This window comes from Argentina anserina, chromosome 4 (assembly GCF_933775445.1).
Source record: "Argentina anserina chromosome 4, drPotAnse1.1, whole genome shotgun sequence".
Taxonomy (NCBI): Eukaryota; Viridiplantae; Streptophyta; class Magnoliopsida; order Rosales; family Rosaceae; genus Argentina; species Argentina anserina.
The window spans coordinates 1,078,202-1,146,105 of record NC_065875.1 but is presented as its reverse complement, the minus strand read 5'-3'; the positions used below and the strand labels follow the sequence as shown (position 1 = coordinate 1,146,105).

General features: G+C 38.8%; 5 protein-coding genes and 1 pseudogene across 6 annotated transcripts; 3 read left to right on the top strand and 3 right to left on the bottom strand.

Moving 5' to 3' along the window:
* The first annotated feature begins 11,559 nt into the window (after positions 1-11,559).
* Positions 11,560-14,639, top strand: LOC126789993 (putative calcium-transporting ATPase 13, plasma membrane-type). The gene has a single exon (XM_050516117.1). The coding sequence runs from the start codon at positions 11,703-11,705 to the stop codon at positions 14,607-14,609; it is 2,907 nt and encodes a 968-aa protein (XP_050372074.1). The 5' UTR covers positions 11,560-11,702; the 3' UTR covers positions 14,610-14,639.
* Positions 14,640-14,849: 210 nt separating this feature from the next.
* LOC126790849 (ATP sulfurylase 1, chloroplastic-like) lies at positions 14,850-16,583 on the bottom strand (annotated as a pseudogene).
* A 7,712-nt stretch (positions 16,584-24,295) lies between these two features.
* Positions 24,296-27,543, bottom strand: LOC126790007 (ATP sulfurylase 1, chloroplastic-like). Its single transcript, XM_050516129.1, has 5 exons — positions 26,877-27,543; positions 25,431-25,836; positions 25,035-25,295; positions 24,870-24,956; positions 24,296-24,737 (listed from the first exon to the last, which is right to left on the bottom strand). Exons 1-5 carry the CDS (start codon positions 27,380-27,382, stop codon positions 24,600-24,602), a joined length of 1,398 nt encoding a protein of 465 aa, XP_050372086.1. The 5' UTR covers positions 27,383-27,543; the 3' UTR covers positions 24,296-24,599.
* Positions 27,544-31,570: 4,027 nt separating this feature from the next.
* Positions 31,571-35,429, bottom strand: LOC126789991 (putative calcium-transporting ATPase 13, plasma membrane-type). Its single transcript, XM_050516114.1, has one exon. It carries the CDS (start codon positions 35,068-35,070, stop codon positions 32,065-32,067), a length of 3,006 nt encoding a protein of 1,001 aa, XP_050372071.1. The 5' UTR covers positions 35,071-35,429; the 3' UTR covers positions 31,571-32,064.
* An 11,141-nt stretch (positions 35,430-46,570) lies between these two features.
* Positions 46,571-49,667, top strand: LOC126790846 (uncharacterized). Its single transcript, XM_050517198.1, has 2 exons — positions 46,571-46,625; positions 47,266-49,667. The coding sequence occupies exons 1-2, from the start codon at positions 46,571-46,573 to the stop codon at positions 49,665-49,667; spliced, it is 2,457 nt and encodes an 818-aa protein (XP_050373155.1).
* Positions 49,668-56,653: 6,986 nt separating this feature from the next.
* On the top strand, positions 56,654-64,900 carry LOC126789992 (protein argonaute 10). 2 transcript variants are annotated; one of them, XM_050516115.1, is made up of 22 exons: positions 56,654-56,849; positions 57,758-58,398; positions 58,695-58,903; positions 59,141-59,290; positions 59,378-59,511; positions 59,610-59,719; positions 59,815-59,921; positions 60,073-60,214; positions 60,305-60,421; positions 60,782-60,889; positions 60,973-61,044; positions 61,397-61,519; positions 61,601-61,760; positions 61,876-61,997; positions 62,336-62,473; positions 62,569-62,711; positions 62,944-63,006; positions 63,546-63,609; positions 63,710-63,845; positions 63,964-64,037; positions 64,121-64,247; positions 64,368-64,900. In XM_050516115.1, exons 2-22 carry the CDS (start codon positions 57,901-57,903, stop codon positions 64,547-64,549), a joined length of 2,979 nt encoding a protein of 992 aa, XP_050372072.1. In that variant the 5' UTR covers positions 56,654-56,849; positions 57,758-57,900; the 3' UTR covers positions 64,550-64,900. The 2 variants fall into 2 exon arrangements, with proteins under 2 accessions (XP_050372072.1, XP_050372073.1); XM_050516116.1 differs by having other exon boundaries at positions 62,336-62,477; positions 62,573-62,711.
* Positions 64,901-67,904: the final 3,004 nt, after the last annotated feature.

Below are 67,904 nucleotides of genomic sequence, written 5' to 3'. Positions count from 1 at the left end.
ATTCAAAATTTCCATGTTTTCATTTAAATTTCCATCAATTTACTTAATTATTTTTTAAAATCGATATTTCCGTCAATATTTCCAATTTTTGGACCATCGATATGTTCGTTCTCGTCGATATTTTAGTCCTTAATCACAACCGTGTGTTGACTAAGGAAACAATCTCTAGAGATACTTGATTTGGGAAAAAAAAACCTCAAATTAGTATGATTTGGACATTTTTCCTTATAAAAACAAAACAAAAAAAGGCATTTTCCACAAAACACTTGCAAGTTAGAAATAGGGCCAAGCAAGCATTATTTCATCAATGAGCTAGTTCTTGTGCCATATATCTCCCTCATTTCCTCTGGAGATGGAGGCCTTGGGGCTTCTAATGGATATAACACTAAATCCACAATTTACTAATTAAATTTTTTGTGCACATGACTAAAACACAATCAATCTAATGTGATATCATGTCCATTGTGAGAGCTTCCACAATTTCATAACTTCTTGATTCGTCTATAAGATAGTGGTGGAAGAGTATATAATAGTTGCATCTGACTTTCATAGTGTACTTTCCCCCATTTATTTGAAAGTCGTAACGACATTTTTTTTAAGTGTTGTTAAATGTACCCAACAAACTTCATAGTACACCCAATAGACTTTGTACACTCGCATAATTACTCACTTCACCAGTCATTTTCAAATAATGCATTTTCTCTATTAAACCCAGCAAAATCACACCCTATTTTTGTGCAAAACCCAGCAAAATTCGATCACACCCGCCTCTTCTGGTGATGCATAACGAGCATATGGCAATCGAACCCACCGTAATTATTTTTAGATTATTTTTTTTATGTTTCTTCATATTAGTCATTGTCTTTCACTTATCATCGTAAGCAAAAGCACAAGATATGCTGAATTAATCCATTTATAGTGGAAGAGTGTGTGGTTGAGGAGTGAATCGAAGTTACTAGTTGATTGGTGCTTATACATTGTGCACCTGAAGCATGAATAATGAAACTTATTTGTTCCTTACCTTGTACATCCGATCCAGATTTAATCCACCATTTACAATGGAAGAGTGCATGATTGAGGAGGATTCCAAATCCGTAGTGAGACTTTGATTTCATATCAACTGCATCCCTTAATTCACTATTGTTGACATGCGCAATAAGCTCTAGTTCACAATCTAGTTGGGATTATGATATTGGGAAGAGAACAACAAATGATTCATTTAAGGGTGGAGAAACATCGACATTGCTTTGAGATGTGAGAATGGAGGGTAATGTTGGAGCTCAAGGGTATGCTACGTTTTAAATCAACAGGGAAACAAATATGCTATCCTTTCAACTTGCAAGTAGGATAATTGATGACTGAGGAAGAAGTGAGTGTGATTGATTTTTTTTTTGTTTAGGACAAGAACGGGTAGGGTGTGATTTCGTTGGGTTTGATAAAAGAAGGGTATTATTTTGGAAAATGTTAGATGTAGTAAGTAATTATGCAAATGTACAAAATATGCTAGGTATAATAAGAAGTTTGTTGGGTACATTTAGGAGCACAAAAAAAAAGCAAAACACAAACAGTTGAACAAAATATAGCTTTCACGGAACCGAATTACATTGCAAATGATGCCCTAAACATTTTTAACATAGAAATAATAAGAATTCCTAATTCTATAATCTATATAACCTCATTCCTAATTCATAACATCACAAAAAAAACATCATAGAGGAGTTAAATGCACCATAGCTGGATCAAAAGAAGAAGATATCAAATAAATAATGCAAGAATTTATCAGAAGCGTCGATGATTTCTTTGAGCCCGGCTCAATTAATTGACTAACACGAAGAATTCTAGAATGATTTGTCGAATAATTGATAGGATTCGGATGGAAATTTCAACAAAAATAAAGTATATTTAAAGTATTGTGCACAAATATACGTTATGCAAGGAATTACATATTCTTTTTAGAGTATAAATACCTTATTAGGAGCATAAAAGGACTCCCATAGGAGTATGGAAGGAATTTCAACATATAATTAATATATATTTTGCGTTACTCATCAACTCTATATCATTTTCCAATAATACATTGTAATCCAGTAAAACCCTAAATTGTGTCTTCCATTGTAGTAGAATGTGTCATATTACATAGTCATTATTATACCCAAGTTAAGTGGGAAATATGCTCACCAAATACCGGAACCATTTGCAGCGACGATGTGCTTCACATCCAGTTCAATCTCTGCATGCCACACTAAGATCTCAAACTCTTGAACACTAAAAAAGGTAGACGTGTTGGTGCAACTGGTTTAAAGGTAGATGATCTATCAAGTCTCACTTTCTCAAATAACTCGTTCATCATTGTTGACACGATTGCAAGCTTATGCTCTGTCATGACGAGTTACAATTATTGTCACGTAATTATGTTGGTACAACTGGTTTAAAGGAATACCCCATTAAACACTTGTTTAAAGCCCGTATCTCTTCTTAAGTCTATTCATAGATCAATAAGTACTTTTCAGGACATGAAAGACTAAATCTTACCAAGAACAATATTACAGAGGTTCTTGAAAGCCTTATGCCTCTTGCAAAAGAGAAGTATCGAAGTAAGGTTGCATAAATATTCATATTAAATATTGTAATGCCTAAAGACACAATTTTTTTTATTTGGACATATATGGTGTGGCTTATAATTCTAAGTCTAAGCCTACAACCGTGTCAGCACAGATGAACGAGTTATTTGAGAAAGTGAGACTTTATAGATTATACGGTATTTAGTTTTGCCAGGACTTGTAAGCTATTGAATGCTCTTTAACTTTGAATTGACCGATATTTTGCTAACAATGGGAGATATGGAAATTCAGCTATGTGGATCAATGGTGGATGACTTTGTGGTCAATGTTCGAAAAACATTTGTGAGTGCTCCTGATCCCAAAAGCTGGAGTACGCTTTAACATGAAACATTCAAATTGGAAGAATATTGAGGGCGTGATCATCCCAACCCTATAGTTGAAGTTGCCATAAAAAATGCTTTGTACTAATATAATATGGAGGTATAGATAAGTCAAATCTATTTTGTGTAACTATTATGTTTTATTTATATTATTCTTTTTCCTTCCGGATGAGTTCTTAATAACAATTATAACTCATCTTCTTCCAGGTTGATTTTTGGAATGAAGAGTGCTGGAGGAATAACTATTGTGTTATGAGAAATTTGTATCTTTGGTGCATTACTCTTAGCCAACAAAGGCAGTATAGCATCATCACCTTCCTCAAGTAAGTTAACCTGCTCACTTGCTATTTGTCCCATAATCTCTTGACATTTCTTAAACTGAACAGTTGGTACGTATTCCTTTCATTGTATTATAAACCCTCTTCAAAAGTATCTCTAGCTTTTGCCACATCACTGGACTTGAAATATTCCAAAACCTTCCGGAGATATCCATTTGGATACTTTTGATTAATGTGAATACACTTTTCAGCATCCTCCAATGCTTCAAAGTTCAAGCCTAGCTGCAAGTAAGCTAGTGACTGGTTGCTATAGGCATGTGTAAGAAGAAAATACAAAAGATGATAGTGATTAATACACCAAGGATCTGAGCAAGTATATAGCAAATGAAATTATAAAATTATAGACCTCTATGTCCCATGGATTCATTTACAACGCCTTATTGTATTGATTCAGGGCCTCCCTGAAGTTCTTGACCTTCATCAGCTCATCGTTTATCTAAAAAACACTCAAGTTGGTAAGAATTTAAATACACCAAAAAGGTTTTAGAACCGTTTTCGCTGTAACACTTGGATTTAATTGTGTAGATAACATATCATGTTACCAAAATGTGATTGTTTTTGTGAATATGTAATGAGTTTATGAGGCTCAAGGACTTCAAGGAAGTACTAGCAGTATAGCAAGGCACTTGACATCAACCCTTTTATAAATTCCTTTTCTAAGAACCTTACTGATTTTCGGTGTGTTATTGCCATTATTCATCTTTCATTCTCACAAATATGAGCATATATATAGCGAGCAGTCCTTTTAACTTACTTGCAATCAAGTTTCAACAGTGAGGCTTTGGAAAATGCTGAGGAATGCTTTGACATGAATCTAGAATATGTAAGAGGATATATGCGCAAGATTTCGGTGTAATTCAAATCAAACGAAGTTTCAAAAGTTGTAAACACATTCGAAGAGGGTCTTGAGCACGACCAGAGGGATAAAAACTTGCTGCTTGGTTTGAAAAAGTGTTAAACCCGGATGAGGCAAATGGCATGTGAGAAAAGAGGTAATTATTACTTTCATTCATTCTCTTATAAGATTGCATAAATTAACTTTCTTGTCTTTGTTGTTGAAGATTTATATCAATATCTACATAATATATATAGGCATATAGTCATAGTCGATTAGTCAATAATTGAATCGTGTATAATACACACCGTAATATTTGTTAAACGAACTAAACGATTGATGATTATGTGTTCATATATGCAAGATGTATTTGTAACCTCTTACCATTTGTCTTGATCATTGTTTTACTTGCTACTTCTACATATGGATAATAATTATTTCAATAGTTAATATATTGATGCTCATGGATGACTTTTTTATCCATGATACTGATAACACGAGGAGAAATTATAATTTGAAATAAAATATTTTGTTATTTGTTTTTGGGTAATGACATATTAATTTAAGTTGTTTTAGTGTTGTAAGATTTTTCTATTTATTCATTGATTGGAATTTTAATGACAAGAAAACATAAGCAATGTGTATTAAGAAATTAGAGGAGTGTGTATAAAATTTCTCTTCAAGTATTATTGAAAATATAATCATGTTCGTAATTTAGAAATTTCAAAGTTTTGTTGGAAGTTTTCAAGCTGAGAAATTTCAACTTAAATCAAGTGCTAAATCTTCGTAACACGCAAGGGGTTAACATGGTATGATAATAGAGGTGTATTCTCTTTGTCTAGTATTGGAATATCAGTGATCGTAGAAAATATTGACCTTCCATAAATTAAATATTTTGATGAAAGTATCTGGAAATATCTAGACATGTATTTATATAACTCTAAAATACCGATATATGTGAATAAATGTAATATAATATCATCAAACTAAAAACTGTGAATAGTTAAGGTGTGACAGGTTCCCTCCTAAGGGATCAAGGATTTAAATGGTGCTAGCTATCATTCCACTAATATTTTTTTGCAAATTTTTCTATTGTTAAATACAGGATTTTTGGTGGGTTTATATATTTTCGAAGTATTGGTATTTGCATTGTCGAATGCTTCTATTCAAATGGCTTGTTGGTGAATTCCATACAGGACTACTACATATACTGGAGATGATACTAAAGTGGAACTATATGGCGCTAAAGTGGATAGTTTCGTAGCCAATGTGCGTCATACTTATTTGAGAGCTCTAGACATGGTGAGTCTGGTTGAATGTGAGAAAGAAGCTTTAGAATTACAAGCTTATCTACGGGACAAGAACATTCACCCTATCACTGCTTAGATCACCCATAATTTATAGACTATAAGACGCTTAATCACCCATACTGGATTACTGGATCACATGAGGTCCAATATATGTGGAACTTTAGTCCTAGTGACACGAGCTAGTCTCAAAAATATTCCAACCCCTTGATATTTGTAAGGAATCATCACGATAAATTAATATCAATGATGGAACACTTATTTTTTGTGCATCAACATTTAAATATGCTAAGACCGAAAATTGTGATGAATATCATTGTTGTTCATCATGAATTCAAAGTTCAAATGACCAATGATCTGGAAAAAGAAAAGGATTTTTTGGTGCAAATATAGGAATGCACGGCTATGTTGATCTTAAAAAAATTCTTATTATCTTATAAAAAAAAGTGTTTTTTTTAGAATTAATTTCAGTTTATCCCCCTAAACTTTACACTCAAAATCAGTTCACCCCTTAAACTTTTATTTTAATCAGTTCACCCCCTATACTTTCAAATAACATCAAAGAATGACAAAATTCAGATTTTTATATTGATTATATCGATAATTATGCTACAAAACCTAATTTTAAAGCTTCAGTGTCGTTGTAGAATTATTGAAAATTTTATTTTGGTCTTGCATATATGATTTGAAGCCTACTTTTGATGATTTTTTTTATCGGATTTTAACTAAGAAAATCTGAATTTTGTCATTCTTTGATGTCATTTGAAAGTATAGGGGGTGAACTAATTAAAATAAAAATTTCAGGGATGAACTGATTTTGAGTGTAAAGTTTAGAGGGTAAACTGAAATTAATTCTTTTTTTATTGGAAGTTAAAAATGTTTTAGAAATAGTTTATGTTATTTATTTCTTGTGATTAACAAGACTTAGCCTTGTATCCATGTTATACATGTGTTTTCATCGCATGGGTTTGCGAAAAAAAAAATTCTAAAAATAAACGAACGAGTCGTCAATATATTAGGTAAAGTAGGATGTCAATATGAACATGGCACGCCCATTTGGTGAGCCCGAATATAACCATGCAAAACAAGAAAGCCTAGCAACTAATCTTAATTGTTTCTATGCCAACAACCATGAAAAGAAACACAGAAGTAACCAAGTAACTAAATGTCTGAATGCAAGACTATGCTCACTTATTTAAGAAAAAAAACCGGAACCACCCTACACATAGGGGGTCTCCCTGTGAGACACAGCCGCCATAGCTCCTGGTTCCACCGCCGCATCCTTCAGCTCCTTGGTGCTAGTACTACCATCAACAACCTTATCATAAAAAACTAAAGCTTTCTTACCCCTCGCAATTATAAACTTACGCTTCTTAGCTCCCTGGAAACCAGATTTCATTGGTTCACCTTCCTTCACCGCCTTAGGCTTGTTGGTAGAACCCTTAGGGCAACTTGCCTTCCTCTTCATCACCTCCTTCTTAACCGGGGAAAACTAAACTGTCATTTGCAACCGGCAGCGATAGATTAGCATTAAAAGAAACATCAAAAGGGACAAGCTCCATACCTTTCTAAGAATGTGAGACCATTTCTTAAAACCATCCACCTCCCCACAAGCACTCTGCTTCGATCCCAAAACTGCAAGAACAACGGCCTTCTCCATCGGATCTACAAGCTCTTTTCGGGATTGTCACCACCTCCGGGACCTGCACCGCCATTGGCTGAGGGAAGATGCGAGTTAATTGGGCAGCTAACTCCACCGTTGTCATCCCCGGCAGAGAGAAGGATAACTGAGGCCCCTTGGAAGATGATGTCGCCACAGCCCCGCCACTACTCCACATCAAACAAAGTCGTGCACCATCAAAAGGGTTGGCACTCCTCCCTGGACCCCTACTACCGCCAGCAAGCCAACTTGAAACCATGGAGGAATTACAGTTCGGGTTAGGGTTAGGGTTTACACCCTTTCCCTTATCCCCTTCAAGCCGGCACCTACCACTATGTTCCCCATCATTGGCACACCACCAAGCACTTGCGGCTCCAATAGATCTGGAGCACCACCACAGCCTATCTCTAAGTGTTCCAACAACCCACACACTCAACAAAACTCAGTAACACTCAGATATTTGAAAGATAGAGTTGCCGGAAATCCTGGAATCCAATCCGGACCAAACTCAAATACCATCGGCGGATACGCTTCCTTAACCGGATCAACAACACGATGTCGAATCCGAAGCTTAGCCCGAGAACCTCTCTTGTTGCCTGGCCGATCAATATCATTAATTACTCCCAACATCGAGCCAACTAACTCGCCTACACTATAAAAAGTTTTGGAGGGAGTCCTAGGATCTCCACCGAGACCATGAATGAATCGCAGGCCACCGAATGAACATCCTCTAACCCATCATACGGCGCCATGATGAACAATAACCTCCTGTAAAACCAAGGCTCGTCGGAGAGCAGTTGTTTCTGATCGGCCTCCCTGGTGAATCTCAAAACAAATATATCGACTATCGCCAACTGCCCTCATGTGTAGTCGATTCTTCAGGTTCCCAAAGGACAGAGATCGTCCGCATCACAACCTTTATCTCAAGCCTTCGTCGTTTGTTGGAGAGAATGCGCCCCACGAAAAAAATGCCAGGAGAGGTCGCCACGGCACCAGCGGCAGAGGTGAAGGAAATTCGACCTCCTTCACGAATAGCCAAGGCGGCAGCAAATCGAGCAACAACCTCATCAGACATGATGAGTGTGTGAGAAGGAAAGAGAAAGGTGCCAAGTCGCTTGAAGATGAAACCCTAGAGTAGGGTTTGCTAAACTTTGTTTTACATCTTTTCTTAAATGTAATCCTTTTATTTAATTTTGTTTACTACAAATGATAGTTTTGGCAAAATACATTAGTCACACATTTATGTTTTGCGTAATTATCACTGTCTATGTGTGAGAATAAGATTACAGAGGGGCAGATTCAAAAATTCACAATTTGGGGATTTTCTTGGGTGTTGGTTTTATAGTAGTGGAGATAATTTGTAATTTGCAACACAAGTCCAACAACTTTAAGACTGTGTTTGGATAAGGGATTTTGAGGTTCCAAGGAATATGAAAGTGAATGGATTTGAAAGTGAAGGAATTTGGAAGTGATGAGATTTGGAAGTGAAGGGACTTGGGTGATGAATTATTAAAATGACTTGTTTGGGTCATTTGTTTTTATGAAAGGGATTTAATCTTGGGATTTGGTGACATATTTTTACTTTTGATAATGTTAATCTTTTTTTTACTTTTACTTTTACTCTATTACTATTATAATAAATTAAATTATTTTTACTGAGTAGAAAAATACTATAAATTTGAAGAACTTAAGAATTGAATTCATGGTTAAATTTAACATTGATAGTACAACTATGACATATTTGCCACCTCTCTTTGTTCTTAATGCACTTGTTGAGCTCGATACGTTCGATAATCAGCAAACATATCTATCGCCAGTCGATCACGAAATGCAGACCACTCATTAGTAGCTTCAACAGTTCTGACTTCCTCTTCATTGATTTATATAGGCCTCATCGCCAACTCACGATCAACTAAATCTAATATGTGCAACTCTTCAGCTTCTAACAAAGGATCATTGTGCTTCTCAATCTGTATAAAGTTGTGTAAAACACAACAATCATTGATGATTCTTACTTGTGTTCTAATGTCAAAAAATGAAGCTGTTCTTAGAATGCTCCACCTTTTCTTTAGCACACCGAATGCACGTTCGATCACATTTCTAGCTTTTGAGTGTCAAAGATTGAATAGTTTATAATTTTGAGGACAGTTTCCAGACCACTCCTTGAGATGGTATCTGATTTCTCGATAAGGCGCTAAAAAGCCATGTCCATTAGTATATCCCGCATCAACAAGGTAATATTTATCTGTAAAGAATCGTCTATTAGTATAAATCCATATAGAGTTGTCTATGTACATCCCAGTCAGGCAATGGCTCTTTAGTGAGTGACCTACAACGATACCAACCTACTACTACTGTTATAAATCCAGCTACAACAACCAAAAATGCTTTCATATGCTCTAGACTATCCCCCTCCTCCTCCTCCTCCTTCTCATCCTCTCTCTCTTCCCCCTCCTAGTCATACTCTTCTCTAGCACGCTTACGACAAAGATCCATCCTAAATTTTCTAGGACTTGCACGACTACACCCACAAGAATAAAACTTCAATCAAATAAAGAATGATTGAAATGGTGAAGGAAGAAATCATATGCCAAACTATATATTCTACTCAATTCCGAAAATAATTGAATATTGTAGTTGATAATATTGTAACAACTCTTTAACTTTATACAAGAAGTTGCACCAAGCATGACTGACAGCAGCACAAGTAGAATTTCATTTGCACAAGCTACTTCACTATTTTCATCTGCACTACTTCACTAATCTTATTAGTTAGTATTGAATTATATCAAAATGTTTGTGTATGTTAAGTTCTGTTTTCTATTATACATTCATTACTTTTAAATTTTCAAACTCAAACCAGCATAAAGCTTTATATTTTAAGCCACCAACAACACAGCATCATAACACACCAAAAAACACAAAATTCAACAAAACCACACCACAATAACGATACCAATTCGAAAAAGAAAATCAGATTGTAGTCAATCCTGGACATTCTTTGTTGTATTTCATTAGTAATTGTTTAACCTGTGAATAACTCTAGATTATTAGAAGGAACAGTTGGTTTCTCTTGTAATCAATAGTTGTAATTTGTGAACGTGTTTCCCTTGGGATTATATATAGCCACATCCTTAAGCCCCCCACTACCCATTTCCATGATCCTCATTACCTTACCATTCTCCAAAACCCAGTGGGGCATAAAACCATTAAAACAAAGACACAACTGTTTTCAGATAACGATGTCCACATTAATCAAAGCAGAACAAAGCACAATCTCAGAGTCCGGGAATGATCTACATACCAGGACAACAAAAATTCAATCCCCCACATGCTCCTCCCTCGAAAACATGTACTTTTTTCCTAGTTTTATTATTGCTTGTGGTTTAGTTTAACCTTGAAGGCTATGGCTAAGAGGAGTATCAGAGGCAACCTTTCATAAAATTGTGACTGAGTTTTATAATATTGAAACTTACAACCCGGGCTTTAGAAGATTGAATCATGAATAATGAGCATATTGTTTACTCACATATTTGAAACCCAAAACTCAAAACACCATAAACAATCAACATCCATTGGATTGAATGAATGCAAGCCAGCAGTTGAAATCAAATTTGTTTGAGAAATCACATAAGAAAATGAACATAAGAAGTATAATTGAATCCCCAAATTGAAAGTCAGAAAACCCAAATTCAACCTTATAAATTCAATGAGAAACAAAATCCCATGGAGTAGAGGAAACCTGGAGATGAGCGATGGAGCCGGAAAAAATAGCGAGAAATCGACGCTTCTTTGGAATTTCAAGGTTCCGCCTGAAGAGGTGTAATTTGGAGGAGGTATTCGGCTTAATACAAATTTCTCCTAATATTCCCGTGTCAAAATCACGGTTTTTTTAAGTTTCATTGTATTTTTTAGCCAAACAAGGGATTTATCCCGAGAGATTTAAAAAACCCGTTTTTTTAGGATCAACTCCATTTATTTTTCCTTTTCTTTCATTTATTTATTATTTTTAGAGGAGATCAAATTCAGCTCAATCCACGTCCAAAACTCTTGCATTTCATATCAATGATCGAAATTTCGTGCATTTCATATATGTAGCATTGGTAGAACCCTTAGAAATTTCGTGAAGCTTCAATTCTTGATGTTAGTTAGGTACACACCAAATCCACAGACAACTAGACTGAGCCAGCGGCAAAACGTACAACAGGTACAAAATTATGCATAATAGAATGAAACAGCCCATTTGCTCAAAACCAAACCACATGTTGATCAAGCCAACATTTCGTACTCTGACTGGTCAGTATTACAATTAGGAAGCTTCCATAGTCCATATCATCTGGAATGGTGTATGACCCACTATATCATAATAATAATGCTTCTTTTGTGTTGTTTTCTTTTTTATGGAAGAACAAAGCTCGACCTCATCTCTTTATGGAAAGCAACTAGTTTTAAACTAAAGCTCCTCCGCAGCTTCCATTAGGCATTGGTTGTTATATCAGAATCCAATTAAGCAGGACTATATATGAGTGACCTCCAGCATACCACCTTATCTCAACGCTACCTTCCCCATTTCCTTTGTTTCTCCCACTACTTCCTTGTGTGCTTTTAGAGTTCACTAATCATGAGTAGCATCTCTGTAAGTGAAAATTTGAATCTCGATGAACTCAACGAGGGGTTCAAAATCGATAACAAAAGCCTCACTCAACTCATGAAGGAGAAGAATCTAAGTCTGCTTCAAGACCTCGGAGGCACTGATGGCATTTTATTAGCTCTTGAAGCTGACAATGAGCTTGGAATTCAGGATGAAAAGGACAACATTGCTCGCCGCCATGAAGCATTCGGCTCAAACACGTATAGCAAACCACCTTCGAAAAGCCTTTTTCATTTCATGTGGCAAGCCGCCAAGGACCTCACCATTGTCATCCTTCTGGCCTGCGCTGCTCTTTCGCTTGGCTTTGGCATCAAGCAAGATGGACTGAAAGAAGGGTGGTATGATGGCGGCAGCATCTTCATTGCTGTTGTTCTCATCGTTGCTATATCTGCCTTTAGTGATTACAGACAGAGCAAGCAGTTTCAAAAGCTGTCCAAAGCAAGTGATGATATTCCAATCGATGTTGTAAGAGGTGGAAGAAGACAGAAGGTTTCCATCTTTGAGGTTGTAGTAGGAGATGTTGTGTTTCTGAAGATTGGAGATCAAGTTCCTGCGGATGGACTGTTCTTATATGGACATTCATTACAAGTAGACGAATCAAGCATGACAGGAGAGAGTGACCATGTGGAGGTTGATAGCAGCAACAATCCGTTCTTGTATTCTGGAACAAAAGTGGCTGATGGATACGGCAGAATGCTGGTGACTTCAGTTGGGATGAACTCAAGTTGGGGCCAAATGATGAGATTCATCTGCCACGACAACGATGAGCAGACACCTTTACAAGAAAAGCTTAGTAAGTTCACTCCATTACTTGCTAAGATTGGCTTGGCAGTTGCGTTCATGGTCTTTGTCGTTCTGTTAGCACGCTACTTCACAGGAAACACAAAGAGTGAGAATGGGAGTTTAGGTAAGTTCAAGATTGGCAAGACGAGGATTGATGATGTGGTCAATGCCTTGTTGGATATGGTAGCAGTTGCTGTCATTATAGTTGTCATTGCAATTCCAGAAGGGTTTCCATTGGCTGTGACTCTAACTCTTGCTTACTCGATGAAGAAAATGATGGCGGATCATGCCTTAGTTCGCAGGCTCTCAGCTTGCGAGACTATGGGATGTGCCACCATAATTTGTACAGACAAAACAGGTACTCTCACACTCAACCAGATGAAGGTTGTGAAGTTTTGGATTGAAAAGGAAAGCGTGGGAGATGGTGCTACTTATTCATCAATTCCCCATAGTGTTCTTGATTTGATCCGAGAAGGGGTAGCATTCAACACAACAGGAAGTATTTGCAAACCTAAATCAGGATCAGGTCTTGAGTTTTCCGGCAGTCCTACTGAAAAAGCCATTCTTTCATGGGCTGCACTTGAGCTGAACATGGACATTGATGAGTTGAAGAAGATATGTGTCATTCAACATGTTGAGGCCTTCAATTCACAGAAGAAGCGGAGTGGGGTTTTGGTGAGAAGGAAAGCAGACAGTACATTCCATGTGCATTGGAAAGGGGCTGCAGAGATGATAGTAGAAATGTGCTCAAGTTACTATGATGCCTCTGGTGTTACTAATGATCTTGGTGATAATGAAAGGACGCAGTTGAAGGACATTGTTCAAGGTATGGCAGCAAGTAGTCTCCGATGCATTGCGTTTGCACACAAACAAGTTCAAGAAAGCAAGCACAATGATGGAAAAAATAGCAACATGCTAGAAGAGCACAACTTGATCCTATTAGGTCTGGTGGGTATAAAGGACCCATGTAGGCCAGGAGTGAGAGAGGCAGTAGAAACTTGCCAGTTCGCCGGGGTTCAAGTGAAACTGATCACTGGAGACAATGTGTTCACTGCTAAAGCCATAGCTACTGAGTGTGGGATACTGAGGCCGAATGACCAGGATGTAGTAAGGGAAGCAGTGGTAGAAGGTGAAGAATTTCGAAACTACACGCCGGAGCAGAGAATGCAGAGGGTTGATGGAATTCGTGTGATGGCAAGGTCTTCACCATTTGACAAGCTTCTGATGGTGCAGTGCTTAAAACAGAAAGGGCATGTGGTTGCTGTGACTGGTGATGGCACAAATGATGCACCAGCGTTGAAGGAAGCTGATATAGGACTCTCGATGGGGATTCAAGGCACCGAAGTGGCCAAAGAGAGTTCAGACATTGTGATTTTAGATGACAACTTTGCTACTGTAGTCACAGTATTAAGGTGGGGAAGAGGTGTCTATGCCAACATTCAGAAGTTTGTGCAATTCCAGCTCACAATAAATGTAGCCACTCTTGTAGTCAACTTTATTGCTGCAGCTTCAGCTGGTGAAGTGCCTCTAACAGCAGTCCAGTTGCTGTGGGTGAATCTGATCATGGACACAATGGCTGCTCTGGCTCTTGCCACTGATAAGCCAACCAAAGAGCTCATGGAAAGGCCACCAGTGCTTCGATCTGAGCCTGTGATCACATACGTCATGTGGAGGAACGTTTTTGCACAAGCTCTATTCCAAGTAGCTGTGCTCTTGATCTTGCAGTTCAAAGGCACATCGATCTTTGGTGTAAGTGACAAAGTAAACAACACTATGATCTTCAACGTCTTTGTCTTGTGCCAAGTGTTCAATGAATTCAATGCAAGGAGTGTTGAGAAGAAGAATGTCTTCAAAGGAATTCGAAAGAACAGGTTGTTCTGGGTGATCGTTGGTATAACCATTGCAGTTCAGGTGGTTATGGTGGAGTTTCTAACGAGGTTTGCAGATACAGAGAGGTTAAGTTGGAGTCAATGGGGTGCTTGCATTGGAATTTCAGCTATATCTTGCCCAATCAGCTGGGTTGTCAAGTGCATACCAGTTCCTGCAAAGCCAATATCCAGTTATCTGAAGAAGGGTAATACAATCACATCGTAGGTAGTGAACCAGTGATGTTTGTATTAACAGACAAAGTCGTTTTTGAATTTATGTCTATGGAGCTTTTGGGTTTTCGAAAATCACGTGAGCCTATCTAAACCAACATCTTCAAACATGAAACTTTCTAAACTAAACTAAAGGCAATGCGCAACTCACTTCTATTGAAGACAATCACACATGGTACAATGTGCCAATGCACAAATGCAGTGATGCGAGATGCTATTACGGGTGCTAATGCAATCACATAAATCCATCAGGAGGGCTATCTTTGTTCCTGGCTATTGTGCGCATCTGTAATTGTAGCTTCGTTTTTATAATGATCATGTATGAAGACAATCAACCTAGTGACTTAAAAAAATTTACACAGTTGATTACGAGAATCAACACTACAATAAAACAATGCGTACCTTGGCGCCTGATATGAAACTGAAGTCCTGAGCCTGATGGATCTAACCATGCCATCTTCCCCTGAGTTTATCACATGCAGGAACCTGCAAAGGAATGGTTAATACTTATGAGGGTAATATCAAGAATAAGGCACAAAAGGTAGCACAGGCAGGAAATGTACATACCTAGAAAGAAAGGATGTTGAGGCACTCTAGTCCAGGTGCCATGCTCAATACTTTCTTCCCATGGTCGGCATCATATAGATCCCTTTTCTCAATTGGATGGCCCATTCCAGCTGGGTCGCAACTGCACCTCAGTTGGACCAGCATAGTGCATTGGAGAGGGAAATATGGTAACCCCAGTCGTCTCAGGATCAAGAACACCATAAGAACCTGAGGAATCATTAGAAGACATCAAGCAAATTCAGTATTTAGATGAGGCCAAGCAGTTCTGTATTTAGATGATATAGCATTGAACAATTTATATATGTAAAACAGATTTAGGAGTCTGAAGTTATAGAAAATATATATCTAGCACAATGTGCATACCTTCTCCTGTTGCTTCATGCACCAAGTAAATGGAAAATTATCTGCCTTTGTATAGCCTCCTAGTGGATGAAGCAAGAGAATTGGGTTCCTGTAGCCCATCTCAAGAAGCCGGCGATGTGTGTCGGTCATAAGCAAAGCATGGCCATTGTGCACAAGGTTCCGCAGTTGGAATGCAAATACTGCATCAGCATTGCGCTTAGTGAATTCATTGTTGAGTTCTGCAGGAGATAGTCGGAAGCGATCAAGGCCATCATTGTACTTAATGGGTTCCATGACCTCTAGGTCACCTACAATCAGCCAGTTTCCAGCTTTGGTTATAGCTTATAGATCTCAATACTGACATAAACCAGAATTAAGATACAGTATTAGAAAACATGGCAACTCATAACACAAAAGAAGCAATGCATAAACCAGCACATATCCGTTGTAGACCAGAAAAAGTCATAGTCATGAGTTCAACTTCAGCTCCAACACAACCAATAGAACATGTTCTCATATTTTCTTGAAACAACTATACTACATTTTTACAACACAAGTAATTCCCAACACAGACAAACCAGCAAGTGATTTACATCAGTCTCACGAGGTTACAAGAAATTAGGCACATCAAAATTGAATACGAAGGAAAATGACCACACTTATCTTGAGGTCATTCATGTGTAATGAAACTATAATGTAGCATCAATATTGAAAGATAATGTGCAATGTTGACCAGAAAGGATCTAAGAAATTGAAAAATCGTTTCCATATAAGAAGAGTAAAAGACAGGAATTCCCATTGCGGTTCCAGGTATAACATCTGAGAAATATTTTTAAGGAAAAAGAAGTAACTCGGCACCCGCAGAGCAAGAAAGCAATGTCCAATCAAAAACATTTTCATAACACATCATGATCTTCACATTATACCGAAAAAGAATTGAAATGAAGAGTTTGGAGGAACTCGGATTCTCTCATGAACCTGGTAAAAGGACTCGACCAGCCTTGGCTGTCATCTCTAGGCCAATTGGTTGGCTAGTCAAGTATTTACCAGAGAACCCCATTTTTAGCTATCTGAAGATAAAGAAAAATAAGCACCCGATATGAACTTTAGCACGGGAAGAACATGCAGGGTTGGTTACTTATGTAGCTCAAAACCAGTACATATATTTCCTTCTTTTATTAAATAATTGGTACTTACTAGAGTTTTGTAAATATGTTATAAATATTCTAAACAAGTGTAATGTAGATTCATATCTTAGATTATTGTCACCATTATGTTTATTGGGCAACATACTGTATATCTTCACCAGAACTTACTGCAATGACTGGCTATAAGTATCTTTTATGTGCTGAACATTTGTCTAATTGATAGCTAAAAAGGATATGATTTTCAACTCAAATGCAACCGTGCAAACAGAAATATTAGGGGCACATAGGATTGTAAAAATGAAAACTTAAAAATTATATTAATACAGTTTCATGACTGTGACTGACTGACTGCTTTCATGTGCTGAACATTTTATCATCAGCTAAAGACGTTGTTCTCAGCTCATGGGCATATAGGGTTGTGAAGATAAAGACGAAAATGAAATTCAGAGCAGTATACCTGCTGATGGCTGCAACCAACTTGATTGGAATAGCAGCAACATACATTTTGCCGTTTCACAGCAACTTACATCCAGATTACATTTTGGATGAACTTCTGCATTCACAGCAACTTACATTTCGGCAGGACATACCCATTATGTGTTTTTCCAACAACGATCTCCACTGTGCCACTGTCCCTTATGGTGTTCTCAAAATTGCAGACCTTCTTTCACTCCTGCACCCTAGAACCTGACAGCTTGGAGTTACCCACATTCTGTACCCAATTGGATTTGAGTTTAAACACTGTTGCCTGAAAGAATGCAAATCACAATGTTCTTTCTGAGGCATTTCATCGAACACTTGGTGGGCATCATTCAAAAGTCTCAAATTAAGTCCGAATTAGTAAAGCTTTGATCTTTTTGTAGCAACATAATCTAAAACGTGGTTACTAAACGAGAAGCCGAGATGAGACAGACTCTAAAGCCAAAGAGCACAACCGACCTCTTGACAGTTATTATATGTGGCTAGATGTCGTAAATTCCTTTAAAAATAAAGGATATTTAAGGTATTTCGCACAACTGGCTATTCTTGTTGATACAACTTCCTACCCTATTAGGAGTATGAAAAGAAATCCATAGCCTATTAGGAGTATAAAAACATGGAATTCTCCACGATCGGAATAAGAGCTCTGTTTTTCTACTTGTTTAACGCATGTATGTCATGTCAAGCCTATTCACAGATGAAGAAGCTGGGTCATGGGAAGCTTGAGCCTACCAAGAACAAGATCATGGAGGTTGTTGAAAGCCTTATTGCCTCTTGCACAAGAGAAGCACCTAAACACTGTTGCCAAAATATTCAGTGTGCTTCGTCGAATGCCTCAGGACGCTAATCATATTCATGTGAACATATATGTCGTGACTTATAATCCAAAGCTTAAGCTTAAGCATGGAACCGCGTCAGCACACGTACAGGTGAATGAGTTATTGGAGAAAGTGAGACTTGAGAAAAGTGTTACAGCTATTCGCTTGCCGTCAATGCCGTGTAAACATTTTTCATGGAAATTGTATTTTCCGGTGGCTGGAGATGGATCACAAGTGTCCTTTGTGCCAGATTCCAATGCCTCACGATGATGCAGCCCAGTTCTCCTATGAATTCTTCGGTGACGGTATACCAGCATTCTTATTATTCTAAAATCACGTCGAAAACATCCATACGGATACCATCTTCTGCTCTTCGCATCGGGTTCAATCTCTACAAGTCAAACCAATGTGGTTCATTGCTGGAGGATGGTGAAGTTCTACGCGGTCGATCTGTGCTTGGTGCCGAACAGATCGGCTTTGAAAATGAGCCCCAGGTACTTACAATTTCTAGTCATTGCGAGCTGCAGCCACATATGATCACCCAAGTTCTTAGAAGCATGGGTGTTCCGCCACATGAGCAGCCACCCATTGTTGGCGTGAATCAAGGCCCGTGATTCACTCCGTAAATCACGGAGGAATTTAGGGGGGATAGTGGAGGAATTTAGTTGCTTTTTTGATTATATATAGGATATCATGTATAGATCGATGTATGTAGGAGTGTAATTCAAGTTGTGTAAAACACTTTTCCTCTTGGTATCAGAGCACTGCTCTGTTATTTCCTGGGTTCTTTTTTTGTTGTTGCAGTTTGTTTTCCGGTGGGTGAACTAGAGGAAACTAAGCTTGCAGTCACCCTCCTTGGAGCTCAGTTCTGCAACGTCAGCAAGTCGGTTTCTTTCCTTGGAACTAAAATCGAAGGTCGCGGTTTCTCCTCGCGGTTTTTCCTCTTCCCCGCCGTGCTCCTCCTCGCGGGTCTCATCCGCACCATCATCCGTAACAACACCCTCGGCGCCGACCACTTGTACCGGCGTAGGTGACAAGTCCGGCCGCAACCTTGTCGGGCTCAAGCAGAACTCGAGCCAGATCGACTGCTTCGATTATATCGCCGCCTCAAGCTCCTCGCACCGGTAACATTTCGCTCCACCCGAGCTCGCCTCTCGTTTCCGCCGCTGCCAACGTTCCACCGGCGCTATCTCCATCCTCCGCTGCCAACGTTCCACCGCCGCTTCTCCACCGAGCACCAGAGCCGCCGCGTCGAGCCCTACTCCTATCAGCGCCGCCGCATCAAGCCGCTAATCCGCACTGCCGTTTTTCCGGATTCAGATCCGACACGACCGATCCGGCCCAGAATCGACCCGCCTGACCCGGCTCACTATCTCTGCCCGGCCCATATCTGCCCGGCCCATATCTGCCCGACCCATACCTGCCCGGCCCGACCCGGACCCGACCCGGACCCGACCCGGATCCGACCAGGACCCGACCCGGACCCGACCCGGCCAGATTGGTATTCTTGATTGTCGGTGTACGTTCACCGACGGTGTCCATGCACCCAAGGCTGGTTTTTTATCAGTTTTTTGGTAATTCCGATGTCTAATTCCTGATCCTTTCAAATTCCTTTTCGATGGGTTCTGAAGACGCAACTACAGTTTCGAAATTGGAAGTATCTGTCAAAATTGGTATGGCTTTTAATATCTCTAACTTTGTTGGTTTTGATACATGGATTATTGATTCGAGTGCGTCTGATCATATGACTTACGACAAATCTTATTTTACCATATTGTCTCCTCCACCAGTATCTTAAGTTACTAATGCTAATAGTGAGGAATTCCCCGTATTAGGACAAGGGTCTGTTCGTATTACTCCCACAATAGAGCTTCACAATGTGCTCTATGTACCTGCTTTATCTCATCATTTGATATCTGTTCCCCAATTGAACGCTGGCGCTAAGTGTTCTGTGACATTTTTTCCTATGTATGTGATATTTCAGGGTCTTCTCACCGGAGAGTTAATTGGTCGGGGGAATATGAGGGGTCGGTTGTTTCATCTGGATCAGACATATGCGGGGGAGAAACCAGGAGCACAGTCTCAGACCGCTTTAGTCTCCACTTCTGACAAGTTAAGTGAAATTTGGTTATGGCATTGTCGCTTAGGGCATCCATCTTTTACTATTATGAAAAAATCTATGCCATCTTTATTCATTAGTGTGGATGAGTCACTTTTACATTGTGAAACATGTGTTTTGGGCAAGAGTCATCGATCTACTTATTCCCCAAGTACTTCTAATAAACATACTCTTCCTTTCGAATTAATTCATTCTGATGTTTGGGGACCTTCTAAAGAGGCTACTGTGTCAGGGATGCGGTATTATGTGTCATTTATTGATGATTGCACCCGTCTTTCATGGATTGTTCTCCTCAAAACTAAAGATGAGGTTTTTCCCGCTTTTCAAGCCTTCTATACCACTGTCCAAACCCAATATAATGTCACCATTAGAATTCTTCGTTCTGATAATGGGGGGGGGGAATATGTGAATCATGTCTTTCTGGAGTTTCTTAATAGGCACGGCATTGTTCATCAAACAACGTGTCCTTATACACCCGAGCAGAATGGCGAATCTGAAAGGAAAAATCGTCACTTACTTGAAATGGCTCGGTGTATTCTTTTTAGTGCCCATATGCCTAAATACCTTTGGGGTGATGCTGTCATCACTTCCGCCCACCTCATTAATCGTCTTCCCTCTCGTGTTCTTCAGGGAAAAGTTCCATATGAGGTGCTTGCTTCTCATGTCTCCTTACCCTCTTTTCATAATCTTCATGCCCGTGTTTTCAGTTGTGTTGCTTTTGTCCATCTTCCAAAACACCAGAGATCTAAGTTGGATGCCCGGGCCGTCAAATGTGTGTTTGTTGGGTATGGTGGACATCAGAAAGGATACCGGTGCTATCATCCGCCTACCGGAAAGTACTATGTCACTATGGATGTTACTTTCTTTGAAGACATGAGTTATTTTCCCTTTTCTGATACTACTCTTCAGGGGGAGAATTCATATTTTGAAGAGATGTATCTTGGAGAGGGGGAGACAAGAACGCCAGAAGATATGGTGACAGGATCAATTGAGATCACCAATGTGTCCACTATACAAGCACCACCGGGTGATTCCGGTATAGTCACTCCAGAGATTCAAGTGCCAGAAGATAACCACACAACTGCCCCTCATGTCTCTCGTACTACTGTTTCTACACCTGACCAATTAACTCCTGGTACGGAAGATCACTCCTCTGAGGTTAGTCATTCTATTGGGACTAATACTAGTGAGGCTAATATGAGACAATATGTCCTGCCAGATAGGTCTACTCGGGGTCAGCCAATAAAGAAATATGAACCTACCCTTCAGGCTAAAACTAAGTACCCTGTGGCAAATTTTATGTCTACCAAAATATTGTCTAAGTCATATGAATCATTTGTGAATCAAATATCTACTGTATCAGTACCTAACAAAGTGCAGGATGCATTGAGAGACCCAAAATGGATGAAAGCAATGGAAGAAGAGATGGAAGCATTACAGAAGAACAATACTTGGGAGCTTGTATCTCCACCACATGGCAAGAAGACTGTGGGATGTCGTTGGGTGTTCACAGTGAAGCATAATCCAGATGTGTCAGTGAGCCGGTATAAAGCACACCTAGTAGCAAAAGGGTTCACCCAGACATATGGCGTAGACTATGATGAGACATTTGCGCCTGTTGCAAAAATAAACACTATTCGGGTATTACTCTCTCTTGCTGCTAACTTAAACTGGCCACTTAGACAATTTGATGTTAAAAATGCATTCCTTCATGGAGATCTTGTAGAAGAAGTGTACATAGATCTTCCGCCGGGGTATGCGACCGCTTCTCCAAGTAACTTTGTGTGCAGATTGAGAAAATCTTTGTATGGTCTTAAACAGTCACCTCGTGCTTGGTTTGGAAGATTCTCACAATTCATGAGGAGAATTGGCTACAAACAGAGTAATTCAGATCACACATTATTTCTCAGACATCAACAAGGAAAACTAACAGCTTTAATTATATATGTTGATGATATGGTAGTTACTGGGAACGATACTGTTGAGGTGGATAGATTACAAAAACAGCTAGCCACAGAGTTTGAGATGAAAGACCTAGGTACACTCAAGTACTTCTTGGGTATTGAGGTAGCCCGGGGAAGTGATGGTATTTATCTGTGTCAGAGGAAGTACATCTTTGACCTACTAACAGAGACCGGTATGCTGGATTGCACTCCCATTGATACTCCTATCGAGCAGAACCATCGGTTAGCAGAGTACCCAGATCAAGTGCCCACCGACAAAACTCGTTATCAGAGACTAGTTGGACGCTTGATTTATTTGTCACATACCAGACCAGATGTTGCATATGCAGTAAGTGTAGTAAGTCAGTTCATGCATAATCCAAGTATGGATCACATGGATGCTGTTGTGAGGATTTTGAGATACTTGAAGTCAGCTCCAGAGAGAGGAGTAATGTTTTCAAATCACAACGATATTCTTGAGGTGTGTGGCTTTACAGATGCAGACTGGGCTGGAAATATTACAGATCGAAGGTCCACATCAGGATACTTTACATTTGTTGTGGGTAATCTTGTTACATGGAAGAGTAAGAAACAAAAAGTGGTAGCTCGATCTAGTGCTGAAGCAGAATACAGAGGTATGGCTCAGGGAGTGTGTGAATTATTATGGCTTAGAAATTTGCTACAAGATTTGGGTATTAAGCCTAAGAGTACTATGCAGCTGTACTGTGACAACAAAGCAGCTATTGATATTTCTCAGAATCCTGTGCAACATGATCGTACAAAACACGTGGAAGTTGATCGTCACTTTATAAAAGAGAAACTAGATGCAAAAATCATCAGTTTTCCTTTTGTTCCTACAGAAGAGCAACTTGCAGATATGCTCACAAAAGGAGTGTCTAAAAAGGCCTTTTATGATTCACTTAGCAAGTTGGGCATGGTTGATATGTATGCACCAACTTGAGGGAGAGTGTTGGCGTGAATCAATGCCCGTGATTCACGGAGTGAATCACGGAGGAATTTAGGGGGGATAGTGGAGGAATTTAGTTGCTTTTTTGATTATATATAGGATATCATGTATAGATCGATGTATGTAGGAGTGTAATTCAAGTTGTGTAAAACACTTTTCCTCTCCCATTGTTGCCAGAATATTTGAGACATTAATATTTGAGACGGTAGCTACTGAAAATGCTGATGGCGGGGGTGTTTATGTTGATGTCCGCATCTACCACGAGTCTTTAAAATTGTTCAATCGTAGGGCCGCTTCAAGATGGTCTTTCAGGATGAGAGGTATTGGAATTGATCATCCCAATACATGCAAACGAAGATGATGCTAGGATTGCAAGGGAATTAGCCGAGGAGTCCAAGTCGAGGCCTGAAACTAAATCAGCCATTGAGGGGTTAGAGAGAGTGAGAGTTGACAGGTCATGTGGTTTTTGTATGAAGGAATTTGAGGATGGTCTAGTAGTTACTCGCTTTCCATGCTTGCACCTCTTTCATGGCGATTGCATTCTCCGGTGGCTCGAGACCGATTACAAGTGTCCTTTGTGCCGATACGTGTTGGCCGTTGCTTTGTAATTGAAAGATATTTCAATGCGTGTGAGACCATGGGATCTGCAACAATAATTTGTTCCGACAAAACAGGCAGTCTGACCATGAACCAGATGAAGGTGACTAAGTTTTGGTTGGGGAAAGAATCTGTGGAAGAAGAAGCTCATTCATCCATCTCTCCTTATGTTGTCGGCTTGATCCAAGAAGCTTTAGCATGGTTGGATAGCTGTGTAGCTCAAAACCAGTATCTATTCATTTCCTTCTTTGAATAATTGGTTATTATTAATTTTTTATTGTAACTATCATATATTATGTTGTAATTTTTTCTTATACTACAATCACCATTTTGTTTAGAATGCAACGTACTGTATAGTCTATATGTTCAACAAAACCTACTGCATGTTTTTGACTTAATTTTAGAATAAGTCACAGACTACGTTCACAGATACAGAGGTTAAGTTGGAGTCAATGGGGTGATTGCATTGGAATTTCAGCTATATCTTGTCCTATCAGCAAGGTTGTCAAGTGGATACCAGTTCCTGCGAAGCCGGTATTCAGTTATCTGAAGAAAGGTAATACAATCACATCATAGGTAGTGATCTTTGAATTATCAAAGTAGTTTTGAATCCACTGACATGAAGCTTTTGGTTTTCCGAAATCAAGTTAGCTTATGAAACCAACAGATATAAGAAACTTTCTAAACTCAACTAAAGGCATTGCAGAATTCACTTCTATTGAAGGCAATCACACTATGGTACAATGCGCCAATGCACAAATGCAGTGATGCAAGATGCAATTAGGGGCGCTAATTACAGATTTTGAGGCAAGTGGCCAATGTTTCTCTGCGCCAATGCCTAACAGGGCTTTATTGGAAATCTGGGCAGAGGACCTTAAGAAAGCTTGATCACAAAGAGACTAATTAGCTATCAAGGTGAATCATCATATCACACAGTGGAGACTAATTAGCTATCAAGGTTTCTCCCACAAGGAAGCAGAGTACAGTATGTTACATCAGCTCATCTAAGCAGGAACTGGTTCTGGGACTTTCCCCTTGTCTGCAGGAACCAAACTGTCGTAGTAGTCCACCAGGACTTTCCAGCCACCAGGGCACATGAATCCATCAGGAGGGCTCTCTTTGTTCCTTGCAAGGGTGCGCATCTGTAAATGTAGCTTCTATTTAGTAATAATGATCATGTACATATATAATCAACTTATTGACTAGCACAAATTTACACTGCAGGTTATGAGAATCGAATGACAAGGTTGGCAACAACAATAAAGAATACGCACCTTGGTGCCTGATATGAAAATGAAGTCCTGAGCCCTAGAAGGATCAAAAAATGCCATTTTCCCCTGAGTTTTATCATATGCAGCGACCTGCAAAGGAAATAGTTGATTATAATGAAGGATATCAATAATAAAGGCATGAAAGATTTAAGCAAAACATGTACATACCTTGAAAGGAAGGATGTTGAGGCGCTCTAGGCCAGGTGCCATGCTCAATACTTTCTTCCCATGGTCAGCATCATATAGATCCCTTTTCTCAATTGGATGGCCCATTCCAGCTGGGTCGCGACCAACAATGTAAAAGTTAGCACCAGCATTGATCCTAGCCTTTGCGTGCCACTGCACCTCAGTCGGACCAGCATAGTGCATTGGAGAGGGAAATATGGAAACCACAGTTGTCTCAGGATCAAGAACACCATCCTCAAGAACCTGAGTAATCATTAGATAATCAAGCATACTCAGTATTTATATGAGGTCAACGAGTTCTATATAATTTTGTCGATGGTGAACAGCTTTACAAGCAAGACGTTGAGGAAAATAAAAATTCTTGAATAAAGTGTATACCTTCTCGTGTTGCTTCATGCGCCAAGTAAGAGGCACATCATCTGCCTTTGTATAGCCTCCTAGTGGATGAAGCAACAGAATAGGGTTCTTGTAGCCCATATCAAGAAGCCGGCGACGTGTGTCAGTCATTAACAAAGCATGGCCATTGTGGACAGGGTTCCGCAGTTGAAATGCAAATACTGCATCAGCATTACGCTTAGTGAATTCATCGCGGAGTTCTGCAGGAGATAGTCGGAAGCGATCAAGGCCATCATTGTACTTGATGGGTTCCATGACCTCTAGGTCACCTCCAATCAGCCAGTTTCCAGCTTCGGTTATTGCTTCATCAACATAAGGCAAACCAGCAGCAGTAGTACCCCAAGTCCTTGCAGTGCGTTCTTCTTTATGGTGCTTATAGATCTCAATACTGACATAAACCAAGTTTGACTTACAGTATTAGAAAACATGGCAACTCATGATACAAAAGAAGCAAGGCATAAACCAGTCACCAGTGTATTTTCTTTTGTGCAAGAAAAAATCATACTCGCCAGTTCAAGTTTAGCTCCAACACAACCAGTAGAACATGTTCTTATATCTTCTTGAAACAATTATACTACATTTTTACAATGCATGTAATTCCCAACACAGACAAACCACCAAATGCTTTACAGTTTAAACCAGTGTCATAAGGTTACAAGAAATCAGGCCCATCGAAATTGAATATGAAATATAACGACAACACTTATCTTGAGGTCATTCATGTGTAATCAAAACTATAATTTAGCATCAATATTTAAAGATAATGTGCAGTGTTGACCAGAAAGGATCTAAGAAATCTGTTCATAAAACCTTTGATAAATCATTTTCATATAAAAGGACACGAGAATATTCCCGATGCGGTTCCAGGTATAAGATCTCACAAATATTTTTTAATAAAAAGAAGCAAATCGACACTCGCAAAGCAGAAAAAACAAACAATATCAATCAAAACTATAGGCATAACATGTCCTGATCTTCACATTATACCAAAAAAGAAAATTGCAAACACAAATCTCTTACTACACTTTTACCTAGTAGTTCTTTTCCTAGCATATATTCCAACTAAACCAATAATGTGATCCACAGTTAATGACTATAGTAAGCTGAATATTTACCACTAGTTAAAATCAACTCGTTCATATTACTTCTATCATTCTTTTTTCTACTGTCCACGTAAATCCAAAGCTTCAATTTTTGGGTACAAAGAAACCAAACACAAGATTATACCATATCTGAGTGCAAGTCAAGCACATGCTCCATGTGTTTCTTTGAAACACAACACACATTATATGAACTGTGGGGCCCACGTGGACTTATAACTTGAATGGGGACTTAAGTTAAAATTAGAATTAATAAAATTTACCTTCCACAGTTAAAAAAGAACAAAATTTCGCCAGCGGTAAAAAAAAAGAAGAGAAAAAGGCTTACTCTTTGAGAACGGCGATCAATTTACCGTCAGAATCAACGAGCGCGACTCTGGACGACTCGCCGATCCGGCGCTTCTGAGCGTCGTCGATGGCCAGAACAATCGGCACCGACATATTCACAAACGACCCGTCGTCGAGTCGGAGCGAATTGAAATGAAGTGTTTGGAGGAACTCGGATTCTCTCATGAACCCGGTTAGAGGACTCGACCAGCCTTCGCTGATCACGTGGACCCATTCGAGATCGATTCTCGACAACTTGATCGTCGGGAGCGTCGCCGCCTCCCTTTTCTTCTCCGCCTTTTCCGGCTCCTTTACGAAAAGCTCCACGAGTTTCCCGCCGTCGGGTTCGATCAAACCGCTGGAAATCCGGAGCCTTTGGCGGGTTTTGGGGGCGGAAACGGGTCGGAGCGAGAGCTTGAGGGCCGGGGCGAAATGGGTAGTTGTCTTTTTGAGGAGAGAGTGATGTGGGTAGGGGGTTTGGGAGATGAAGGAAGCCATGGACGCCATTGAAGGCTTTGGTTTTTGAGGTTTTGAAATGTTGGGGAGGTTTTTTAAAGTTTTGGGTATTAAGGAGAATTGTGGGGGATTATTATTATTAATAATGGAGTGTGATTAGGGAGAAAGGGAAAGCTTATCAAATAGAAGAATGGTGGTGCATTTTGAGTTGGAGAGCATGAATGGTTTTCATGGGTGAGGTCTTAATATATAGGGGGGTTTTGAGGGATGAACCTGGACAGTTTTGGGTTTTGGGTTAAGTTTCTTGGAAGTAATGGTTTTCCCTCCTTTTTTTTTCCTTTGTTTGGGGTAACTTTCATGGTGTCTTGTTAGGCACCAAGTATGGAAGACTATAAATTATTGCGTGAAGAATGTAATTCATTACTAGAAAATGGGAAATCATTTCTTCTTCGTTGAGTTCATGACGTAGATGAACAATTGTGATACGAGACATTATCAAACATTACATTCAAAAAGAAAATCAGAGTTTGAGGTGTAATATGCCATAATTTATAAATGAGCCAAATTATACTATAAAACTTATCACCCGCCTAAAAACCACATAGCAAGTCCGGTTCAACCAAAATGAACCTCATTAGCCTAGTCCATCAGGAACAATATACCTCTCCCTTAAACCACTCGATCTTATTAGCAATAGGAGGAATCAATAAAGGCAGCAAGTAAGAAACCCCAAATGGTAGAAACCAAGACTCAAAATGCCTCACACTGCATCACCTAACCGGCCAGGGAGATCTCCATAATAAGGGGAGAGAAAGATTGACTTGATCCCAGAATACCAAGAATCCAAGAGATGAACCATAAAAGAGTCGTAGCTGAATCTTAAGCAACACCACCATTTGTATTTCCGATGTCAAACCCTTGTTACCAGAGCCGGACTGGTGAGTAAAATGTGCATTTTGAGTGTGATTAACGATTTCTCATCATCATCGTGGAAATTATTGTTGAAATCAAATGGTTTTTTTTTTGGTTCTTGATACGTGTTATTGAAGTCATGGCACATGTTTGATATGCAAATCGACAAAACCGATTGGCACTATCAATGCCTCCCTTTTTGTCACTTGTTTATATTTTGATCTGATTTGTCACTTGTTTTAGTTTGCAAGTGTCATCCCTGATGCTAGTTTCCATTTTGAATTCAACATACAAAACAATTTAGTAGAGCCGATTTGACCCCGACTTTTAGAGCATGTGTAGAGCCTCCACCAAATCTTGCACATCCCCCATCTGAAGGCTACATTCATTTTTAACGTTTATTGTTCAAGTGTTAAACACAGACTTCTCTTTCTCTTTTCTTCCCATTTATTTCTTAATAGAACCACATTATGAATTCTTCCATTAGTTTTCTACTTCCTAGGACTGATCAGCGTGCCTCATCCGTTAAGTAAGAAACTAATATACTTCAAAGAAATTTGCTGTAGTTTTTTCTTCAAAAATGCATGCATGCATGCTAGAATTGTCTCTTATTCTATTGAAGCCTAAATCATATAAGTGATATATCAGGCGGTGTGTAAAGCCTTAATTTCAAGATCAATTTAATTAACAACGTAATAGTAATGAATGTACGCACTTATTAGCACACCTAAATGGACCATATATAGATCATATTCCACCAATATTAATCTTATTACTGTTAACCACGGGGTGTGCTTTAGTGGTTTCTGACCGCGGCAACTCTTTAATCAGGGCTTAAACGTGACATTGGTCAGGAGTCGATCGTTGGTGGAGGCATTACACACCTTTTATTTCTAAATGGACCACAATATGGGCATGAGTTAGGGCATTTAGAACATTACTGTGGCCAAGGCACCCGGTGTCCTGTCAGGGATTAGTCTCATGCCGGATGTATTACTTTCGGCCGTGGAGATACCCTGATGCCCGGTTTCTAAATTGGCTCATCCGTTTCGGTATGCAACGGTGTACCATCGTAGAACAGTGAGGGATTGCCTTTGGACCGCACATAGAAAATGTCTTGGAACTGGAAATCAAAAAAAAAAATCTTATTAGTGTTTGTTAAGATAATGAGCGTCATGCCAATCATAAAGGAACAAGTTGTTATGGCATGGAGTCTTTGCTCGATCATTATCAGAGGATAGCCAGCCATCGGAGTCTGGATACTTGCCTGTAATAATGAACAACAGTTGATTCCTTTGATTATAGTATAGAGCCGCCCCTGGCTCATCTGACAGGTATAAATGGATCTGATATTTGTAATTGTTCACGGAATTTGTAGGTGTAATTGATAATGTGCTATATGCCAAGACTTGATTATATTCAAACGTACATGAGCACGTACATAACAAGATTTGAATAAATACCGAGTGATGTTTCAGAAATTTCTCAAGTGGCATGGAGCGTTGTAATCTGACAAATCCTTAGTTGGATTGAAACTAGTACAGATCGATGTTTCACCAAGAGAAATTTAATACAGATGGAGTTTGGAAGAGACACTCACCCCTTAGTATGTTTTTAGAGATTTGTTTTAGTACTCTTTCTTCCAAGTTCCAATTAACCACAAATGTTTCTCATTACGAACTCATCTTTCATGGCTCTCTTATAATTCATCTGATAACTATGACAAGTTTATTTATTTATTAAAATAGAAAAGTTATTAATCTGATATAAACTAATTGAAATAAATCATGAAAAACCGATTTCCCTCTGTTATTCTAGAATTGAAACCTCATAATGATGGCCGATTCAAACTCATTGCCCAATATTATCAAAATCGCCTAGGCGGGCTAGGCAGGTTAGACAGGCGGCTAGACAGCCTAGACGGTGTTAGGCGGGTTGTTCTTTTCGGAAAAAAAGAAAAGACAACAAAAAAAAGAGCGAGACTTTCTGTTACAGTAGTTGTAAATTGAAGCCGTCAGCGGCACTACCTGTGCAACTCCTTCGTCAATGGTCTTCTCTTTCTGACCAGCAACCTTCCTTCTTGTGTTTCCTATCACCCAAACAAACTAAAGTTCAAGACTTGACCATCTTCTCTATCCCAAACTTCAACTGGGCATCTCCACTCTGATCCTTATTGGAGACCAAGCATGAAGATCTCTGGTTTCTCTGTTCCAATTGATTGCCTAGACTCAGTTTCCAGTTTCTGCAGTCAGGTACTTTGCTTGAGATTTTCAGCATTTTCTTTTCCTTGTTTAGCCAAATATGTAACCTTTTTCTCTATATAACTGTTAGCTGGTGAGTTTATGATATCCAGTTTTGCATATATGTCTGTTTTGATTGCAATGTAGAAATAAAGTCGTGTCTTTTTTATACAGAGCTATGATAAACAATCAGCCAAGTGTTGTTGTAACTCTTTCTAGGGTGTTTTGAGGTGATTAGCTGCCATGGATTGACATGAACTATGGAGGATGGGCTTGATTATTTGATTCCTGGCCTTGTTTAAGCTTCGTACACATTCAGATGTTTAAGTTTGCATCTCAAATCTATACTTCTGTCTGTAAGTATTTCCAGTACTTGTGGATATTATTGCATGTACACCTCCACATTAGAACTGTGGCCATTGAAGAAAAATTGTTATGTATCATCATAAATTTGTAATATCTGAGCTCGCTTTAGCAACTCTAGTGCCCTTTATGTCCACAGAGAGATCTACAGTAGGCTTGTGCTTCGTGCATACCATCGCTAGTCATTGCAATTGCATGGCCTTTCTGCCTCAAGCATTACACTAAGGAAACTTAGCAAAACGGGATGATCTAAATTTTAAAACTCACATGATTCCTCCAGTAATTACCACTAAATTGAAGCATGAAATGTATTCAAGATAACACAGGAGGGATTCTATATACACTCTTAAATGCAAGGAAATTAAAAAAGCCTATTCTTTTTTTGGATGGTGATCAATTTTCTTCAAGTAAAAGGGGGCTGGTTAGCCCGTATTATTGCTGATTAATATGCTTACAATCATAGCTTAGAACATCTCCAAGCATAAAAGGAATAGAATCACAAGTTTGTCCTACAGAATCAAAGGCCTCACTAGCTAGTCTGCCCGACTGCCCCAAACTCGGGAAGCGCACTTCACACACTTCTTAGCTATAAAAATTTTTGTTGCTGGAGTGTTAGCAACTTAGCATCAAGGTACACATAGTACCATGCCATCAACTGCAGGTAATCTCTTGTGCAGTTTGAGACTTTTTTCCTACCATAAAGTAGCATTTTTGTTTCGCCATAAGCCCCAAATAACCATAACAAGCTAGGAAGTTGATCCATATTGAAGTGGTCAGCCAAATCTTGTTGTAATCTTGCTGGGAAGTTGATCTATGGATAGAGAAAGTGTTATCACGGTCTTGTCTAGGGTGTTTTTCAGAGTGATTAGCTGTTATGGAAGATGGACTTCAATGTTGACTTATTTCGTTTTATGGGGCCATGGAACTATGGAGGATGAGCTTCATTATTAATTCCCAGGAGTCTGGTACCTCTTAATGCATGTTCACTTATGATGTTATGTATTCACTTGATTAAGTTTGCAGTTTCAGCTATCAAAAAGAATATAGAGCTATGCATTCTCAAATCTGTACTCTATAATGAATCTGAATACTTGCACCACCAATATTTAATATAGCCAAATCAAATACTTTAATTCTGATACATACCACATATCTTATTTACATATCTAGTTATCCACAGCTTATCTTAAAAAATGCATGATGTTTTCTCGGCAAAGTTTAACTTGAGTTCTTATATTTCTTTACATCCAGATAGCTGACAATAGGTTTCTGTGGAACAGGCAGACACTTAACAACACAACCAAGTGGCCAAGAGATGGCCGCGATTCCAAGACATATGCCCCATTGCCCCCAGTTCAACCTCTCTGTACCTGCATATTTATTCAGAAGTTCCACCATTACCAGTTGCAGAACAATTATTAATGCAATGATCCCCAAAAAGATCTTATTGGTGAGCAGTCCCTTGAAAATGTTCTTCTTTTCAAGCTTCCTTGCATTGAATTCATTGAAGACCTGGCAGAGCACAAATGTGTTAAAGATCAAGGTATCTTGTACCTTATCATCTACACCAAAGATTGTGTTTCCCCTGAATCGTAAAGTCAGTACTACTGCTATCTGGTACAATGCTTGAGGTAAAAGGTTCCTCCACATGATGTTGGTGATGAGAGGCTCCGTTCTGCTCACCGGTGGATTCTCCATGAGTTCTTTTGTGGGTTTGTCTGTCGCAAGGGCAAGAGCGCCGAGTGTGTCCATAATCAAGTTCACCCACAATAATTGAACTGCTGTTAGGGGAACCTCACCTGCTGAAGCTGCTGCTACAAAGTTGATTACAAGAGCTGCAACATTAACGGTGAGTTGGAATTGGATGAACTTTTGGATGTTATTGTACACACATCTTCCCCACCTTAAAACTTTGGCCACTGAGTCGAAATTGTCATCCATGATAACAATATCTGAGCTCTCCTTTGCAACTTCAGTGCCTTGCATCCCCATAGAGAGACCTACATCAGCTTCTTTCAATGCAGGAGCATCGTTTGTGCCGTCACCAGTCACTGCAACCACATGACCTTTCTGCTTCAAACATTTTACCATAAGAAGCTTATCAGAAGGAGATGACCTTGCCATGACACGTATGTTGTCTACTTTCTGCATTCTCTCTTCTGGTGTGTAGTTTCGGAATTGCTCTCCTTCAATCACAGCTTCACTGATTGTGTCCTCCCCAAGCTTGAGTATTCCACATTCTGTGGCTATCGATTTTGCAGTAAAAATGTTGTCCCCAGTGATCATTTTGATGTTTACTCCTGCATTTTGGCACTCCTCAATAGCTTTCTTCACTCCTGGCCGACATGGATTTTTAAGACCCAGAAGTCCCAATAGGGTCAAGCCGTAGTCTTTAAGCAAAGTCTTGTTTTCTGGAACCACTTGCTCTGGCGATACTTCTCTGTGTGCAATTGCAATGCATCGCAGGCTACTAGCTGCCATGCCTTGAATAATACGCTCAAGTTCTTGCTTCGCACCATCATCCATATCACTTATATCTCCAGAGGCGTTGTGGTATCTTGTGCACATTGCTAGTATCACCTCTGCTGCTCCTTTCCAATGTACTCGCATTGTGTTGTCTACCTTCCTCTTGATAACAACCCCACTCCTTTTCTTCTGTGAAGTGAAGACTTCAACACCTTCAATGTCACAATTTGTTCTCAGTGTATCCATGTCCATATGCAGCTCCGTGGATGCCCAGGAAAGAATAGCTTTTTCAGTAGGACTGCCTGAAAGTTCCAATCCAGATCCTGACATGTGTCTGGAAGCAAAACCGGTTGTGTTCATAGCAACCCCTTCTTGTATCAAGCAAAGAAGACTTGATGAAATTGATGAGTAGGCTTCTTCCATGGGGTTTTCACCTATCCAGAACTTGGCCACCTTCATCTGGTTCAATGTGAGAGTTCCTGTCTTGTCTGTGCAAATGGTGGTAGAAGAGCCCATAATCTCACATGCTGAGAGTTTTCTAACCATTGCTTTATCAGCCATCATTCTCTTCATAGCATAACAAAAAGTAATCGTCATGGCAACTGGTAAACCTTCTGGAATTGCAGCCACGACAATTGTAACTGCAGTTCCTACCATCCCAACCATGGCCATTATTATGTGACGCACTTTGGTTCTGCTCCCATTGAACTCCTTCTTGCCATGAATGTCCTTGGTTTTTCCAATGAAGTAGTATATCTTTGAGAGTACGAGATTTGACAAAGCTACAAGCAGACCAACTCTACCTATTGAGGAGGCAAGCCCATGGATGCGAGCTTGTAGAGGTGTTGGTTCACTTGTATCACTACTGATTTGGCTCATCATTTCGCCCCAAGCTGTGTTCATGCCGACTGAAGTGACAAGCATCTGACCACAGCCATCAACCACTTTGGTGCCAGAAAACAAGAAGGGGTTCTGGCGTTGGTTGATTTCGACATGATCACTCTCACCTGTCATGCTCGCCTCGTCTACTTCCAATGAATTTCCATCCAAGAGCAACCCATCAGCTGGAACTTGATCTCCAATCTTTAAGCAAATGACATCTCCAACCACAATTTCAAATACTGAAATCTGTTGTCTCATGCCATTTCTCACAGCTTCAGTTTGGAGATTGCTACCGACTTTTGACAGCTTGTCAAACTCGATGTGCTGCCTGTAATTGCTTATGGCAGACACTGAAATCACCAGAATGACTGCGAGAAATATGCTTCCACCATCACTCCAGCCTTCGTGTAATCCATGCTCTAGGATGCCAATAGCAAGAGAAAGTGCAGCACATGCCATAAGAATGATAATTGTGAGGTCTTGGCATGCTTCCCACACAAAATGGAAGAACTTTCTGGCTGCTGCTGTATCGTATCTATTCGAACCAAATGCTTCAACCCGGTGCTCAACATCTTCAGCATCACTGCAAACTCCAAGCTTTGCATCGATTTTGAGAGCTGATGTTACCCCTTCAACACCTCCTAACTCCTGGAGCCGATCAAGGCTTTTATGCTTCACAAGCTGAGTGAGGGTTTTTTGGTCTACTTTGAAACCGTTGTTGTCTGAGCATGATGGGAAAACTGGCAGGAAGGCTCGAGAACAGTAAATGGCAAAAAACGCTGAGCGCCATCTTCTTTTGTGTATGCTAAGAGGGACATCAAGACGCCTCAAACCTGCAGCCACAATGTTATCAGAAGAACAAGACATCTCAGTCATGTTTCCAGGATTGGGAGGAATTGATGGTGTCAGAAGAGAAAGCTATTGATGGTATCTACTACAATGCTGGACAGTAGTGATATTTATACCCTTTATCCTTGGAAGCCATTATCCCACGGTTTGTGGAAGAAATAGACAACCGTGTCATGGTTGTCTCTGTCAATCATTTCCTCATTGGTAAAATTCTCAACACTTTCCAATCATTTCAGAGATTCTATTTATCTGAAACTTCCCAACAAGATCATGCAGAGACATCGTAGGTTCCCTGTCACTGATTAGACGTGTTAGGACTCTAGTTAACAAAAGACATTGATATGCCGTCGTGTTTCTCCCTTGGCTTCTTTGCCTGGTTGACCATCTCACTAATTAAACAACCAAATCTCATCATCTTTTTGGATCTTCAGTTGGGTTGAAACAGCTACGTAGTTACTTTCTGCCTTTCTTCCCCTTTGGTCTTAACGTGAGTGTTGCACCTTTGGACTTTGTGGTCATCGGATCATCGATGAAAAAACTTAGGAGTTTCGGTCCCAGGATTCATGGAACAATACAAAAAGAACAGCATGCAGAGAATTGTATTACGCCAACCAAAGTGTGCAATACTTATACCAAGTGTTGAAAATAATATCCAACCTTTCCGAGTTGGTGTCTGTTCTGTTGTCCTGGATGGCTTGATGTCGACCATTGTCGATAGACCATTGCCCGAAACTTGTCAGCAAACGAGACTAAACCATGAAAGTGATGAGATCATGTAGGATTGTAGGGTGTATGTTTCCACTAGAACCTTCCACAAGTCGAAGACTTCATAAATACTAAAAAAATTCTTGAGTTGCTCTCAAAGATGATTATTGTTCAACCCATTTTAGGTTCGGTCACTCTCTTGACTGAAATCAGAGCTCGCCTTTAGCCGTATTAGCTTCGAGGGAATTTCACCTCAAGCTATACAATTCTTTCCTCGATCGGAATTCAAGAAATTTCTTAATTATGAACTCTAATATATTGTACCCCATGAGGACTTGTAGTTTCAAGTTTCTATTTACAACTTTGCATGAAAATGATGACATATATTACACTACTTGGCAGGCTAAACTGGCTTTCAGATATATCGACTTACATTTGGGAGAGGTGATTACAGGAGGAGACGCAAACACTAGACTCTAAATCAGAAACCCAATTCTTTCCTCCCTCGTCTTTGAACAGGGTAAATCTTCCTAAAAGTTTCTTAAATATGAATAGACCACCTTGTTGCTTCGATAAGGCTTAGACCTTAAGCCGAGAAGACTACTTTTCTGTGATTACCGTGTAGCCTTTCAAGCCTTGATTTTATTTCCTCAGAAAAATAATCAGTCCAAGACCAAACGAGAACAAACCTTGAGACCATGTAGTGATGTAGGTGTTGACCAAGAACTTCCACAAGTATAAGAGTTCATGTCTCTACTACCACAGTAGCACGTCCACCCGGATGAGCTTGTAAGAAAGCTTTTGAATTGCTCTCTAACCCAACCTAATTAGTTGGCAGAGACTAGATTCTGTAGAAATTGGTAGGAGATCATCTCACGTATTTTGCTAGCTACAAACACTGAAGGCTTACTTATCAATTAGTAGTTCCAATACTCTCAGAATCTAGATCCAGTAAACTGGAACGGGGTGAAAGATTATCTGATACCTAAATGAGTGTTTGAGACTTTGAGTTGTAATAAGTGGAGTTATGATTTATAGCTTACTTCGTTCATTACCTTTACCAATACCAAGTATTTATAGGTGAAAGTGAGTTGATACCTTGGTCAGTGCGCGCAGTGGTGTATAATTTTCACAAGTCACTCATAAATTGACGTCGAAGGTTTCCTACTCGGTACAGATTCAATCGAGCTGAGCAATTCCACCTTACCAACATTCACCTCAAGGCAGTGTTTGGCAACCAGGGTTGGATTGGAAGAAGATTATAAAACAGTTCAGAAGAAGTAAAAGGGATGTATACTGTAGAATCATGTCTCCTTTGATACACTACTGTTTTATGGAAGAGAATTGGGTGCAAGTATATTAGTTGTAAGTACATGTAATATTATAGCATGACTCATTCTCTATGAGCTATTCTAAAACAACCCAAGTGACATCAACATAAGAATAGATCCTAAGTAACTAGCAACCTGACATCAACATTAGGCTTAAAACTGAAGATTTTAAGCATTAGATCCAATTTATCCATGAACTATAGGACTATATAGAAGGAGGCAATGAGGCATCCTTGGTAAGCCTCACTAATCTTATGATTTCCATTGTTCAATTCTTCTTTGCGCTCTTGACCTCATTAACAAGTAACAACCACCATCCAAGTGATGAACTTCCTCATACCTTCTAATTTTTTTTTTAGGGGAATGAAATAACTTCATAAGTCATTCCACGACCACAAATATCAACTATAAGAGGTGACATGTCACATCATGATCTTGAGTTAGCACAATTTGATGTCAAAACTGCATTTTTTACATGGTGAATTTGAAATGAAGGACTTGGGAGAAGCTAAGAAAATTTTGGGCATGGAAATTGAAAGAGATAGATCAAAAGGCAAGGTTTGTTTGTCACAAAAACAATATTTGAAGAAGGTACTTCATCGGTTTGGCATGGATTATACACGCTAAATTAAGAAAGTAGGGAATGCGCAAAAACACGCTTATTTTACAAATTAAAATTTGAAAAAGTCCGAAACGAAAACGAATAAACACTAAAATAATAAACTAAAGCATAGTAACTCTCTCGTGTCTAATCTAACGATAATTGACACTAATACATCGAGTCTAGGACATCAATTTGAGTACTCTCAATGTTAGTGAAATCGAAAGAAAAAACAAGAGAGAGGATCTTCCTAACAGAGCTAGAATACTAAATGCAGACAATAGAACCGCATATCCTAAATTTTCTACAAATAACTTCAACTAGAACTGATGATCTTCTTTAAGGTTTAGGGTGGAGAAATAACATCCTAAAGGCTGGGTCTAAATTCATATTCTCCGTTACAGTTTGAAACCCTAAATCGAACAAGTGATGAAGCACCAAGCAAAGACGCAATGAAACAAATAGAGATACAATAAAGCACAAGTGAAGAAACTAGAAACCTATTCAAGCTAGATTCAAGCTATGTACTAATCTGCCTTTCATTCCAGGAAATTTTAGGACAGAACAAGCTTGATTCAAACACCTACATAATTGAACCTTGATATCGATCGAATCAGCATACTTCAACCTTGTCACCTTGATAGTGTAATTGACAGTAATTTTTACACTAGTACTCAAAGCAGACTCGCTAATACTTCATTGTAATATAACAACCATACAACTGTCTCAAGTAAATACCAAAAAATTTCCTCGAGGGAGGGAGAGCAAGAGCTATATACTGCAAAATTAAGTGCATTGGTTGATAAGACATTGAACCACGGAGGTCTTATTCCAATAGAATCAGAAGGGTGTGCCACTAATCTCATTCAGGCAAACAAACACCAAGATTTATCTCTGTGCAAACTCTTCACCCCTCGAAATCATTCGACCTGATTCTGTTAACAAATCTAACCTTCTCACCTCTTCTACCAAATCGACTACCAAGAAGAACTTGATTAACTGTGACTCCTTGTGGTTTCTTGTTCTCACAGCCTAAAAGAAATGATGCCTAGTGTTGAGAACTCAAGGATCTGTAAACAATTGTAACTCAAAAGCTATTGTGACCAGGACAGGGACAGTAAGAGAACTCAAGGCTTTTCTTAGAACTGAAAAATATCGACCTACTTCAAGGTATAAACTTAGAGACAGTAAGTTTTGAACTAAAAATATCAACCAACTTCAAGCCTTCAAGGTATAACTTAGAGTCAGTACTCGTAATGACGCATCTAAACCTATATCAAAGCATCCTAAAGGCTTTTCTTTTATGATCTGACTACCGATATGTAGTCATTATTAGCTGTAATCGGCAGACAAGAAACATATTCATGCTCACAGAGAGAGGCAGGGATTTAAAGGGGATGGAAACACACTATCTCTAGATACTATCCTATCCTCCAACTCCTGCTAAACACACACCAATGGACTGGTAGATCCAACTTAAATGAGTTTTCAAGCAACCAAATTAGTCATTACACCCTTTAGTGAAATTTTCTTTCAGCACTTACTCAAGCAACTTCAACTCTCCTCACAACCATGGAGATAAGTAGGCACATTAGTACTCCAAGTTGACTTCCTAGTAGTTCATAATACAAGCAATAGTCTCACTCAGCTATACAAACTTCAATATATCTCACTTTTGGAAATCATTTGACCTGATTCTTCACAGTCAAGCTGTTTGACAGAAGGGTCAGGGAAGTGTTGGTCGGGGGAGCCGCTAGTCCAACTTCTTGACTTACCTTCTAAGTTCTAACCTCTTCTATAAAGTTAATACCAAGAAGAATATGATTAAGCGCAACTCCTCATGGTTTCTTTTTGTCATAACCAAATGAAAAAAAACATGACTAATTTGAACTCAAGGATCTGAACGTATATAACATCTGCAAATTGAATACACAGTATCTGCAGTTAATTGAGAACTCAAATATCAAAGTTAGACAATAAGATAATTAGACACTCTTCTAGTACCCACCCCTGAAGTGAAACAGAAAGTCTATCCTCAGTGTTGATGCACATTCAATTCACTTCATCCCAAGCAAAATGGTATAGTCAAGTCTTGAGCACCCCCAAGAAGGAATGGAATTTGAAAAAGAAAGGCTCTGCGTATGGAACTAGCTTGGACTGGAGTGTCATCATCTTTCATAGTTTCGGACTATCGTTATATAATTGTAAGCTAGACTTCTCTATAATTGTTTCAGAAGTGCTATATGCCTATATATATCAGCTAGATGGAACAGTCACTTCCAATCTTCCAGTAGATGCAATGTCAATACAAATACAATATGGCTATCTGCCACCAAGTATGGACTTATGTTTTCTCCAACCAAAAACCTAAGAGGAGTTCTCTAAAATAGGTCGGGTCACTTCTCTGAGTTCTTTCTCGGCATATTTCTCGACCGAGATCCGATTCCGGCTTACTCATACCAGCTTTGAGGGAATTTCACCTCTGAGTTAGACCAATTCCTCGAGGGAATATCTTGAATAGATCGGATTCCTTCTCCTCCACCTTTTTTCTTAACTATAAAGACATTCTAATAGTGCATACTCTAATACCCCACTAGAACTTGTAGTTACAAGTTACAACTTCCTTTTTTGTATGGCATGCTAATTTTGCACTGCTTGGCATGCTACACTGGCTTCAAGAATAGCCCATATTATTCGAGAGGTTCACACACACTACTCTAAACCCAATATTAATCTTCCTCATCTTTGATCTTCCCCTTTTGATTTCTTACATTTTATTAAACCCTCTATCCATTATTGGTCTATAAGATCGACACCTCTTCAGCTCTTTCGCCCTCCAGAGGTTTGCTCCAACTCTGGGAGCCATTTCGCCCTCCTCTTAAACAGACTTCTAGGGATCGATCTTTGGCTCCAAAAACCGATTTTCTCCATTTTCTTTCGAAGAAATTATAATTCGTAAGACAAATTATAACATGCATGATACTAATATATTCATGTATCAGTCAAAAGAAACTCAATAGATAATGTCTGGCAGAGTGTAACAAAAGATCAGTGTCACCACCCAACTCGTGCATGTTTATTATGCTATCTTGGTCCCAAAACCAAACCCTTTTGTCATCTCCAAGATAAAAGAAAATCATAATATAAAGTGAAAGCTAATGACCCTTTTCAAGTTTCATGCGCTTTAGGGAAAATGATGTTACCAATCCCTTAAACTTTTGCTACCTCCATGATTGAGGCCTAGGCAAAAACCCAATATGCATGCTTTCACTTTGAAGTTCAATCCAATTAAGAAGAAGGGTGTTCATCCATAAAGGGTAATTTCTTTTCTTTTTGGTATGTCGTAATCACAATTTCGCTTTCAATTTGGTCATGCAAGTGCAATCAAACCTTTGGCCCCCGTCATATAATACAATTTTTTGTTTCTTCATTTTTCATGTTACAGTATACACCATTAATCAATTATTTGCCGATGTGCAATTGGTTTAGCACATGAATAATTCACGATACAAGTTTATAACATGAATACCAAACTGAAAATTCTAAGTAAGGAGTGAGGTAAGATGTACTAAATTACAAAATAAAAAAGATAACGTTAATAAACAAAGCGATATGAGATAAAATGATGTAGACAACATATACAAGTTAAATAAGACAACGAAACAAATTCCAACTATTTTCATCGACAAACAAAACATTCAACATAGACCATTGTGAATGGAGTCTCTTTCATTTCTTCTAACTATTTTCGTATGTAGTCATGATCAAAGTTACCTTTAAGTCATATCAAAACGGTCAAAAATATACGACTCTGGCCCATCACACTGTACGGAAAATCCAAAGGACACTGAAGATGCTATTGTGGCGTCCAAGAAGACACCTAGAAGACAAAGTTCAATTTTTCTTTCTATTCCATTTTTTTCTTTTTAATCCATAATTTTTATAAACAAAAAAAACCCTGTCGGAGTTTCTGTCCAGAACATTAACCTGGTGCTTTTAGTTGTATGTTTTTCCAGAAAAGTGATATTTAGGGCATGGGAGGGTGATGGTTAAAGCTCAAAGTAGTTTGTATTTGGCAGGCTTTGCTATCTTTTGGTTGGGACGGTGAACGTTTTTGGTGCATTTTATGCCGACAACTATGTGTGCGTCTTTGTTAACAAAGTTGCAAAGCTGAAGACTCAATTGAGATAGTGAGGGTGCCATTGAAATGAGACATGCCAACAGTTCATTAGGCTTTGTTTAGCACAAATTGGACAAAGAACAATGAAACATGCAGTGTAGTTGGAATTTAAGTAGCCAGTGCTTAGTGTTCTCTTTATTGTTACAGGCTCTTAAGGAGCTTAGCTGTTAACAGTAAACGTACTGGTCATGATGCTTGTAGGCTCTTCTTACTTATCTTTTCAGCATATAATGTAACACGTCTTGTGTCCTTTGTTTCTAACGATACAATTATTTTATTTTATTTTATTTTTTAAATATGTAACATGAAACATAAGAAAATTTTTAGTAACATGCAGGGATTCTTAGTTAAGATTAAATAAATGTAATATTTTGGATTAATCTCTGAATTGAATGTGATCCGGCGGTAGTGATTCATTTTCTTGCCAATGAAAGTTGAGATTATTGATCTAAGCAACATTTAAATGTCGAGACTTGGCTTACAGTAGTTTGAATCGTTGTAATACATATAATCTTGAAAATTCAAACAGCTTTTCAAAAATAAATTACCACCCTCAAAGGCTCAAACTTTAAGTTTTGCAGTAAACTCAGATGCTCTATATACTTTGAGATTTCAGTACTTTTACTTTATCTTTCCTTCTTCATCTATGCTTTGATTTCTCAATTTTAACTTCCTGAAAGGCAAAGGTACCATGTCATAATTACAATAGTCCAACAAATCATTAGGATTCTTAGGCATTATTTTCCCAGATTCTTGTTGGTCAGGTACTTCGTCCAGCTCCCGATCCATTTAGATTCTTTGAGGCTTTGGGCTAGCAAGCAACACTATCTTATTATTAGAACAGAATCTTTGAGTGCTTTGCTATGTAATGTGGACAAACCCAATGAAGAGCTTTTAGGTTGGAGCTAGCCCTCAATCAAATCCTCCACAAGCTAAGCCTTACAGTCTTACACTACATTATTATGAAGCTGTGGATTATGAACTTTATAATGTAAAGTGTCTGTAATTTTACTCCCCACCACCAACAGTAACAAATTTGAACTTTTCTTTTCTCATCTTGATCTCGTGCTCTGAAGAATTTTACTCGTCAATATTGGACAAATCTGGTTGGGACCTTCGAGGAATGTGCAGTTGAAATGGCACATCTCAAAGGTTAAATCTTTGGGGGATGAAATAGCACTTTCATTTCACCAAATTCAAGGAGATGAGAGACATAGCCGCTAATATGTTTAATTTGTGACAGCTCCTGCAGTTTTTGTTGCTGTTTTGGAAGATAATCTGACACTACCCAATTGCCATTTTCATGTATCATCACTTGGCCAACCCTAGCTTTCTCTTAAAATACGCAAAGGGAAAGTTTTATATCTGCAACCATGAAAGTTCAGAAACTTGGTTTTGAGAAAGATGAAATCTTTAAGCCAAGGCCTCCAGTATAGTTTGTTTCTTTTGAGAAGAAGAAGAAAGAAGAAGAAATAGTTTGTTTCTTTTGACAGCTCTCTAGCTCTGCCTCTTTCTCTGCTGCGCCTACTAACTCCAATATGTAATCTACTAATAAAACGTCTTCTACCTAGCTCTTTGTTTTGTGCGCAAGTCTGATCCAGGTCTAAAGTTCGATCACATTTGGCGGTTTGCTCCGGCCGGCCAAATGTAGGATGTAAACCTGGCATTCATGTTCCCTGCTAACCACCCGGATAAAATCCGTCCATTTCCGTCCCGTTAAATTTTCGTTCAGATGGGTTAGCAAATCGTTAACAATCCGCTAATTAGTTTGTTAAATCATATTAGTATGCTTCGTTAGTAAAGTTTGTAATATATATGTTTATTTCTTAAGAGTTGGCATCAAAGGAAGATATGACGCACTGGCAAATGAGCTGAAGATAGAATTGAGCCAAGAAACCCTAGCTCTAGATTGGGATGAGGGACAGCGCCTAAATTATGAAAATGCACTTTTTGATTATAACCAATTTTCATATAATTAGATGTTGAGTGACTGGTAACCTTTTTAAAGTGATCGACTACTATAAAATGCCTGTGTTGCAAGAAAATTCTTGAATAATATAAAGCACTGGAGCATGAAATTTTTAAAAGGATACGAAAATCTTAAAGGATCGAAAAATATGAATGCTTGGTGCTGGGCATTATGTCATTGTTAAGGTAGCTTGCTTGTTTCATAGTTTATGTTGATGTCAGAATACACTCGTATTTTATTCCTGGAACCATACTTAGTAAAGTCTGAAGTCTGAACCATCTCCCTCCCAACTTTCCCAATAAACAATCGGCTAACAAAAAGAAGTGGCTTGTATATATATATGCATGTATTATCTATATGAAGAAATTTCTTTTTGAAGATTTTTGGCCATTTCGGGTCTGAAATTAAATTTGATAAGGGAGGATCCCAAGCTTTTCCACAATTGTTCAATTCATAATCTGGTACGTGAAGGATGGAAATCCATACAAAAGAAAGAAGAAAATAAATTGTGGTCTAAATATAAACATATGAGGTCACTTATATTGATAATGCATGTATTCTAAAGATGTAAAATCAACGGATAACTACATTTTAACTGTAGATTTAATACAATATGTATTGCCTAAAGATGATTTTCTTTCTCCCGATCTCCTGTAAGATTATATGAGGACTTATATTTTGATCTTCACAAGGGATCGTGTTAAAGAAAGCTTTCTCAGGACAATCAAAAATAGATTAAATCTTGCTCAAATCAACATTTGCGCAATGCCACAATCAAAACCAGGGCGTTAGAACTTCACCTTAGAAAGGTTGTATTTATTTATTCTTTTCTGACAAGCGTGAGAACTTGATCGATCATAATTAATTACCTAAATGACTAGATTATATATTAACCTGTTAATCAATAGAGAAATTATTTTGCTCCTAAGCCATAACTATCATCGAGTAAACTTAAACATCTAAACTCTAAACTACGTAGTTCTCTTTCCTCATCCTATAATCTCTATAGATGATAGAGATTTAAGAGAGAAACCATCATTGATCATATGGACCACAGGGTCACACTCAAATGATGAAAGCTATGAAGAAGCGCACAAATCTTTGCATGGTGGATATGCTGCTAGCTGCGCGCAGATGCACACTAAAGTAAAAGGCTTGTGGTGGTAGGGGTTTGCAGTGGGTCTCATATATAAACTTTAAGCATACATATATACTCCACCCCCTCCCCTTTGGCCTTTATAATTCTAATCTTTCACACTTTGAATGACAATGTCCCCAAACCAAAGCACCCAACAATATTTGAGAGAATTGAGATGGAGAGAGGGTTTGGAAATGGAGCAGTGCTTGCAAAACTATGCTAACCTTGAGTCATGTGTTCTCTATAATGTTCTATATGTCAAGTTTGAGACCCACCACACGCACTCTCCGCCTCCCTAATTGGCCATAGTAACCCAAAAAACACTCACTTGGGAAACTAACTCTTACGTCCTCTTCATCGACCACTTCTCTTCTTTCCCATTCTTCCAATATCAAATATCCCTATTTCTTGTCCTCAACCACAACACAAAACACACCACATTGTGAATGGTGATGAATATGCCTGTTTATAACACTTTGTCACATACCCTTCTTCTACTTCCCATTCTTTATGGCCCCAAAAACACAAATACAAAACTTGCCCATGTACCCTATGTCTCTTTTTTTTTTTACCATGAAAAAATGGGGGGAAATTCCAATACCTCCCAAAAAACAAAACTTGCCCATGCTCCTCTTCAACAAACCCATCTCATCTCTTTTAAGAATGTCTTAGTGGGAGCACTGATTCACTGCATTTATAGTATTGTGGGCTATGTGAGCATGCAACCAAAACAGTCCAATAAAAATCATAAAAATCATGAGTCATGATTCAGATTCAGTAAGTTTTTATTACAATAATCCAAGGCATGTAGTCAGATGACTTCATCACTTTAAGTTGTTTGATCTCATGTGCTGGTTTTTTTTGCTGTTACATGCATACATGACCACAAATTTTAGATAGTGTACGTAAAAATTTACATGATCCTCAAGCACTCTCGTTGTCTTGTGTTTTTATGGCCACTAGATGAGCCAACATCATGTTTGATTTTAAGATTACTTCCAAAGAACGGGAAATATATTCCCTGTATTAACGTAGTGAATTGCCGCTAATTCACTTAATTAGCTACTTGTAAGTATTTTAAGTGGGTTAGTGTTAACTTGAACACAAGAACTACAGTGATTCATCTCTTTCTCTTGTAGTAGATTACTCCATTTGAATATACTAGGTGTAAGCGAATAGCCTTTTGTTCTACAAGTAGAAGTATTGGGATCCCCTTTTTAAGTGAGATGAGGATTCTCTTTTATATCTAAAAGAACCTATTTCTTTTACATATTCTTCAATGTGAGACAACATCTTCAGGACTTCTTTGTAGAACCATCTTGGTGAGCCTAGAAATGTGACTTCCCGATAATGTCTTGCCGACTTTTGATTATCGTTGGAAATCTTGTATGACGAAGTACGTATGCTATGAATGCATAATTGAGTCTAATAGTAACTTGTATATCCGCCTAAAGAGAGATACTTATGTTTGGTGGCATGTCATACTAGCTCTATACTAGATCAACACCTTGTATTCAGTGGCGGATCCACGTTTGGGCAAGCTTAGGCAGCTGCCTATACTGGGATTTGCTGCTGGCCTTAGATTAGGAGTTATTTTGGACAAATGCACGGTGAAAATGGCAGATTCTGGCATCTTGCAGCAGCTAATCCACCCAACTGTTTCTTCCCCTTATTTCAGCCCAAAACGACGTCGTTTTGGCTTTAAATGATTAATGAATTCACTGCCTAAAAACGACGTCGTTTGCTCACATATTTCTTTGCTAAAACACACGGCTTCACAGATCTAATATCCTTCTCAGTTCTCAGCCTCTCATACTCCAATTGGTTCATTCCCAGACCCCAATTCAGCAATTCCCAAAATCAAAAAATTTTTTGAGTCTTCTCAAATCTCAACTTTGATCACTTGATTCACTCCCAAAGGCTGAATCTCCCAACGCAAGTAAGTGTTTAAGTGAATCTATTCATATGATCATCACTCATCACTCATCAGATAATATCATTATATCAATCATTTTTTTTCATTTTTTTTTCTAATTCGTTGGTTAATAGTTCTAAGTTCTTTAAAGGTTTGATTATGTTGTAACATTGTTGCTTGAGAATTGAGATTGAATGTTTTATAGTGATTATCTGTTCAAAGCTTTGATTGAATTGCAGTGAATAATGAATAGACATAATATTGATTATTGAACTTTTGAAAGTTGATCCAACTGATTGTAAAACATAGGTGATAGGTCAACTTAGAGTTTGATGTTTGCAGAATTAGATTTATTAAGAAATTGATTCAATTGTTAATTACAGTGCTAGAGAAATACTTTCAAAAACTACCACAAACAAAGGAACTTTCAAATCCTTCATCATCGAAGAAGAGGAAGGCCAATGTTGATAGTGAAAGTTCAAAGAGAACAGAACTTGAAGAAGTGTTGGAAAATCTTCCTTCAGACCCTGCACGTCGAAAGCGTATTTTGGATTATGATCCAAATATTCGTGATCAAGTTAGACGAAGTTATCTGCTCAAGGGTCCTTGTCAACCTCGAAACCATAAGTTTCCCCAAAGAGAAATAAATGGAACTAAACGGAAGTTTAACTCTTCCTGGTTTGATGATCATTTGGAGTGGCTAGAGTACAGCATAGAGAAAGATGCTTTATTTTGTCTGTGTTGTTATCTTTTTAAACCAGAACATGGTGATCAAGGAGGCGGCGATACATTTACTGCTAAAGGTTACAACAATTGGAAGAATAAAAAAGGGCTTAAAGATCATGTTGGAACTACCGGTAGTGTTCATAATCAAGCTCTATTGAATTGCCATGCTCTAATGAATCAGAAGCAGCATCTTGAATCAGTTATTAGTCGTCAAGTGGAAACCTCTAAGCAGGACTATTATACTCTTTTGAATGCTTCAATTAATTGTGTTCGTTTCTTGTTGCGACAAGGTCTTGTTTTCCGTGGCCATGATGAATCAGAATCCTCAAACAACAAAGGAAACTTTCTAGAACTTCTAGAATTTCTTGCTGAACACAATGACAATGTGAAAGCTGTCGCCTTTGAAAATGCTCGAGGAAATCTACAGTTGAAATCACCTGCTATACAAAAAGATATCATAAATGCAGCTTCTGTTGAAACTCTTAATACAATCATGTTTGACATGGGTGATGCACCATTTTCTATTCTTGTTGATGAAGCACGAGATCATGCAGTAAAAGAGCAGATGGCAGTTGTTCTTCGATATGTAGATAATAAAGGTGAAGTAATTGAAAGGTTTGTCGGCATCGAACATGTGAAAAGTACTGATGCACGGTCCTTGAAACTTGCAATAGATGAGCTATTTTCCAGAAATAGGTTGAGCATATCAAATCTTCGAGGACAAGGCTATGATGGGGCTAGTAATATGCGAGGTGAGTTCAATGGTCTTAAGGCACTTATTTTGAAAGAAAATAATTGTGCATTTTATGTTCATTGTTTTGCACATCAACTTCAACTTGCTCTTGTTGCTCTAGCTAAAAACCATGTTGCAGTTGCTTCATTTTTTTTCTTAGTCAGTAGAGTGATTAACCTTGTTGGAGCATCATGTAAACGTCGTGATCTTCTTCGAGAGCAACAACAAAATGAACTGTTAAAAGCTCTTCAAAATGATGAGCTTCAAAGTGGAAGAGGACAGAATCAAGAAACTACTCTTAAACGTCCGGGTGATACACGTTGGGGGTCACATTATGGTACATTACTGAGCATTATTTCTATGTTTTCTTCCACAGTTAAGGTGATTCAAATGATTATGGAAGATGGGACACATGATGATCAAAGAGGGGAATGTAATCTGTTGCTAGCACAAATGCAATCATTTAATTTTATATTTTGTTTGTTTTTAATGAGACAAGTGTTGGGTGTGACGAATGAGTTATCACAAGCATTACAAAGAAATGATCAAGATATTGTCAATGCTATGGATTTAGTTAAGGCAAGCAAGCAACAACTACAAACTATGAGGGAGGAAGAATGTGAATGGGATAATTTCCTTGACAAGGTCTACTGTTTCTGTAACAAGCATGGTGTCAAGATTCCCAATATGGATGATCTTTTTGTTGCTCAAGGGAAATCACAACGTAGGGCTGAAAAGTTGACAGTCATTCATCATTATCGAGTGGATATCTTTTATTCTGTGATCGATAGACAACTTTCAGACTTGAATGATCGTTTTAATGAGGTAAACTCTGAGCTTCTAATTTGTGTTTCAAGTTTAAGTCCAGATGATTCATTTTCTACTTTTGACAAGCAAAAGTTATTTCGTCTTGCTCAATTTTATCCAAGAGATTTTTCTGAAAGAGATGTATTATCACTTGAAGACAAGCTTCATATTTACATTACTGATATGCGATCCAGAAATGATTTTTGTCAACTGAAAGGAATCAATAGTCTTGCAAAAAAATTGGTGGAGACTAGAAAGCACATAACACATGCATCAGTCTACAAGCTTCTAACTTTGGCTTTAGTTCTACCAGTTGCAACAGCTTCAGTGGAAAGAGTATTCTCAGTTATGAACATTGTGAAGAATCCACTTCGTAATAGAATGGGAAATCAGTGGTTGAACGATAGTTTGCTTGTTTATATTGAGAAAGATATGTTCAATAGTGTTAGTAATGATGCTATTATGCAGCGTTTCCAAAATATGAAATCGCGCCGTGGACGATTACCGTTTCATTGTTGATTGAAGGTTGTATTGTATTTTTGTTTTAATTGAAATGGATTATATTTTCAAGTAACAAGTAAATTTTGCCTTGGCTGGTAAAATTTTCTGGATCCGCCACTGCTTGTATTAAGTTTTTCTTTTTAATTAGTTTTGTTATGAATTATGCAATTTAGTAAGTTATACAGTAATGACCCATTCAGATATGATTCTTTAGATAGAGTTGTTGCACAAGCTATTCAATCCAGCAACACCTCTAAACACGTATAATTTGATTGTTGATAGGCTATGATACTTTACAACGTAATCATAAAAATCTTGTCGTCCAGTTTAGATAAAAATTTTGAGCATTATGAACCAAAAGCTACTATCCTTTTCTTCTTTTAAGAAAAAAGATGATCTAATGAGCTAAATTCATGGGGAATGTGTGGTTTTGTTTGAAATAGTATATTTACCTAGAATATTCTAGCTAAAAATATGTTCATGAACGTAATAAGCTATTAATCGATTTTATCATAAATCTTTGTCTTAGATGTATATATTGTGGTTGTCTCTACACGTCACTTAAATATGTAATTAAACACTCCATATTGCATGTTTATATCCTAGCATAATCAAACTAATCATTAATCGCAGACGTACAAACCTAAATAATCTAAAATTTATTAAATATGAAATATATAATACCTCATTAGAGTTGAGACTCGAAAATTAGAAATGAGACTTCCATGCCAGTTCGCTAGACCAACGTTACTACCAAAGTATCTGAATTAGTGAATTACTTCAAAACTTTACATACTGATATTGTTTTGGTTGAGGTGACTCAGGTGAGTTCATAAGCCAATCTGAGTTGTTGGGGATTGGGTGTCAACGAGTAATGATAATCTCCAAAACGAGTCATGATAATCAATGATGGATGCCATGGGAGCAAATCAGAACCATTCAAAATAAAATGAGTAGACGTGGCGGGACCAAATTCCATCCAAGTCCAGGAAAGCCATCATAGACAATCACTACTCCTCTCAGTTACTTGTTTTTGTCCTATCTGGTAATTTGCCCCACAAATCCAACACGACCGCATGAAACCGTACTTGAATCCCATCTTCACTCATCACATCATCTCATCATTTTAACGTTGAAACCATTGCGTTGCCTTGCCTTTGGCAAAACTCTCCCTCCTACTTCTTCATTCTTTTTATTTATTAATTATTATTATTATTATTATTATTATTACTATTACTACAAGAGAATTCAAGTAACTATTGTTTATTCTGATTTTTAGTATCTCATAATTGAAAATTATTGTATTGTTAACTCAAATTTTTATTTCAGCCTAATTTTAATTTATTACATCAATTAACACCGTTTGTGATTTCATTTCCCACCAATTTTTAAGGGCATTTTCGTGACTTCATTTTTTGTTATCTTTCATTTTCCTCTAATTTCAATTTCAATTTTTTTTAAACTAAGTTAATTATTTCACATCTTTTAACGTAGTGATTACCAGATGGGTGATTGATCACACGGTTAGCTATTAGTGAGTGTTAGTTTGACACGAGAAGTATAGTGGTTCACCTCCCTCTCTTGGGGTAGGCTACGTCCACTTGAATCCACTAGTATTGGCAAATAGTCTTAAGTTATACATGTAGTGATCCCCCCTCTAAGTGGGATGATGAGTCCCTTTTATAGGTGAGGAAACCCCTCTCATTTACATATTCTTCAATGTGGGACAAGTGCCCCTCTAGGCTTACTATGGAGTCATCTTGATGAGGTCGGAAAGGTGACTTCCCGGTGGTGTCTTGGTGAGTTCCGACTATCATTGGAAAGCTTGTATGACGAGGTACGCTATGAATATCATGGTTAAGCCACATAGTGATTTGTAGATCCGCCTAGAGAGTGATGTTTATGCTCGGTGGCATGCCATACTAGCTCTGTGCTAGTAGGGGTGCCAACATGTCCCCCCGCAGTCCCTAAGTAAGAGGAACTTCTTGCTTGGGGAGTTTATCAATCAACATGTCACCGAGCATAAGTGTCCGGGCGGTGGCATACCCCTACCAGTCCCCGAACTCCTTAAGCAAGAAGAGACTCTCAAACCTGCAAAACAAAGATAAAAGCATATGTGCACGAAGTATGTCTGTTGTTATGGATAGCATAACAATGTATGGGCGCGATGTGTGTTTGACACATGATGATGCGTGTGTATGTATGGTCCCGAATATGATATAGTACGCGAGTGTGCGTAAGTCCCCGAAACCCCTAGTCAACGAGGCGGTTTCGAGTGATATGGCTTATGTGTGCGGTGTGCTTAGGCGAAGTAGTCTTGCGTGATGGCGCTTTTGGACTAATATGGCCGCTACGGGTGAGTGTGGCTTTTATATGCCAATATGGCCTTTGAAGGCTAGTGAGACCTCTATAGGCTGGTGCGTCCTATATTGCAGTGTGCGTAGGACGGCGTTGAGCCACTGCGGGCGTAATGTGTCCATCTTAGTGCAAAGTTTTGCACGTAGGACATCTGAGCGCTGACATAGAGCGTTGTGCATCCGTCTTAGCGTAGTGACCTACGTGTAGGACGTCTTTTGGATGTTGAATTAGAGTGTGGTGTGTCAATCATAGCGTAATAGGTTACGCGTATGACGTCTTTTTGGCGTTGAATTAGAGCGTGGTGCGTCAATCATAGCGTAATAGGCTACGCGTATGACGTCTTTTTGGCGTTGACATTCGAGCGTAAAGCTACTATCGTAGCGTAGTGAGGTTTACGCGTAGGATGTCGATCGCTCTTGGGTGTAGTGCGTTCTCTGAGCGCAGTGTGCTTTGCGCATAGGACGGCTTGAGCCCTCTTGGGCGTAGTGCGCGTATTGACGCGGTTTGAGCCCTCTTGGGCGTAGTTCATCCATCGTAGTGTAGATAGGCGTTACGCGTAGGACGTCTTGAGCCCTCTTGGGCGTAATGTGCGTATTTACGCGGCTTGAGCCCTCTTAGGCGTAGTGCATCCATCGTAGCGTAGATAGGCGTTACGCGTAGGACGTCTTGAGCCCTCTTGGGCGTAATGCGCGTATTTACGCGGCTTGAGCCCTCTTGGGCGTAGTGCATCCATCGTAGCGTAGATATGCGTTACGCGTAGGACGTCTTGAGCCCTCTTGGGCGTAGTGCGCGTATTTACGCGGCTTGAGCCCTTTTGGGCGTAGTGCATCCATCGTAGCGTAGATAGGCGTTACGCGTAGGACGTCTTGAGCCCTCTTGGGCGTAGTGCGCGTATTTACGCGGCTTGAGCCCTTTTGGACGTAGTGCATCCATCGTAGCGTAGATAAGCGTTACGCGAAGGACGTTTTGAGCCCTCTTGGGCGTAGTGCGCGTATTTACGCGGCTTGAGCCCTTTTGGGCGTAGTGCATCCATCATAGCGTAAATAAGCGTTACGCGTAGGACGTCTTGAGCCCTCTTAGGCGTAGTCTCTCACTTTTTGGTGAGGAAAGAATTTTTGATTATGTGCGTCTAAGTGTTGTGTGATGAAACAGTCTGCATAAGGAATTTAATTGTTCTCCTGAACAATGGTTAGAAAAATTCCTAGTTTCATTAGCACAATCAAGTTAGACATTCAAGTGTGTGCGTCACACATTCTCTAAGAATATAAGATATGGCTAAGTGTCATTGCTAGCTAACTCTACAAAATGTTGTAGCCAATGTGTGAAAACCATGCGGGCATGCATATCAAGTGCGGTATGTTGTAGGCATGCTTTATAGCGTAATAAAATCATGCTAAGATATGGTAATAATCAACTCTACAGTAGGAGTAGGGAGGCATATCATTTTACTTATCTTATGCCGATGTGGAGTGGAGTTGCGCTTTATGCAAGTACCAAAATCATGTTGGAGGTGTCGAAGCATGACGCTCCTTTGCACTGGGGATGATTGCAAGTAGCCGCTTTGGATTTGAGTGAGGAGATGTCCGGTTTGAAGAGATTTTCCTTTCAATTCTCTGTGTTATGGTAGTGGTTTGTTGCGGGTTGGTTGGCTTTGCCAGCAAGTCCCGTTGTGCTAATGATTTCTTTTCTCTGGCGACTACGGAAGGCTACGAAGTCAACCGTAGAGCAGGACTATGAAAGCCGACTGTGGAGTAGGACCGTGGAGTTCCACCGTGGAACTATGGGAGCATGTCATGGGACTACGGGAGCAGTCGTGCACCGTGCTAGCAGTCACGTACTACGCTAGCAGTCAAGGGACTACGATAACAGTCTTGCACCGTGCTAGCAGTCGCGTACTACGCTAGCAGTCATGTACTACGCTAGCATTCGTGGGACTACGGGACTAGCCGTGCACCGTGCTAGCAGTCGCGTACTACGCTAGCAGTCATGTACTACGCTAGCAGTCGTGGGACTACGGGACTAGCCGTGCACCGTGCTAGCAGTCGCGTACTACGCTAGCAGTCGTGGGACTACGATAGCAATCTTGCACCGTGCTAGCAGTCACGTGCTACTCTAGCAGGAGCGTGGAAGAACGTCCATCGTGCTAGGAGGAGTGTGGAAGAACGTGACCGTGGAAGGCATGGACCACGGGAGGGTCAAATTTTTTTTTTTTTAAAAATCTGACTGCGCCGTAGTGAGCTCATGCACTGTGGGGTGTGGGGGACCGTGGGAGGTCTGTTGGTGGGGAGCGACGAAGCTAATTGTCAGCTTCCCACAGACGGCGCCAATGTTAACGTAGTGATTACCAGATGGGTGATTGATCACACGGTTAGCTATTAGTGAGTGTTAGTTTGACACGAGAAGTATAATGGTTCACCTCCCTCTCTTGGGGTAGGCTACGTCCACTTGAATCCACTAGTATTGGCAAATAGCCTTAAGTTATACATGTAGTGATCCCCCCTCTAAATGGGATGATGGGTCCCTTTTATAGGTGAGGGAACCCCTCTCATTTACATATTCTTCAATGTGGGACAACTGCCCCTTTAGGCTTACTATGGAGTCATCTTGATGAGGTCGGAAAGGTGATTTCCCGGTGGTGTCTTGGTGAGTTCCGACTATCATTGGAAAGCTTGTATGACGAGCTACGCTATGAATATCATGGTTAAGCCACATAGGGATTTGTAGATCCGCCTAGAGAGTGATGCTTATGCTCGGTGGCATGCCATACTAGCTCTGTGCTAGTAGGGGTGCCAACAACATCATTCCATTATAAAATTAATAAGCATTCTTCATTTACCACAACTATTACAAACAACTTAAAGTTCACAATTACAAAATAAACCAGCATATATTTAATTTTGTATATGTCCATCAATCAACAACTATATTGTTATAATAATATGCTAAAAAAATCTCTCATAGATTCATAGGCATTTAAATAATTCAAAAGCAAAAGAAAATGCTTATATAACAATTGGTATAAAATGTTGGTTATAAACTAAGTGAAATAAGTAGAAAATAAAGTGACGAAAATGCCTTAAAAAATTGGTAGGAAATAAAGCCACTAACGTTGTTAATTGACGAAAAATTAACCTGAAATAGAAATTTGAGGTACTAATGCAATAGTTTTCAAATGTGATGTACTAAAAGTTAGAATGACCAATAATTAGAGTATTATTTATTGAATTTACCCTATTATAATTATAATAATAATTATTATTAATTTTCATTTTAACCCACTTGGATTACGATTCAACCAAAGATAATTTTACAGTAGTTTCTTTTTCTCGGTCGCGCTTGTGCTTCTTTAAAAAATATACTTAATTTTTGTCTACAAATTGCTTCGAATGAAAACGCTCTAAGAAGAATTATGTGTTAAGTCATTATCCAAGTAGACTCTCACACTGTATATACGTTCAAACCCGACGAGAAAATAAAAAAAAGGATATGTTATTATTCCGAACGCCTACCTCTGACATCCATCTCCGATTTGATGCATTCAAAAAGGGTGTCATTAATCCGAACTCCCGCTCCTAACATCTATCTCCGATTTGATACATGAGAAATTATTACATATATCCGCCACATATCTCACTCGACATATCACTTAATGTTATTGGTATATTTTTTACTGTGATTGTCTCTGATTAGTTCTTATATGTAAATAATTTTTTTTCATTTTCACCGCGTGCATGTTAATTATATCATGACATAATATGATTAACTGAGTACACTACATAACAGTACCACGTGGCATGTACATAAAATAATTACTCTGCATGCATAAAAAAAGTCATTATTCCGCCCGCCCGCCCACCTCCGATTTGATGCATGAACACACATTTCGCGTCTGGACGAGTTTAAAAGGGGGAACTTGAGCGTGGTTGCCAAATCATGTCACACTGTTTTCTCCCCCTCGCGGTCCCAAAAACCCAACAAATGGGGGATATTATAGAGCCGAGTACACTGAATCATCAGCTCAAAGTCTCAAACCGGGTCTAGGGTAAGGGACCCGAGAGACCCACCCGTCTCACCATCCCAAGAACCGGGCCGGGCACATCGGGTACCGGGTACACTTATCTATATAATTTTGATGGAGTAAAAATGAATATAGAGAAATGGGAAAAGGGACTAGACAGAGTGAAGTGGGGACTGAGCTTTAGAGAGGAGTGAGAAAGAAAGGAAGAGTCTCTCTGCAGAATAGAGGACTGCAAGTTCGAATTATTCTTCTTCTGTTGTATCATTGCTTTTATAAATACTCACTGCCTCTTTTGGACTCACACCCCATTTCCTCCTCTCTCTCTCTCTCTCTCTCTGGTTTTCTCATAAAGAATTGGTCTTTGTTTTTTTTTTTTTGCCATACCCGAGGCTGTGAGCTTAGTCCAGGAAGCACAACGGAGCTTCTGAGATGGTGGTGGGTTTTTGTTTAGGAAATTTGTAGAGAAAGAGAAGGAGGAAGCCATTGTTTTTATAAAGCCAAAGAAACAGGGCCTCTTCTCCCCCCAAAGGCTTTTACACGTGATAAAGAAACTACCAAAAGCAGTTGCATGCGTGTATAAAGATTCATCATCATCCCCATCTCCTCCTCTCTCTCTCTCTCTCTCTAGCTGAATCTGAATCCCCCCAACACAACACAACCCATGTCTTTTATATCCCTCCTCTTTTGTTGAACTACTTCACATTGGTCTGTCCACCTCAAAACTCTCTGAGTTCTGTGATCGTCGAGTTCAAGGACTTCAAGAACATTGTTCTGTTAGGTTTGATTTAGAGTTTGGCTTCTCAGCTTAAATGGGCAGTTGGTTGGTGAGTAACTAAGTTTGTTTTTGTGGTATTTAATGGTGGTGGCTCTTTTTCTCTTTGCCATTAATTTTGGGTATACCGTATACTTGAGATAGTGATTTTACTACCCTTTTCAATGTTTATTCCTTCTCCTTGGTTTTGTTCTTGAATTTTGGCTCTTTCTAGGTGTTTTTATTTCTTGTTTCCTAATACCAGTCCACAACTCACAAGCCTTGCTTCAAATCTGTCTTCTACAAACAGTTACTATTGTTTATATTATTCTTGAGATATTTGTCATCTGTGTTTCTATCTGCTTGGGCTTATTCATTTTGTGGATGATCACAAATTTTCAGTTTTGGGGTTTAAACAATGGTTTTGTCTCCTGGGTTCCTTCATTTTCCCCAGCTTCTATTCCTTTTTCTTTTTTTATTGTTATTGTCTGGGCTTATAGGAACATCTGAAGAATCACTTTGGGTTTTGGGTAATGACTTGTGTTGCCTCTGCATTTTTTTTATTTTTCAATTATTGCTGAACTTGCAAAGCTGATATTGAGCTGTGAGTTATGTGTTGGCTTTCGTGTTCTCTGAATCTTCCTGGCAAGTCTTTGAGATTGGTTATATTTTTAATGGATGGCTATGTAACTGTATCTGTTACTTGTCTGTAGATTTGGGTTTCAGTTTTGTATCTATGCGGATTTGGTAACGGGTAAATCTAGATGTGAATAGTTGGTTCTCTCAGTTTTGCAAAGAAACAGTAATGTCATTCATCTTCAATGAAAAACAAAGTCTGGACATTTATTTACCCGTACCTTTTACTTAACGTATTGGGGTGATGAAATCTCATTTATTGTGTCTGGTTATTCACTTTTGGTAAATTTTCCGGCAACTTTTGGCTGACGTATTGTTTTCCTGTGTTTGTTTTGGGTATTTCAGAGCAGTGGTAGTTTTGTATCTGTGGAAAATTGAGTAAAGACTAAAAGGGAAGACTACTCTGTTAGTGTGTAATCTAGTGAAGCTGGTCTCTTTTTGGATAAAGGCTTGTGCTTTGGAGTATATATCAGTTTGAGTTACCAAACATGCCTATCAGGAAAATGAAGGAGAGCTCAGAGCAGCACCTTGTGATCAAAACCCATTTACAGAACTCAGCAAACCCAGTTCAGAAGGCTCCTAAGACTGCCCAAAATGGCAAAGGTCCACCAATTTCAGAGCCTCAAAACCCCAAAGCTCAGAACCAAGCTTCACCTCCAACCAAGAACAGAGGAAGGAGAAGGGGTAGAGGTGGTCGGAAGTCCGATCAAGGCGAGGTTTTTATGAGGCCTAGTTCAAGGCACTGCACGGTTGCTCATATTCCAGCCTCACCAAACTTGGTTGGTGGAGGTCCTTTAGTTAGTACTACAAATGGTTCATTGGAAAATGGTGGAAATTTGTGTGCCATGGAGATGGGTTTCCCCACTTCCAGCAAGTCTTTGAGCTTTGCACCTAGGCCTGGTTATGGACAAGCTGGGATAAAGTGTGTTGTAAAGGCCAACCATTTCTTTGCTGAGTTACCAGACAAAGACTTGAACCATTATGATGTAAGCTCGTTTTCTTTGATGGGTCATTTTCTTATAGTTAAGACGTGTTTATTGATGTGCTGTAGGAAAAAATTAATTTTCTGTTTAAATTGTGTCATAGAAATCGGGTCCCTTTACCTTAATCTGAGTGTTTATATTTTCACAGTTGCTGCTGCAATACTGAGGAAATTTGAAAACCTTACTGTTTTCACCATGCCCTTTGCTTCTACTAGCATTTATGAGATGAATTTTGGGCTTTTAATTTTGTTCTAAATGTTTTGTTTGCCTTTTCACCATCACTGGTCTGACTTTTGCAGGTCAGCATAACTCCTGAAGTTACATCGAGAGTTGTGAACAGAGCTATCATGGCAGAACTAGTGAGGCTGTACAGAGAATCTGACCTTGGCATGAGACTGCCTGCTTATGATGGTAGAAAGAGTCTGTACACTGCTGGTGAGTTACCGTTTGTTTGGAAGGAGTTTAACATCAAACTTGCTGATGAAGAAGAGCGAATTGATGGCCAAAAGTAAGGACGTTGCCTTTTTGTTCCTTTAGATTTATATCACAATCAGCTGGTAAAGAATCAGATGGATGAGAACAATGATAGAACCCTATTTACATAAATACAAATAACATATATAGTGAAAGATGTTTCCAAGAATATGTCATGTTTATGTATTAGATTGAATGTATGATGAGCAATTTGATTCATCACCATTATCCAAAAAGGTTAACTTTACATTGCCTGCGTATAATATTTCAGAAGAGAAAGGGAATATAAAGTGGTGATAAAGTTTGTTGCTCGAGCAAACATGTATCATTTGAGCCAGTTTCTGGCCGGTAAATGTGCTGATGCCCCGCAGGAGGCTCTCCAAATTCTAGACATTGTTTTAAGAGAGCTTTCATCAAAAAGGTAAAATTTCTCATAACTTGTGACTGGTACTCTCTTCAGGTGTGTAGACAAGTTTGTGGTCACCTAACAAACACTTCTCTGATGCAGGTACTGCCCCATTGGGAGATCCTTCTTTTCACCTAATATACGAACACCACAAAGGCTTGGTGAGGGGTTGGAGTCATGGTGTGGGTTTTACCAAAGTATAAGGCCTACCCAAATGGGACTTTCCCTCAACATTGGTGAGTAACTTGCTGTTAATTGGTGGAACAAAACTTCCTTTTGGTTCTTCTCAAATGACCTGTCTTATATATTGTTCCTCTCTTGCTACATGTTGCAGATATGGCTTCAGCTGCATTCATAGAGCCTCTCCCCGTAATAGAGTTCGTAGCCCAGCTTCTGGGAAAGGATGTACTAACTAGGACATTATCTGATGCTGATCGTATAAAGGTGATTTTTGTAACTATATTTCTTTTTCTATATAAGTATGTATATTATCCTTGACATCTAATTTAATCTAGTATGTACTTTAAAATGCCTACCAGATTAAGAAGGCTCTTAGAGGGGTGAAAGTTGAAGTTACCCACAGGGGAAGTGTTCGAAGAAAGTATCGAGTGTCAGGACTGACATCTCAACCTACAAGAGAGCTTGTGTAAGTTTGACAAAAGCATAAATTTGTTGCTCATCCAGGCTTCTAGATACTTGCATGGAAAGGAATAGAAGCTGTGATTTATTTTTTGTTGATTCTTGATCGGCTTGTGCTAGTGTTCTAGTTGCTATATTCTGATGTCATCTTCCATCAGGTTTCCTGTTGATGAGAACTCAACGATGAAATCAGTAATTGAATACTTCAAGGAGATGTATGGATTCACAATTGAACATGGACATCTTCCTTGCCTTCAAGTTGGCGGAAATCAGAAAAAAGCAAATTATTTACCTATGGAGGTTGGTCGTGGTCACCCAATCCCTAATGCAATCCTCACAATTTTCTTTTCATCAGTCTTGTTGTGAATTTACATGCTTCAAATTTTGCAGGCCTGCAAAATAGTTGAGGGACAACGATATACAAAAAGGTTGAATGAGAAGCAAATTACTGCTCTCTTAAAAGTTACATGCCAAAGGCCTAGGGATCGTGAAAATGACATCCTCCAGGTAATTGTTTTTAATTGTTTAGTCATATGGCCTAATCTCGTGCCACTCCTTGCTTTCGTCACAAAGAAATATATTATGTGTCATCAGTGGTGGGGTGTGACGTGTGAGGGAGAAAGGTCTAGAAATTGGCTGGTAGGTTGGCAAACAATGGACTGAGAATAGAAATGAAATGAATTCTAGTAGTGAACTTAATGCAAAGAAAATGAATATGCAAACTCGAGACCATCTATGCTACCTAAGAAGTAGAGAATAATTGCACACATATGATATGATGTTCTTGATGAAAGTTGTTTAATGTTACTTTTTTGTGTTCTCATACAAATTATTGATACATTGTTTTTTGGTTTTATACATAACCAGACCGTCCAACATAATGCTTATGACCAAGACCCTTATGCTAATGAGTTTGGGATCAAAATCAGTGAAAAGCTCGCTTCAGTTGAGGCTCGAATTCTTCCAGCCCCTTGGGTATGTTGCCCCTCAATACATTGTAATGTTTGATTAAAAATATCTTCTCATCGTCCAATGTCTAACAAAAAAATCATTGGCAGCTGAAGTATCATGAAACAGGAAAAGAAAAGAATTGTTTGCCTCAAGTAGGTCAGTGGAATATGATGAACAAGGTACTATACTTGCTAAATTTAGCACTCTATATGTAATGTATGCAAGACATGGCAAAATAGTTCATCACATCTGTTACGATTTAGCACTTAAAATAGTGCATCTATATGTAATGTATACTTGCTAAATTTAGCACTGTATATGTAATGTATGTAAGACATGGCAAAATAGTTCATCACATCTGTTACGATTGTAACGGTTACTGATCAATCAAAAAAGAAATCCTATTTCACCACTAAAACCCCTTTAGTTCAATATAGCCTGTGTTGTTTTATCTAATTTAAATCATTTATTAAAAAAAGGATTATTAGTCTTAGTGCCTATCTCTGATATCTTGATCTTCATATATTGCAGAAAATGATTAATGGGATGACAGTTAGCCGGTGGGCTTGTATTAATTTCTCCAGGAGTGTCCAGGAGAGTGTTGCTCGAAGTTTTTGTAGTGAACTTGGTCAGATGTGTCAAGTCTCTGGCATGGTATTGATTTTTTTTTTCACGTGAATTGTTATCTTTTATTATTATTGCATGGGTTTCTAACTATGTTATACTGTTTTTTAGGAATTTAATCAAGAACCCGTTATTCCAATTTACAATGCTAGGCCTGAGCAAGTAGAGAAAGCTCTGAAGCATGTATATCATGCATCCATGAACAAAACAAAAGGAAAAGAGTTAGAGCTCTTATTGGCTATTTTGCCTGACAACAACGGGTCCCTGTATGGTAGGTCATACTTGCCATAATCCAGTTATTTGTTTTTTCACTGATCTTTCATCTTCATGTTTTTAAAGATAACTTGAATCATATAATTAATTCTAACCTGATTCTGCTATTTTAGGTGATATCAAGCGAATATGTGAAACAGATCTTGGATTAATCTCACAATGCTGTCTTACAAAGCATGTTTTCAAGATAAGCAAACAGTATTTGGCTAATGTGTCGCTTAAGATAAATGTTAAGGTTCGTTCATTCCCCAATATCTTATGCATGCTTGAGTCTACAAATTTATGAACTAGTTCCAGTGCTATGTGTACCACATTATTGCTACTCTTTAATCAATATAAGATGAAACAGTGCCCGTCAAACTAATTGTGAATGAGCTGATTTTAACATATACTAGTTGTCACGAGTTTAAAAATGAGAGTACATTCTTAATTATATGGTCTTAACATTTGTAAGGAAAAAGCAGTTGTGGAAGGTTATATTACTCATTTCACGGTTTATATAATGTCTCGAACTCTCGATCTTCTTGAATGTTTTCTGAATCCTGTTGGTTCTTGGACTCATCAATACTGCAGATGGGTGGCAGAAACACAGTACTTTTGGATGCTATCAGCTGCAGAATACCTTTAGTTAGCGACATACCAACTATAATTTTTGGAGCAGATGTGTCTCACCCGGAGAATGGAGAAGATACCAGTCCCTCTATTGCTGCGGCATGTCTCTCTACCACATGAAAATTCAATATATGTCGAGTATTGAAACCGTTGATGCTTAGTGCTAACAAATGAGTGATGATTTACTTTTGTAGGTAGTTGCTTCCCAGGATTGGCCAGAAGTGACCAAATATGCTGGGTTAGTTTGTGCTCAAGCTCACAGACAGGAACTGATACAAGATTTGTACAAGACATGGCAGGACCCTGTTCGTGGCACAATCAGTGGCGGCATGATCCGGTATTACTTGGAAACTTTCGGAGGAATCTTTCCTCTTATTTTCTTCTTCTCTACAAGCACAACATATTTCCCCAAACTCTTCGTTTTATTCCTTGGATATTCTGCTTGCATATACTTTAAACATGTGACCTTTTACTCTTTCCGTTAGGTGTTACTATGTATGAATATATTTACCCTAAAAGTTTATAACACATGCTTCTTACTTCTTAGTGTCGAGTTCTCTTTTGTGCAGGGATCTTCTGGTTTCCTTTAGGAAAGCAACAGGGCAGAAGCCTCTCAGGATTATATTTTACAGGTAAATTTGAGATCCTACCAGGGGCGTATTCATTTATGTAGTAGGTTATAAGGACTGTAGTGTAGACAATATTTTGACCCCAAATCTCTCAGATTTTTCTTCTTTTTAAGTCTGTCCAAATTTTATGCCTTGTGCATGTATTGATAGTGGTTGTGGCTAAGCCTTTCAAAAATTTCTTGTATGTATGAATCTAGCTGAACATGGCCTTTTCAATTATGCAAGCAATTTGGCAGTAAATAAGAGAAGATCTATTAGTCATTAGACATTATGTGTTGCAAAAGTGTGCTGCAAGTTTAGTAACGACTAACGACTAATGGCAAATTGGTAATGCTTAGTGAAATTCTAAATATTTTCACATGGCTAATTAGCCTAAACAATTTGGATCCTGGATCCACCCCTGGTTTCCTACCACACTTTGAGTGACTAAATTCCTAAATTGGAATTTTTAAGTATGTTACAAAACCTGTGTTATTCTTTGAGTAGTCTTTTGTTTTCTTTTCCAGATTGTTCCTTTTCTAATATAATTTCATTCCAAGTAGGGATGGCGTTAGTGAAGGGCAATTTTATCAGGTCTTACTCTATGAGCTTGATGCGATTAGGAAGGTGAGACTTGACATATTCTGTTTCTATTTCACCAATACAAACTTACTGGATGTACATGTGGGAATTATTGTCACATTGCTAAGTAGTGATATGTAAACAGGCATGTGCTTCTCTGGAACCCAACTATCAACCGCCAGTGACTTTCATTGTGGTACAAAAGCGGCACCACACACGATTATTTGCTAATAACCATAGGGACAGGAGCAGTGTTGACAAAAGTGGCAACATATTGCCTGGTAAGCTTACACTTTCTTTTGATCAAAGCTTAAACTATCTTGGAAACTTGTTTCATCTGACATATTACAGAGAATTTCGATACAACTTCTTTACTTTTGATTGTTGTGATTTTTTCAGGCACTGTGGTTGATACCAAGATATGCCATCCTACAGAGTTTGATTTCTATCTCTGCAGCCATGCTGGTATTCAGGTAAAGAATTTATTCATCTCTTTCGCAGCTGCATTGTTCTTTTTATTTCTCTGTTTGGGATCTAAGAGTGTCATATATTGCAGGGGACAAGTCGGCCAGCTCACTACCATGTTCTCTGGGATGAGAATAAGTTTACTCCTGATGGAATCCAGTCATTGACAAATAACCTTTGCTACACATATGCAAGGTGCACACGCTCTGTGTCTGTTGGTAAGCCATTTTTTCCTTGTTCTGCTTAGTTACTTTTGCTCACACAATCATTTGACTTACAAATTATCTTCCATTTCAAATTGTAATTGCGATGGACCTATTCTGTGGAATCTTATGCAGTACCCCCAGCATATTATGCACATTTGGCTGCTTTTCGTGCCCGATTCTATATGGAGCCAGATCTGCAGGAAAATGGCTCTATTGGTCATGCTGGTAAGGGCACACGAGCTGTGGGAGAGTCTGGAGTCCGGCCTCTTCCAGCTTTGAAGGAGAATGTAAAGAGAGTAATGTTTTATTGTTAGAAGTGGGTAAGGTTGCTTAGAAAGATGCTACAATTCGGGAGTGAACATCCTTCATCTCCAAAACTTCCTCTTTGTAGACAAACCATGCATGCATGGCTCAAGGTCTTTCAGTTTAACCTAGGAGGGAAGAAAAGAAAAGGTATTCCGAGTTTAGATTAGTGATTTATAGTTCTAGAGTTCCTTTATCATAGGTAACAACAGGTCCTTAGGCTCTGCAGTGTAGATCACCCAGTATGGGATGTTTCTCAGTTCTATGCTCTGTAAAGTAATGTTAAGTAATGAGTTAAGTTTATAGTTGTGTAGAAAATATTTGGGCCACTCTTGAAAGGTTTATCAAAATGCATCTGAGAATGAATAGGGTAGTCATAATTTACAAAAGCAGGGTAAAATTTTCCAAAGCAATGTTTTCAAATAAATGATGGGAACAATCATGTACCATCTACCAAGGATGAGCTCAGAACATGGCCAAGTTAGGGTAATCATCCTAGCACATGGGTACCATGCTTGACCAAATTGGCTTCAGATTTATGTAGTCTCGGATTATGCTGCTAAATTTCAATCCCGTCCCGGTTAATTTCGGGATGAGATCGGGAAGGATTCAGGATTACGGAAATTTATGCCCACCCCTAATTTTGGTGATTATGGGACTTCATGAAGAAAAGGCACCAATACAAGGGTCAAGTGTGCTCACGTACAACGTCAGGAACTATGCAACAAATTTGAGACTCTTTGAAATGGCTCTTGCCAGTCTCCTGCATTTCATAAAATCTCAATTAATATTTTGTCAGTGCTTGCACTTTTTCTTCATTGAATCCCATATTGTTGGATGTATCTTTCACCCCAAAGTGATCGATCTTAAGAATAGAGCGATCAACGACTACTCCATTATGACGCTTAGGCGATGGGTTTTCATACCCAAGACAAAACTCGTCGCTTAAGCGGCCCTAGGCCAGTTGCTAAAAGAAGAAACTCTCGTTGCTTAGAGTTCTTAAGGTGATTGAAATATAACATCGACACTATTTTTGGCGTCGGAGTTCGTCTCCTAAGTTTGACGGATTAAAGCAATTGTGAAATTAATTGGGTTTCGTTGTGAAATGCAGGTTCAATTAGTGAAATGACACAATCTAGTAGCATTTTTTTTTTCAGTAAAATTAAGTGAAGAGATGAAAAATAAACTCGTCGCTTCAATATTAAGTTAGACTTCTTTTCGAAAAAAAAAGAAAAAGGTTAGGGTCTCCCTAACAAAAGGACAGACAATCTCGTGCAGAAGTAAATTAGCATGAAGTTTTTATGGGGGAAATCTGAGCTTCCATAGAGACTTGGAAATGGGTAGGTATTGACTACAAAAGGAGAACCATTTGAGTTGAGATTCGAAACAAACCGAGTCATAATTTCTGTTAGTCACTAAATTCACATAACTTGCAAGGATCTTCTTCAGGCTGTGGAGCGCTACCATATTCAATGTGTGACTAATTAAACCTAAAGTAGCATGAAGTTAGATCTCTCACACACACAAAGACACACACAAAGACATTCTTGTTTAAGTCTTTGAAATAGTTGACTATGTCATTTTTTTTTCAAAGGGGACTTAAAAGACCCAGAAACAAAAAACACAGAGACTAAATATTAAAGCAGACTCATGTGCGCCTACATCTAGCAACACTAACCAGATCGTCAAAGAAAGCCTGCGCAGCATGTGCAGGAGGATCAACAAACTCAATCAGCCCCAACTCATGAGAAATACTCTGTTTGACCAAGACATCATTAACCATGTTACATTCTCTAAAAATATGAGAGAGCTTCATATTATGTAGTTTGGAAATCATAGAAGCACAACTAGCAAGCAGAGACCCAAGAGGATGCATAGATGTGTTATCCCTTTGCATAAGTTGGATAAGAATAGTATAGAGTCAGACTCAATTTCAACATTTCCACTGTAATGTTTGGCAATGAATTTCAAACCAAAAAATAAGCCCTAAGCCCCAACATACAAAATCTCCCCAATCCCCAAGTTCATTTGAAAACCATGAATCTAATGCCCATGCTGATCTCTAATCACCCCTCTAACACCAATTTTCCCAGAGTTAGAAATTCTAGTGCCATTAATATTCAACTTATACCAACTAGTAGGAGGCTTAGACCAGGAAAGCATAATATAACTATAAAAAGAACTCACTTTAGCCTTGCTTAGAAGTTTACTATCTCTTTTATATGATGTGTCATAGGAGAAAACCAGGGTTACTTCTAAATTTAACTATGTCAAAGATTAAATTACCAAGTATAGGTTCTTTCGGCACATTTGATAAAATTGGAATCTTCTTTAGCATAGGCTCTGCTAGGAGTGGGCATAAATTCCTGTAATCCCGAACCTGTCCTGATCCCATCCCGAAATTTACCGGGATGAGATGGGATGAAAAGTTAGAAATATCAATCCCGTCCCGATTCCATCCCATTTGATTACGGTGGGATGAGACGTGAGACGAATAGTTGAAGTCTTGTTCCACCTTTAATGAAACTAATTCATGTTCTTAATAACTCCCAAGTTATATCAACTTAAATAATAATGGTAAATTATAATATTTTTAAACAAAATAAGCATTTTTTTGTTAAAATTTCATTATTGAATGTTACTTTGTTAATGAAAAAGTAAAAATATAGGTTTTTATTTAACTTTATAGGAAGGTGGGATAAATCACGTCTCATCTCAACCAGTATTAATCCCGAGTGTGATGCATTCTTAAAAACCCTCGTCCCGTCCCGATTCAAAAGAGTGGGCTGAGCCTCGTCCCGTCCCATCCTGTGCCTGGCCCTAGCCTCTACACAAGGATAACACGCATAAATCGAGAAATTATCCAAATTAAAAAAATAAAGTTACCAGTGGAGAAAATGCTGAGGATACGAAAATTTGGAGTACGAAAAGCATTCGATGTTAATGTAATTTTCTCAAAGGCATTCATCTGTGCGACAATGTCCAGAATGGAGTACCAAACGTGACCTAGCTGGTCCTAGCACAATCATTCATCTCTGTCAATGGTGGCTTTTCTGGAAGATGTGTTTATGAGCTTGGAGGAACATGTGTTTATTGGGAATGTTCTTTGATTCATTTCTATGCAGAATGTGGGGGGGGGGGGGGGGGGGGGGGGGGGGGGGGTGGTGTGCGCCCTGCAAGGTGTTTGATGGAATGCTTACGAGAGACACTGTAAAGTGGACACAAAAGGAGGCTGTTTATTTGTTTTTCAGGATGGCGTCTGCTACTAATGCTAGTGTTGAGGTGACAAAAGTGTGGGGTTACGTTTGGTTTGGCCTTCAAAAATTTTGGTTTTACACCATTCAGCAAAGGTCTTGTCACCTAGTT

Coding starts and splice junctions, on each gene's coding strand:
- LOC126789993 (XM_050516117.1), top strand. CDS start 11,703: ATGAGTAGCATCTCTGTAAGTGAAAATTTGAATCTCGATGAACTCAAC.
- LOC126790007 (XM_050516129.1), bottom strand. CDS start 27,382: ATGGCGTCCATGGCTTCCTTCATCTCCCAAACCCCCTACCCACATCAC. Junction 25,837..26,876: donor TTGATCGCCGTTCTCAAAGA/GTAAGCCTTTTT, acceptor GGTTTATGTCAG/TATTGAGATCTATAAGCACC. Junction 25,296..25,430: donor GCATGAAGCAACACGAGAAG/GTATACACTTTA, acceptor ATGATTACTCAG/GTTCTTGAGGATGGTGTTCT.
- LOC126789991 (XM_050516114.1), bottom strand. CDS start 35,070: ATGACTGAGATGTCTTGTTCTTCTGATAACATTGTGGCTGCAGGTTTG.
- LOC126790846 (XM_050517198.1), top strand. CDS start 46,571: ATGCACGGTGAAAATGGCAGATTCTGGCATCTTGCAGCAGCTAATCCA. Junction 46,626..47,265: donor AGCAGCTAATCCACCCAACT/GTTTCTTCCCCT, acceptor TGTTAATTACAG/TGCTAGAGAAATACTTTCAA.
- LOC126789992 (XM_050516115.1), top strand. CDS start 57,901: ATGCCTATCAGGAAAATGAAGGAGAGCTCAGAGCAGCACCTTGTGATC. Junction 58,904..59,140: donor GAGCGAATTGATGGCCAAAA/GTAAGGACGTTG, acceptor ATAATATTTCAG/AAGAGAAAGGGAATATAAAG. Junction 60,215..60,304: donor CAAATTATTTACCTATGGAG/GTTGGTCGTGGT, acceptor CAAATTTTGCAG/GCCTGCAAAATAGTTGAGGG.